Below are 53,486 nucleotides of genomic sequence, written 5' to 3' on the forward strand. Positions count from 1 at the left end.
CCTGTGAAGGTGAACAAAGCAGCCAAGATTTCAATGGCTCTATTTAGCATGACTAAGGGAACAATCCTATGCACAGGAAGCTTGTGTAAAGAAAGCCCAGTGTAAACTGAACTGGCAAAAAGTACATCAGATCCAAACTCTGTTCAGGGGCAGGGCTACTTATGGCCGAGCCAGTCTAAATATGACAGGAGGGAAAGACGCCTTTAAAATGTGTATTGAGTTATACCCCCCATCTTGCTGGCTTAATGTACACCAGGTCTCCAGGACACATGACTGAGCTGAAAGAGTTTAAAATCCAGCCTAAGTCTTCCTTCCTTCTAGTCCTCCCCCCATCTGTTTCAGAGCTTATGCCAATTTAAGATTCCCCAGGCTCAGCTCAGATGACTGGATCCCAGCTTAGATGAGATAAGGATGGGGAGATAAGGTGGTGTAGCCTGGCTGTTCTGGGAACCTCCCAGCTCAACCAGAGATCTGCTGGATCCTATCTCCACTCATGCTGGTGGATCTTGCTGTAGAATTGAGTCTGGATCCAACTCAAAGTTTGTCTTTTTAAAATATTTAAAGGAAAGTCAACTAAATAAATGAATTTTGTTTTACCTTTCAACACATTGTCTTCTAAATGCATCTTGCAGGTCTTGGTTATGTATCTACCACAGGGTATTTCAGATTCTCATATATATCTATATATATATATCTATATATATATATATATCCGTTGGGGAAAACTAGTTCTCGTGGTGATTTATTCTGAGAGACTAGCTAAAATGATCCGCTCTTGGCAAACCAATAAATAAGCAAATTGTTGAACTAATTAGTAGCAAAATATTTATATTTAGCAGTGCCATAATAATTTGATTGCATGAACAATAGGGATTAATTTGTATCACTAGCCTATTTTCAATTGGGAATACTTGTTTATGAGTCAGGTCAAAGTTCTGGTAGCTAAAAAATAAGGGAGAACAAAATGGACCCCCCCCCCTTTTTTTTGAAATGGCACAGTCAACATTGTGATAATCAGAGAGCATAGTAAAGGTAAAGGGACCCCTGATCATTAGGTCCAGTCGTGACTGACTCTGGGGTTGCGGTGCTCATCTCGCTTTATTGGCCGAGGGAGACGGTGTACAGCTTCCAGGTCATGTGACCAGCATGACTAAGCCGCTTCTGGTGAACCAGAGCAGCTCATGGAAACACCGTTTACCTTCCCACTGGAGCGGTACTTATTTATCTACTTGCACTTTGACATGCTTTCGAACTGCTAGGTGGGCAGGAGCTGGGCCCGAGCAACAGGAGCTCACCCCGTCGCGGGGATTTGAACCACCGACCTTCTGATCGGCAAGTCCTAGGCTCTGTGGTTTAACCCATAGGGCCACCTGCGTCCCTATCAGAAAGCATAATTGTCTTTAAATCTGCAGCTATGCATTTTTAACGAATGGTATTTGTATATAAGCATGAAGAAGACATATTGGAATGTTGTTATTCCTATATCTGCATTTGATAAAAGCAGACACAAACACCAACAACCTAGAATTCACTAAAAGATTGTACATTTTGAAGCAATGAGCAGACACACTGAGTGAGCTTTGACACCTAAGAAGTTGGTGGGTCATCTCAGATATGAACGGAACAGAGAGTAAGAGAACAATCGTTACCACCTTTTGAATGGTTTGGATAGATCTTATTTATTATAGTAACAGGGCACAGCTGTTGCACTACTTCACAACTGCCTTGGCAGACATATAAAATATGTGAGAATGGTATGATTGTTGTAGTGTTATATTAATATTTTAAATGCATCCTCCTTTTAGCTTCTTTTCAGCTTATATCCTATGTTTGTAGTTCTTCTGTGAAGTATAAGATACAGTAGTCACTTAGATTATTTACGTCTACTATCCATCAACGTATGAGCCATACAACATGTATTTTTAATCTTTTGTTGGAAGCTGCCCAGAGTGGCTGGGGAAACCCAGCCAGATGGGTGGGTTAGAAATAATAAATAATTATTTAATAATTTAGTCGGCCCCGAACACACTGACCAGATGCTTGGAAGCTGTGGCTGGATGGTTTCGTGAGAGCCGATTGAAACTAAATCCTTTGAAGACAGAGGTCCTATGGCTGGGTTGGGATGGCATGGGGATGAGGGACCAACTCCCTTCTCTTGCGGGGGCCCAATTAGTGCTATTGCCTTCCCTTAAGAGTTTGGGTGTAATCCTTGACGCCTCCCTTTCCATGGAGGCGCAAGTTACAGCAACAGCCAAGGCGACATTTTTCCACCTTTGCCGCATCAAGCAGTTGGTCCCTTACCTTTCCTGCCCCAACCTGGCCACAGTGATCCATGCGACGGTCATCTCCAGGCTTGATTACTGTAATTCGCTCTATGCGGGGCTGCCCTTGAAGCTGTCCCAGAAACTCCAGCGGTTGCAGAATGCTGCAGCGAGGCTCCTCACGGGGTCTCTGCCATGGGAGCATATTCACCCAGTGCTTTTCAAGCTGCACTGGCTCCCGGTGGAGTACAGGGTCAGATTTAAGGTGCTGCTTTTGACCTTTAAAGCCCTTCACGGCCTAGGACCCTCGTACCTACGGGACCGCCTCTCTCGATATGCCCCACGGAGAGCCTCAAGGTCCATAAATAGCAACACCCTATTGGTCCCGGGCCCTAAGGAAGTTAGATTAGCTTCAACCAGAGCCAGGGCCTTTTCAACTCTGGCTCCAGCCTGGTGGAACGTTCTGCCTCATGAGACCAGGGCCCTGCAGGATCTGATTTCTTTCTGCAGGGCCTGTAAGACAGAGGTGTTCCGCCTGGCCTTTGGCTTGGAGCCAATTTGATTCCCTCTCTTTCATTTTTCTTTTCCTTCTCCTCCTGCGAGGAGGCTACATTTTAATATTTTAATGTTTCAATATTTTAATGTTGTATTTTAATTTTGTTTTTAAGTTGTAATCTTTCAACTTGTTTTTATTATTGCTTGTAAGCTGCTCTGGCCCTTCTTGGCTGGGGAGGGCGGGGTATAAATAAAAATTATTATTATTATTATTATTATTATTATTATTATTATTATTATTGCCAACTCCTAGAGGCCATGGGGGTTTCAGCCCCCACAATAAAATATTTAAGGGGCCGGGGCCCCACAAAGTTTATGGGCATTCCCATTCAAATGGTGTGTCTGTACTGTGTCATGTGAACAATTTTGCAGGGCAGGGCTTACCTGGGACCCCACAATATTTTATTCAAGTTGCCACACCTGATGTGATCTGCTATTTCTACACTGTTGTGTTTGCTTTATTGATTTATAAACTAAGTGCAAAATTACTAAAGCACATTTTAAAGGAAACAAGATTGAATTTTTGGGCTCCTTTAGGAGGAAGGGTAGTATATACATTTAATACACAAATAAATAAATTCCTCTGTTTCCAGACTGAGGCATAGCTGTCAACCTTCCCTTTTTTTGTGGGAAATTCCCTTATTCCAGCGCCGTTTCCCGCTGCTTCCCGCTGCTATCCCAGATTGTTAGCTATCCCATAGATTGTCCCCAGGACAGGTGAGGCTGCTGATCCCTTATTTTCAAATCTGAAAGTTGACAGCTATGGACGGAGGCCTTGTATTTCTGGTGTCTGATCCTTCCTGTAAGTCCCCAGAAACATTTACATTCTATAATTTCCTATCAAACTAGGTGCATGACGAAACACCCTTTTCAGATGTGGCAAACATGTTTTCTTGTGCAATTTCTCAGGGAATTTCCAATTTTGAATTCTTGATGCCATTCATTATCATGAGCTGTGCAATTAGTTGCTGCATGTCAAAAATAAAAAGCAACGAACAAGCCAAAATGTCATCTATGTAGTTGTAGTTACATTTATTATCATGATGAGTATTATAATTAACTGCTGCTTGCCAAAACAAAAACAAAAAAAGGAACTTAGTTGTGGTTTCTGTTAATTAAATTAACAATATATACCGTGAAGGATGCCATAAGTATATCCTCTAGCACTTAGAGGGAGGGCTAGCAACTAAAATGAGGCATTTATTCATCAGAATGATCCTCAGGTCTTTCTATTTGCAATTGCAGACTTAAGGACTGTTTGAACATTCAGATTAGGCCATTGTAATCTTGCAGGCTGTTGGGACTGTTTTATAGACTTCAACAGGAGAATATGCATGTAGATGGAAAAACTGAACTTCTGCTGGGGATAATGGTTCTCTTGGTGTTATGGATGCTCATTCTGCTCCCTCACATAGCATGCAAGGCTCATACTGTTAAATGCAGGGTCTGGTATCCACACCCTCCATTCCACAAGTATCATCAGTCAGGAGACCTCCTCATTGGTGCTGTTGTTTCCCATGGTGGCTTCATCTCCTTCTCACCAGATTTCACGATAGAACCGCCACAGCCACTGATGGAAGATCTTTTGTAAGGGTTTATTTTTTTTACTTAATATTGGCTTCATTTATCTTAGAAGTAGAATGATTTGTGGTAAGCAAGCCTTGGGCTGATTGTCATCTGATGCCCTTTTAAAATGTCTTGTGGGAGGGAGGATTATTAGGTTGTCTTTGGTTTTGGTTTTATTATGTATTCTGTTTTGTTTTTTTAATATTGTGATTATATGTGCATATTGATGATGATAAATTGTAGAATATACTTCTGATACAAAATGTAACTCTCGTTCTAGAGTATTGCCTAAGAATTACCAGCATATTGTGGCCTTGGTCTTCGCAGTGAAGGAGATTAATGAAAACTCTCAGATCTTACCCAATGTTACCTTGGGCTTCCACATCTATGACAACTATTACAATACTATGTGGACCTACCATTCTACAATGCTGCTCATGTACAGTTTGGAGAGATTTTCCCCAAACTACAACTGTGATCTACGTAATAAGCTAACTGCAGTAATTGGTGGTCTGGATTCCCAAATTTCTTCTAATATGGCCATTTTCTTGGATATGCACAAGATTCCACAGGTAAGATATGCAAATAAGAGTATGACAAGTTTACAATTCCTTCACAACTCCTTAGTCATAGTCGGGTGCAATGGATGCTTTTGAAGGAAACAAATGAATCTTATCTTACTTGTTAGTGTCATCTGTGGGAGAGGGGTGTTATTGTTTTATTTTGTTTTTCGTTTCATTTTTATTGTGCATTTTGTGTTTTGTAGATTTTTATGCAGTGAACCACCCTGAGAGCTTCAGATGAAGGGTGGTATACAAATTTAAATCAACATCATCCTCATCATTTCTAGGTGCTAGCCCTATCCTTTGGAGGAGAGCAAGTTTGCTACTCTCTTTCTTTTTTACTAAGGAAATCATGGGAGTCTTCCTTCTGGAAGAAGTGACTAAGCAGGATTTCACATGGTACAAGGGGTCAATCAGATTGGGAAGTGCATCCTCATTTTAATGGCAGTGCCACCTGCAACCTCTTATTTTTTAAATCTTCATGCCATCTACCTTCCCACTGTTTGGCAATATGGGACTAGGCATTTGACTATACAGGGTGTAAACTGGAATTTTTGGGGTATTTTTAAATCGATGCTAGGTTTTTGTTTGCTTCTTTTTGCCTACTCCACGTTACCCTCTACTGATACACATTAGCTTTATGAATTTCTCTGTTTCATTTCCTAAACTGGTAAGTGGATTTGATCATCATTAAGCATCCAATGTTTCTATGCTTAGGTATGAGCACTCCTTTCACTGCCAACCAGCTTAGAAGGCTGTTTGGTATAGTGCCCTTTCTGGCCTTCTGGATGCTCCCTGTGTAACATGTACCAACAACGGTGGGGTATACCAGTCAAGTCACAAACTCCCAGGGATCCCATTTAATGAGAGATGGGAAACTGCTTCATCCCATGCGATTAAACTGATGGAGTTCAGTTGGGGTAGTTTTGCAGAGTTTGGTGTTTTCATCAGTCTGCATAGATTCAACCTGACTGCACTTAATTATGTTTGGTTATATTTAATAAATATAACCCAAACTGGCCTCTTGATTCTCCCTTCTGGTGTGCAGGAAAACACAGTCTGTATGGCCTGTTCATAACTTATAAATGCCACATTCTCATTGACTTTTAGTTCAGTATTTTAAAAGTTCAAAGTACTTAATTACTTTGTTTTCCCCTCAGAATGTTTACTGTGAATTGATTCATGAATCTCAAGGAGATTCTTCAGGACTACATACTATCATAATGCTCCCCACTCTGTAAATAGCCCTAGGAAAAAGGTAATTTAGGAAGCTTCCAAACCAGCTGTTTATTGAGCAGTGATTACTGTATATTTGCAGAAAACCTGCATGGAGCTTATACAGCATTGCCTCTTTATTAAAAATATTTATATCTCATCCTTCTCAATTTCACTGAATAAAACTCTGATAATGATTCTAAAAATGCATCACTTGCAGACAGATCATAAAACAACTTTAAATTTGAGAAACCTTCATACACTTCACTAATTTTGCAAGTAAAATGGCTGTCAGAGTAGAAATGACATGTGCCAATAGTGCCAATTTCTCTAGCACTAATGGGTAATGAATGGGAGTTTAAATCACCAAAAGTGATTTTTTTTTTATCTTCAACCTCATCTTTACATGTATCCTTAGCTAACATACAGCCCTGCTCTGGAGACGAACTATAAAACCCCAGGACTTTTCTTCTACCAGATGGTCCCTAAGGAAGACCTTCAGTATGATGGGATTCTCCATCTGCTTCTGCACTTCAGGTGGACGTGGATTGGGACCGTTGTTATGGATACTGACAATGGAGAAAGATTTGTGCAAACTGTGCTTCCAACGTTTCCCCAGAAAGGTGTCTGTCTTGCCTTCATAGAAAGAATCCCCATTCCAACTTTTATCCCAGAGGTTAACAGCATGGTGGATCGTGGGAAAGAAATAAATGATAAAATAAGAAACAGCAAAGCCAATGTAATTGTGGCTTGTGGGGAATCTTATTCCTTGCCATTTTTTAGATGGTTGTCATTTCTGTCAGGTGTAGACCACATGGCAAAGAAACCCAAAGGAAAAGTGTGGATAACAACAGCCCAGATAGAGCTCAATTCATTCTCCTATCAAAGGAATTGGGATATAGAAACTTTCAATGGTGCAATAGCCTTCTCATATCAGTACAATGATGTGCCAGGATTTCACCAGTTCGCTGAGGGCAGAAACCCTTTCAGCACTTCTAGAGATGGTTTCATCAGGGACTTCTGGCAACATGCTTTTGATTGTGCATTTCCAAATACAACAGTGGGTGAGGTGCCTGAGAATATTTGCACAGGAGAGGAGAAGCTGGCGGACCTTCCGTCCATCTATTTTGAAATGAGCATGACTGGCCATAGCTACAGTGTCTACAATGCTGTTTATGCTGTAGCTCATGCATTGCATGCCATGTCTTCTTCAAGACTGAAAAACATAGCAATGCTGGATGAAGGGGATCTGAAGCTTCAGAATCAACCATATTGGAAGGTAGTTAGCTAAACATCCTCATGGGGTGTAGTTAAACTAATTTGAGAAGTAAGCTGTCTCCCTATACTCTTTCAGTACTTATGGTTATATATTCCTTAGTCTTTCTGAAAGCTAGAACCATCATATTTAATACAACCATCCAGCTATCTCTACTTTCTTATTCGTTGTGTATGTGCTGAACCCTAAAAGCTTTGTAACCAGTACAGATATCTGAAGAAGATTTATTGCTCAGATAAGTCCTGGCGTCCAGCCCGCTTCGGCTGCGCAGCTACCAGCCAGGCCTCCACACTTCAAAAGGCCACATTCCAATGCTCTGAGCAAACGCAGAGTTAAGCAGAGGTAAGAGAAAGCTGCAAACTTCAGTGCTTTCTTCAGTGTGCTTAAATAAAGTCCAGACAGGATCTTAGCAGCTAAAAGCAGTTTTATTTAAGCAGAAACTATCCATTATCTATCACAGTGAACAGCATCGTGAAAACACATCCTCTCTCCTCAAAAGCGAAAGTAGAAAGAACAAAGGGTTTAGACTCTCGGATATGACGCAGAATCTCCCCCCTCCCAATAGTAGGCAGGGTGTACACTCTGAGCTGTTTAACCCTGTAAGCTCAGGTTCTCTTCACAATATCCACATTTTGAAGCTACTTCTTTTATAATCTTAGGAAAGTTTGCTCCTGCATCTGGCTGCAAAAGTGGTCCAGGCAGGATTGCTTTTTTGCGGGGACAGAAAGACTGGCATGCAGCCACTCCAGTTTCTGATACTAGGAAATTTCAGCAAGAGGAGGGGGGGGGCAGAGGTATTTCAGGTGATGCTTTCTGTCTCTTTGTCCTCTTTCTTTCTGAGCACAGGAGCCAACCTGCCCTCCCAGTGTGAGTTTAACTGGTTGCCTTATTTGGGGGCAAGAAGGATTTTTTGTCCTTTTCTGTGATTGGCTTACAGAGGCATTCCCCACTCCTATACCATACTGTCATGCCAAGCTGCCACAGTTAGTAGTGCATATAAGGCTCCAAGGAGGCCTCGGGACATTGCTGCTGCCGCTTTGCCGGTGAGTCTTGGGGAGGACCGCTCCCCCTGCAAGCCATTCTCCACCTTGGGCCTGGGGGCGGGCCCCATACTCCACCTCAGCATACAAGGCTCCAAGGAGGCCTTGGGACATTGCTGCTGCCGCTTCGCCGTGAGTTTGTGGGGAGGACCGCTCCCCCTGCAAGCCCATTCTCCACCTTGGGCCTGGGGGCGAGCCCCATACTCCACCTCAGCATATAAGGCTCCAAGGAGGCCTCAGGACATTGCTGCTGCCGCTTCACCATGAGTTTGTGGGGAGGGCTCTTCCCCCTGCAAGCCCATTCTCCACTAGGCCCGGGGGGCGGGGCCCACACTCACCACCGCCACAACTTTAAGGACACTGGTGCTGCTGCAGCAGCAAATGTTTAAAATGTTTTTTGTATATTTTAAAGTGTTTTAAAAGTGTTTTTACTTTTTACTTTGTTGTACCACCATAAACGGTGGTTTTCATCCATGTATTTTTATTTTGTTTTGTTTTATTTTGAGTTGGGGTGGGGTGGTTGTTGAGTGGGGTGGGGATTGGTTTTGTTTTGGTGTAATTGTTTTTTGTTTGTTTGCTTTTATATTTTGTAAACGGAGGCGAGCATGAGGCCTGGGATTCCTACTGTGGAGGGGCGAGGGAGGTATGGCGGTGGGGGCAGATGTCATAGGCGAAGGGGATCGAGATACGGATATGCTTGTACCCCTTCCAATCTGCGCCCCATCCCGAGAGACGAGGGTAGGGTGAGCAAGGATTACTCACCTCCGTCACTAGTGTTGTGCAATGTCAGGTCTATAGGCAACAAAACCGCCACCCTCCGAGATTTCTTCATCTCGCAGGGGGTCGACCTGGCTTGTGTGACGGAGACCTGGGTGCGCGAAGGGGATACTGTTACCTTACGAGAGATGGCGCCCCGGGTTTCTCCATCCTCCACCAGTCGCAGACTGTGGGCCGGGGGGGAGGGGTGGCATTATTAATCTGGGAAGATTGTTCTTTCAGGGCTCCACCATCGCCATCGATCCCCGGCATTGAATGTGTTGGCCTAGTGTGGGGCTCTGAGGTGATCTTGGCTGTCTGGCTGGTGTACCGGCCACCTAGCGCACCAGCAGCCACCCTGTCAGGCCTTTTGGAGGCGGTGGCCGGCTGGGCCTTGGAGTTCCCTAACCTATTGGTATTGGGGGACTTCAACATCCATGCTGATGCCACTCCTTCCTCACAGGCTCTGGACCTGGTGTCTTCCATGGCGACACTAGGGCTCTCCCAATTTGTTTCGGGCCCCACACATCAAGCAGGCCACACGCTGGATTTGATCTTTGGCGTCGGTATAGATGTGATCATGTTTCCTTCAATGAAGGTGCCATGATCTGATCACTATGCTCTGAAAGCCAGGATTGACGTTCCACCCCCACCCTGCTTAGGTGGCGAGCCAATTTGGGCTCACCCGCAGAGGCTGATGGACCCTGATAGATTCCATCAAGCCTTGCGGGACCTTTCTCCCCCTGGCGACTCATTGACTGAGCTTGTTGAGGGCTGGAATACCCAGCTCCTGGCAGCTATCAATGAGATCGCACCTAAGCGCCCTCTGCGACCCCGCAGAAACCGGGCTCCCTGGTTTACCGAGGAGCTCCAGAAAATGAAGCGGGACCTCAGACGGCTAGAGTGAGTATGGCGGGGTGCCCATGATGGAGCTTCAAGAACATCCTATAGGGTTTTTATGAAAACCTACAAGATGGCAGTGAAGGCTGCTAAGAAGTCCTACTTCTCGGCCTCCATTGCATCCGCTAGCTCTCGCCCGGCGCAATTATTTAGTATAATTCGGTCTTTAACGTCCCTCGGACAGCCCAATTTAAATAACAATTTGACACACAGCTGTGAGGCATTTGCAAGCTTTTTTGCGGAGAAGGTCCTGTTGCTCTGCCATGACCTCCCTGCCAATTTGGATACAATGAAGGAACTGGAGGCCCCTCGACTGTCCTTGGGTCCAGTATTGGACCACTTTGACCGGATATCCCCAGCCGATGTGGACAGACTCCTCCGAGCTGGAAATCCCACCACTTGTCCTCTCGACCCGTGCCCGTCATGGCTGATTAAAGCGTGTCCAGACGAGGTGCGGGCCCCCCTGGGGGATATCATCAATTTGTCCCTTGGCACCGGGACATTCCCAGGGGAACTGAAGGAGGCAGTGGTGCGCCCGCTTTTAAAGAAAACATCATTAGATCCCTAAGATCTAGTCAATTACCGCCCGGTTTCGAATCTTCCATTCCTGGGTAAGGTCATTGAGAGAGCGGTTGCTAAACAGCTTGGTAGGTTTCTGGATGAAACATCAGCTCTGGATCCATTCTAGTCCGGCTTCCGCGCTGGTCATGGGACCGAGACGGCTCTGGTCGCCCTAACAGATGATCTCCGCAGGCAGCTGGATCGAGGCAGGTCGGGGCTGCTGATTCTTCTAGACCTGTCAGCAGCCTTCGACATGGTCGATCACGAACTCCTGGACCACCGCCTTGCCGACATGGAGATCCAGGGCACAGTCCTTCAATGGCTGCGCTCGTTTCTCTCTGGTCAGGGACAGAGGGTGGCGCTTGGGGGGAATTGTCATCCCGTCACTCCTTGGTGTGTGGAGTGCCTCAGGGTGCGATACTCTCCCCGATGCTTTTTAACATCTTTATGTGCCCCCTCACCCAGCTTGTCCGAAGTTTTGGGCTGGGCTGCCATCAGTATGCTCATGACACCCAACTCTATCTGTTGATGGATGGCCATCCTGACTCGGCCCCAGACGCACTGATCAGATGCTTGGAAGCTGTGGCTGTATGGTTACGTGGGAGCCGGTTGAAGTTAAATCCTTCGAAGACAGAGGTCCTCTGGCTGGGACGGGACGATATGGGATTGAGGGGGCAACTCCCATCTCTTGCGGGGGTGCAATTAGTGCCAGCACCATCCGTTAAGAGTTTGGGTGTAATCTTCGATACCTCCCTCTCCATGGAGGCACAGATTGCAGCTATAACAAAGGCGGCATTTTTTCATCTCCGCCAAGCTAAGCAGTTGGCTCCTTACCTCTCTCGCCCTGACCTATCCACTGTGATCCACGCGACGGTCACCTCCAGACTGGATTATTGTAACTCGCTCCACGTGGGGCTGCCCTTGAGACTGACCCAGAAACTCCAGCGGGTGCAGAATGCTGCAGTGAGACTCCTTATGGGGTCTTCGCTGCGAGATCACATTCATCTGGAGCTATACCAACTGCACTGGCTCCCGGTAGAGTACAGGATCAGGTTTAAGGTGCTGGTTTTAACCTTCAAAGCCCTATACGGCCTAGGACCCTCGTACCTATGGGACCGTCTCTCCTGGTATGCCCCACAGAGGAACTTACGGTCTTCAAATAAAAACATCTTGAAGGTCCCAGGCCACAGAGAGTTTAGGCTGGCCTCAACCAGAGTCAGGGCTTTTTCGGCTGCGGCTCCAACCTGGTGGAACGCTCTGTCACAAGAGACAAGGGCCCTGCAGGACTTGACATCTTTCCGCAGGGCCTGCAAGACAGAGCTGTTCCACCAGGCCTTTGGTCAGGGAGCAGCCTGACTCCCTACTTTTGAAATCTTTACAAAACTTTAGTTTATGGTTGCCATCAATTTTGATTTTAATTAATTTTATAATGTTTTTATAATGTTGCACTGTTTTAGTGTTGTTAGCCGCCCTGAGCCCGGCTTTGGCTGGGGAGGGTGGGATATAAATAAAAATTATTATTATTATTATTATTATTATTATTATTATTATTATTATGTTGATGATGGGTGGGAAAGGTAGAGACTTAAACATGTGGTGAGTAGGGTCTGGAACCTGTGTCACTCACTCTTCAGGGGGCATGAATGGGTTTCTAAAAAAGCTCAATAGCTTTGCAAAACAAATTAACAAATGCCAGAATTATGAGACAAATGCAATTTCATGACCCACCTACATCATTTTCTAAACCTTTATATTTTCAATCTAGCTCCATCACTTCCTGAGACATATCTCATTTAACAACTGTGCTGGACAGAAGATTTCCTTTGACCAAGATGGGAAGTTAGTAGCTGGATTTGATATCATCAACTATTTATGTGGTTCAAATATATCTAAAGTAAAGATTGGAAAGGTTGATCCTAGGGCCCCTTCAGAACAAGTTTTAACCATCAATGAGAATGCCATCACATGGGACAACTGGTTTAACCAGGTAGGATCCAGTTAATAGCAGTTACCAGCTACTACTTATTCCTTGAAGTACTGGATGTCAGTAATGATACACAAAATTAATTTCCTGAGGTATTGCTCAAATGAAGATGCTTTATATAAATTTGTAAAAGTTTATATACTTCATAACATTATGCTTGGCATGGAGAAAATGGATAGAGATTAAAAGTTACATCATGAGTAAAAAATGGTAAACAAATATGCTAGAATTAAACCGATTTCAACTCATATTTTCATTATTTATCTTAACAATTCTATCAGGTAATATTCAACAATCCAAACATGAAGCAAAACTCATTTAACTCTGAACTGATACATTAAGCACTAGATGGCATTATAACCAATATATATATATTTTCCTCTGATATACATGAAATCTCCTGTACACCCACATTCCTAGTACCTTTTACAACTTTTTACTACTTTCCAGCATATTTCCAGCATATTCCAGTCCATTGGTGTAGAAGAAGGACACCACTAGTGGTAATGGTTGAAAGACTGGACAGAGATGGGTAGAACAAGATGAATTCCAAATGCTAATCCTAATTTTCCAGTTTGATAGTGATAATTGGGCATGCATTTGTGGGACTGGAGTCACATAACATGGTCCCAAGACTTCAAGAGCATGTTAGCATATGATGGAACCATGCATTACTAGCAGCCATTCTGCTGCTTAAAGATAAATCTGAAAATGAAAAGCCCACCTCGAAGCTTTAAAGGTCATCAAAGGAAAGATTATTTGTCTTTGTCCTGTTTGCTTTATAAATTAGACACAACCTATTTCTGAATGTGTGGAAAGATGCCGTCCAGGTTCTAGCAAGAAAGTGAAGGAAGGGAAGCCATTTTGCTGCTACGATTGCATCTCATGTCCAGAAGGAAAGATTTCACTTGAGGAGGGTAAGGCTTATATTGTATAGGTTTATTAATAAAATGAATGCAGTCTAGAGGGATAGGTTTGTAAAGACCACTTTATGTAGAGATAGATTTTCTATGTTGCACTTCACCATATGGCTACAGGGCCATGTAGAATATAATGAAATATGTCAATACACACTTCTAGAAATCAGTTAAAATATTAATGAAAAATAAACTCACCATAAACTAAAATTACAGTGGATAACCTAAGATAATTAAAGGTATAACAAATTGAACTAAATCTCCTCCACCCCCACCTCCCCCAAAAAACACCTAGAAGAATAGTCATAAACTCATTCTACTTTTTTAAAAAAATGTTGGCTTATTTTGGTAGGGGTGGGTGCTGCACAGGACAGCACTGAAAATGTATGAATCAATATATGTTATTTAAATATATGTCCAATAATTCGACCTTGTGTCTGGCAAGGCCCACCACCATGAGGTCTGGTGGGACCTGCTGCCACCACAAGATTCTGTTAGGGTTGGTGCTGCCGCGAGGCCCGGCAAAACCACTGGCATACTTTGGAAGCCTGTGCCACACTGGAAGTGCACTGGAAGTGTGGCCTGGTTCCTGAAGCATATCAGTGGCCACAGGATGCTTCTAGACCTTGGCAGAGGCCCTGTAGATGTGGTGGTGAAGCAGGAAATCACAGATTGACATAAGAAGCCAGGGCAGCTTCTGTCAATCAGTGTCATCCCATACAAATTGGGACTGTTGGTGGATGTGTCATGTTGGTCTCCTACTAAAAGTGAACCAGAAGATATCACCCTTGGGTCTGGAAAAAAACATACTTTCTTTTGCTGTTTTTCTTGAACATGATCTAGTTTGTTTGTTTACACAAAGTAACTTGAAACAACTTACAACAGAATGCCACTTCTATACTTGAGTGGGGGCAAATTTACCACACTCCATTTCCCCCAGGAAAGGAGATTTAAGTGGTCTCTTCCTGGAGAGGAATTGTGGGTGGCCCACCTTAATGTGTGGAGCAATCATAGAGGGGGGAGCAGGCTTTTAAGCTTTGATCCTTCCTGAATGCTGCAGACTTCTCTTTGGAGAGCCCCACCTCCTGCTCCTTCCCAATGCAATGTAGGCTTGGGTTAGGTGGTCATTTCAGAGCTGAATAGGAATTTGGGAGTGAGCCCATAATTCACCTTGATATTTCCCTATTTTGCCTACTTCATACTGTTTAGTTTAATTGTCTGTTAGTCCAGACAGAAAATACAAGGCAAGAAAGGTGGGATAAATAACTGAGGAAGTATTGGGTTAAGAACACTCTTTTTTTAAAAAAATGATATTTATTGAAGTTTCCATTGAAACACAAAAATACACAAACACAAACAGACAAAATACAAGTATAATTTCAATCGTTTTTTTCTCTTAAACCTTATTTCCTCGACCTCCTCACACCTCCCCCTTCTGTATTATAATTTCATTACTATCCACTCAACAAGTTCTTATCTTATTTCTCAACCTAAACTTAACAATTTGTTATGTCATGCTATTATTTTCCTTTTCTTCTTTCTTTCATTCCTCAATTTATTTTTAAAACCTTATATCTATTTAAATTTTAAAAAAACCCAATTTTAACTTAATCTTAAACCTTTTTCCTAAAGTCGGCCCAAATTTCCCTTCCACGATTTTTCCACATTCCCTAAAAGTTTTAAATAAAAAAAATAAACATATAAACAAGATCTAAGCAGATTATATCACCCTTCGGATTTTCAATTCCCACCCTCCTTTTCCCGATTTTGATCCCCAAACCAGTGTCCATAAATGCGTCCATTTCTCAGCCTGGATCCCAAACACCTGAGGCTTTTAAACCTCTCTCAGTTTCTCTCTGCCGGTCTTTTTGATAGTCCTTTGTTTCCAACACCAACTCTCGAAGAAGCCCTGTCCCAATAATGTCCATTTTTCTTCCCAGCAGGCCTCTATATTCAAAAATGGAGCTCAAATTTTGTTTCTTAAGTCTTTTAAATCTATATGTCCCAAAAGCTCCAATTTCCATCTCAATCAAATTTATGCTACCAGGCCTCTGGTCCAGCTTTGTCTTCTGCAACATTGTGGCTTCGTCTTTAATTTCCAGCAAGTCCTCATATGTCTCTTGGGATTTTTCTAACTTCGTTTCCCCAGCTGCAGCAGTTTCTGTTTCAACTTCAAGGGCTATTGGTTCAGAGACGAAAACTTGTGTCAAGTCTCTTCCTGTTCCCACAAGATTGTTTACTGTATCATTCAGTGCTGTTGCCCTTGTTGTTAAGATGTTGCTCTGCTCCTGGAACTTTCCCAGGAGATAAAAAGTCCTGTTCAGCTCAGCGAGTATTTTTCCACTTACAGCTATTTCTTGCAGTATTCCAAAACTCCCCTCTAGGGGGATTCTGTTTACTTAGTGTCTTTAAAATTCCAATCCAATAGACCAAAATGTAACTTATTTTCCTTTGCTTCCGACAATTAAATCCAAATCTGAGAAAATCTAGCCAGCAGAATCACCAAAAGCAACGTTTCCTTTTATTTCCCAACTTTGACAGCTAGTTTGACAGCTGTCAAAGTCCGTATCTTTCCAACAGGCTCTTTCACAGATCGCACCCGGGTCCCGGGGGGTTGCACTTTAATTTAAACCAATTCTTATCCTCCAGCAAAATCAAATATACTGTCCAATCGCGAAGATAGTAATTTTTCTTCCAAAAAGGCAATTTTTTCTCTCAACTTTAGTTGGCTGGTCCTTGCTTTAGATTATCTACAAGGTGGGGGGGCGGACTTCCTTTTTACACTTCCCCCGATCGTGCCGAATTTTAAGAAAGAATTTCCCTTTTAAGTCCAATTTCCATATTACTCACGGGTTGTTGCTTTTAGTCCGAATATTGAAGGAAAAAGTCAGCGCTCTCCATCCATGGCATGCGGCTTCGCTCAGCAGGGGAAGCAGAGGACTCTCAGCACCGCGCCACTCCCCGCCTCCGTTCCGCAGCCTTTAAAAAGGCTACTTTGCGGGTCGGGGGGGCGCTAATGGTGCCCGCCGAGTCACCACGTCCACAGGCATCCGCACCTGTGGTTTTTTAGGGTCCCCACGTCGCCGTCGCGGCAGAACCCGATCCCTGAGCCGATTCCCTCCGGAGATCGGAGGGAATCTGCCATTAGATGTTGGCGCTAACCCGGAAGTCGGGTTAAGAACACTCTTGAGTCACTTTATGCTGCCTTGATTGGGGTCATTGGATGTGCCCTTTAGGCTGGCATGCACACTGGGGTGAATGCTAACCTGATGGGAACAGTGTGTGCTTCTCGGGTCACCTACCAAAGGTTATTAGAGTTTTCTTTCCAATCTTTTGCTCCAAGGTGACAGGTGTCTCCTGTAAACATACCCAGGAGTAGGAAGTGACATGTTTCCTTCTGTCTTAGGAAACTTTTCCTTTCAAACTATATTTTGGTTTTACTAGCTTTAATTTGGTTTTTAGATATATAATCTCAGATAATTCTTTGTCCCGAGTCTTCCTTTGGGTATATAGACAAATATATAACACCCCCTTAATATCAGCATTAAACTATGAGTAAAATCTAAAATGTAGGCACCATGACTATGGAGCTGGCTAAGTGGATCACTGTCCTTAGTCATGAACAATATTTGGTGCTTTGTTCCAGATGTGTGCAACTATCACAGACAAATCATTACTTGAAGAGTGATGTACACTTAATACCTCTGAGAGGAACAGATATAGATATGTTTATGGGATGAATATAAGATTGACAGAGACTCATTTCTTTTTCAGACACGGGTGACTGCTTTAAATGCCCAGGTGAACATTATCCAAACAAAAACCAGGATGCATGTATCCCCAAGGAAATAAATTTCTTGTCTTATGAAGAACTATTGGGGGTCACTTTAGCCTCTTTTTCTCTCTTCTCTTCAATTATCACAGCTCTGGTACTAGGAATCTTTATAAAGCACCATGACACTCCCATTGTCAAAGCCAACAACCGGGACTTGACCTACACTCTCCTCCTCTCCCTCCTGCTCTGCTTTCTTTCTGCCTTGCTATTCATTGGTGAACCTCAGAAGGTGACATGTCTCCTTCGGCAAACTGCTTTTGGCATCATCTTCTCAGTGGCTGTTTCTTCAGTGTTGGCAAAGACTATCACTGTGGTTCTGGCTTTTATGGCCACCAGACCAGGATCAATAATGAGAAAATGGGTGGGGAAAGGACTGGCCTACTCTGTTGTCTTTTTCTGCTCCTTTATTCAAGCAGACATCTGTACTGTGTGGCTGGCAACTTATCCTCCATTCCCAGATGTTGACATGCACTCAATGACAGAAGAAATCATACTAGAATGCAATGAGGGGTCTGTGGCAATGTTCTACTCAGTCATTGGCTACATGGGCTTCCTGGCCATGGTCAGTTTCACAGTAGCTTTCTTTGCCAGGAAGTTACCTAACAGTTTCAATGAAGCCAAGTTCATCACTTTTAGCATGTTGGTCTTCTGCAGTGTTTGGTTATCCTTCATTCCTTCTTATATGAGCACCAAAGGAAAATACATGGTGGCTGTGGAGGTTTTCTGTATCTTAGCATCCAGTGCTGGGTTGCTGGGCTGTATCTTTTCCCCAAAATGTTATCTAATTTTGTTGAGGCCAGAGCTGAACAACAGGGAACAGCTAATAAGACAAAATATTTGTTGAATGTGTCCATGAATTCTTCTGTAATCTGCAGTGCCCAGCATAATATGTGTATGTTCTAGAATAGCTCTAGATTTTTTCCTTGCAGCATTTGTTGTATGTAAATTTTCTTTGCAGCTCTCCAAACACACTCTAGTAGTTTGTTACTAGATCTTGTCATATGTACATCCATGCCCATGAACCCATATCTGATATGCATAAGACCATTATTCTTTTTAGTGTGTGTTGTTGTTGTTTCCTTTATTGTGGGTTATGGCTTGTTCCAGTAGTTATATAGAAGGCACGAGTGATGAACCTCTTTCCTCCTGAGAGTCATATTTCATTCTGGATAACCTTCTGAGAGGCATGTATCAGTCCCTCTCTGTCCATCCAAAGGAATGAAGAAGCACTGTCAAACTTCAAGGAAACATTTCAGACAGGTAAAACCACCCAAGGAATGTGTAAAGCAACACTGGTATATGATGCGGCCAAGGGAAAGCCTTAATAGAGAGATGTGAAGGGATCACCCTTAGCCCTCAGGTCTGAGGTGCACAACCCCTGTTCCAAGCAGTCATTCATAATTTGTAACAGCCAGGTGAACTTTGCTTGCCTTTTGTGCTCATTGTCACAACTACAAAGATGAATAATACAATTCATAGGATCCCCAAATCTTCACTAGCAAGGAAGTTTCTTGGACAACCCATTTGGCTGTAATTTATATTGTAATAGTTGCTTATTGAGCCAATAAACTAAATTCCAATATCTGACAGAGCTGGCATGCTTTTTGGTAACCTCTTCTTAATCTGAAACCAAGGTAGCAAGATGTAGCCATCAGTCAATAGTGATGTATTTCCCCTTCCTATTCCCTGGCTAAATTTCACCACCAGATATAGCCAAAGCATCTACAGTTCTAAAACTGAATTATAGGCAGTTTGAAATAAATATAAATATTTTCATCCAGGAATGCCTGTGCCTGTATGTGCATGGTTACACTGCTGGTATACTGTAATTGGGAGAATGAGTATGTGTACCCTCTAATTCTGCAGCTACCTTTTTGCCTGTCTATAAAACAATAGACAGGGTGATGATACAATGACTACTGCAACTGAAACAAGAGAATAGCACCAACAATAGTGCAGTAAATAAAGAGTTCACTTGTAATTGTTCAAGATAAAATCTATTTTGGAAAGAGAAGAAATGAACTCTGAACCACTGATATATTACGAGTACAAGTGAACTCTTTATTTACTGTGTTTGTTCCCAGGTAAGATCCTCCCTCTATTGTGTGGGCAGGTAATCCCTCCCCTACCTGGCCTGGTCTCCTTGGCAACGCTTCCCCCAGGTGGGATTGGACAACTGACTGAGGTAGGCGGAGACCTCCAGGTATCCCACCTGAGGGAAGGCAAAGCCAAGCCTATGCTGTTGGAGCCGCTCCAGATCTAGGGGCTGCACGCGTCCACACAAAGGGCGCCCCCCGTTTTAGGCGGGGAGCAGTCATTGTTTAAGATAAAACCGATTTGGGAAAGAAACTACTTTTGTCATTTTTATGGACGTTTATGGTTTGTTTACAGATTATTGCCTAACTAGCATGTTTTATTTATGTATGGAAGTGATTTTACCTTATGCTGGTCTAGGATGGTAATAAAGATTTGGAATTTGCAATATACAGTTTGTATATGTTACTTTAAGTAATGTATGCATTTATATGAACACTTATTTGTACACATTGCTTAGCTGGAGAGCTTAGCTGGAGAGCTTGTATATGTGTGTGTGTATACACACACACACACACACACATATATACAAATATATATATCTGGAGAAATGTGAATTTAAAATGGTGGCTATGTTTTAATTTGTGCATTGTTTTGGAAAGTGCAAATTTTGCAAATTTGCCTTAAAATGTGATGTAAAGATCTTCTCCAGTCAGGCATTTAAAAGCTCAAATGCATATGCCTAGTCCGATAAGTGGAAAATAGAACTTCTATTCAGATGTGATAAACATGTTTTCTTTTGCAATTCCACAAGGAATTCCCACATTTGAGTTCATATCACACTCCCCTTTATGTATAAAAGCTACAATTAATTTCTAAAATCTACTGCATAATTACAGTTTCCCCTTAGAGAGCTAATAACACAAACTGTGGATGGCACAAAAATGCCCTCTAGCAATCACAAGTATGATGAGGGACTAGGAACAAGCATGCATACACTACTCTTATCACTTTACTTATACTTTATATCTTGGACTAATTCAAGCATATCATAAGCCTGATTGAGCATCCAAGTCAAGTCACCGTAACCACAGAGAATATCATGATAATGATGCAGGTGGAAATATAGGAGAATCTGGACGCAGAGTGAAAGGTGGTGATCAATATGATAATATTAGTTGTCTTTCTGCTAATACTGCTTTCTCATATTGCATCTGAGGATCACTATGTTAAATGCCGGATCCATACTCCACACCCTCCACTTCAAAAATATCATCAGTCAGGCAACATCAAAATTGGTGGGATTGTTTCTCATAGTTTCATCATTGTTAATTCAGTAGCCTTCACAACAGAACCCCCAGCACCTTCATTTGAAGATCTTTTGTAAGGAGCTAATTCTTTCTCACTTGTTTTGTTTTGTTACTTGGTCTTAGTCTTAGAAGCTGCAGTCACATAAAAAATGTTTTCTTGGACTGTAGAAAAAGCTAATACATTTAAGGGAAAGCTGCAGAAAGAAGCAAATTCCACAGGGCAAAGCAAAAATTGGTTACACCCAAGAGAGTTCAGGGCTTCCACATTGAAGGAAGGGAGTTAGCTTTTTCCTAGATTGAATCAACTGTATTCATTTTGTCCACCTGGAAGAAGATGCACTGGTAAAATAGTTCTCCCACCATTGCAACAGTATTGGTTTAAATATGCCTCTTCAAATATGACTACTACTGTTACTACTACTGTTAAAATTTGATGATGGGAGATTCTATCATTTGTTACATTTCTTTTGGAGTTAACGTAAAAGAAAAAAGAGCAGGAAGAATTGTACAAACTCCTGCATCTCACCTTCTCTACTCCATGGTTCCTTTCTTTCATATTTCTGTTATTTGGCTTCAAACACAGCAGGGTTTTTTGTTTCATTTTACAGTGGTACCTCGGGTTAAGTACTTAAGTCGTTCCGGAGGTCCATTCTTAACCTGAAACTGTTCTTAACCTGAAGCACCACTTTAGCTTATGGGGCCTCCCGCTGCCGCCGCGCCGCCAGAGCACGATTTCTGTTCTCATCCTGAAGCAAAGTTCTTAACCCGAGGTACTATTTCTGTGTTAGCAGAGTCTGTAACCTGAAGCATATGTAATCTGAAGCGTATGTAACCCGAGGTACCACTGTATTTACATTTCACGAATCTTTCCAATGATGAGAGTTACAGCTATCTCAATGTATACTATATACATATTAAAATAGACTGATTTCTTCTTTCTTTCTTTTTTCCCTTGAAAGAATGTGTTTCCTTGAAAGAATATTCATATGACATTGAGGTGGCTTTTATGGTGAATTGAAATGCTGTTATTATGAATGTCTATAGGGTTACAATATCAATAGAAAGAGTAAATATAAATGTGAGTGTGCTTTGAATCATAGTAATATACCTTATCAATAACAATATTTTGAAGATAAATATCCACATTGTTGATTGTTTAATTTTCTCCCACCTGAAAAAGCATATAAATAATAGTGATGAACCTGAGGCAGAACAAAATGGCAATAATTTATTAAGGGAAGAATCTATGACTCATTGTAGTTTTTAATCTTGTCCTAGTATGGTGCCTAAAAATTACCAGCACATCCTGGCCTTGGCATTTGCCATACTGGAGATAAATGAAAACCCTCACCTATTACCAAATGTCACCTTGGGTGTCTGCATCTATGACAGCTATTTCAGTGCGCAGAGGACTTATCATGCTACTATGCTTCTTACATCCACCTTGGAGATATTTGTCCCTAACTATTTATGTGACACCCAGAATCATTTGGTAGCAGTCATTGGAGGACTGGATTCGGATATTTCTCTCTATGTAGCCACTGTATTGGATATCTACAAAATTCCACAGGTAACGTATATGTGCATGTGAGTATTATAAATAATTGTGGTAAAATGAACAGTTTGTGAGGACAAATGCTTTTCTCACATTCAATGAGAATGTGCACATAATATTTCCAAGAAGAAGAAATTAAGCCTATTTGATGGCAAGCATTTATCTATCTATCTATCTATCTATCATCTATCTATCTATCATCTATCCATTTTATTAGATTTTTATCTCAACCTTTCTCCCATGGGAAACCAACAAACATCAAACATTAGATGCCATACAAGTTCAAATAAAATAGAAACATAGTCAAAACATTTTTAAAACTTCTAAAAACTTGCTCCCCTACCCACCTTGAGGAACATTTGTATCTGAATATCATTTTGTACATTTTCCATACAATATATGTGATCTCTAAAAGGCCTTGGAGAATCTGTATATCTTGAAAGAGCATTGTACTTGGCTAATGTCCAAGATACACTAATAATTCACATCTTCATCTTCCTCTGAAGTTTGAGCCCCATGTTATCTGTCCTTGAACTCAAATATTACTAAGATCTTGCTTGATGGAAGGTGTGCTGAAAGACAATGCATTCAATGGCTCTCCAACAGGTACATGGTGTTAGGCTTTTTGTTGGTCATTTGAGGCTGTCTACATGCAGGGTCATATCCGCCCCAATCAGCTATAATCCCTGTCATGAATGTTTTTGAGAAATGCTTCCTTTTCCCCACTGACACACAAGGTCTCAGGGACAGTGGACCAGCTCCCTGCTGAAAAAGTTTGCTGACCCCTGTGCTAGATGCATCTATGTGGGGAGGGAGTTGCAGAATTTAGAAGTTGCCAAAGAAAAATCCCTCTCCAGGTCAAAAGGTCAAAATGTTTATTCGGCTTTATGCCCATCATGAAACACAACACAACAAAACAAATCAAATAAAACAGCGGACTCGTACAAGCCACAAGTAGTATAACACAGTTCACAACTCACAAGGACAAATATCAGCCATTCATAAGAAAAGTTTAAGATTAAGATTAAAATTTTAAAAAAATTGCACTACACTAAAATCAATATCTTATGTCGTTATAGAAAATTCTTATAACTATCAATAATCAGCTAACATTCCATTCCGTCTCTTGTACGAGAGGACGGCTGTTAGGAATTTAGGGTAATATAAGGATCCACATCTTGAAGAACCCAGGCAAGCTGTAGGTCTACTGGTTTATCAGCCATTGGCTGGATTATGGAGTTTAGTATGCTAGCACAGGCTGAACTGTACAAAGGGCAGATAAACATAACATGATATAGAGATTCAGATGTTTTCATTTCACAAGCACACGTTGAAGGGACTTGGCCCTTAGTGAATCTATGTCTCAGGAGATTACCTCTCTAGGGTAATCATTCCTAGCACTCCAGGAACATAAAAATTATTAACATTATTATTATTATTTTCACTCACCTCTTCCCTTTTATCTTCAGCTAACATTCAGTCCTGCACCAGTGATGAATGATAAAACCCCAGGACTTTCCTTCTACCAGATGGTCCCCCAGGAAGCGCTTCAGTATGAGGGCATTCTCTCTCTGCTTCTGCATTTTGGGTGGACGTGGATTGGGGTCATTGTTATGGATAATGATAATGGAGAAAGATTTGTGCAAACTGTGCTTCCAGTTTTTCCCCAGAAGGGTGTTTGTTTTGCCTTCATAGAGAGAATCCCCACCCTTTCTTTTGTCACTGAATTTATGGACATCATAGAAGAAGGGGTCAAAATAAATGATAGTATGATGGGCAGCAAAGCAAATGCAGTAGTGATCTATGGAGAATCTTATTCCATGTCATTTTTTAGATGGCTTCCGGTTTTATCTGTTGAAAATAAATTAGGGGGGAAAGTTTGGATAGCTACAGCCCAGCTGGAGCTCAGTGCATTTCACTATCAAAGGCATTGGGATGTAGAACTATTCCATGGTGCTATAGGCTTCAGATATCAGTTCAGTTGTTTACAGAGATTTCACAAGTTTCTTGAGAAGAGAAATCCTTTAAATACAAGAGAAGATGGTTTTATAAAGAAATTCTGGGAGACCGTATTCAGCTGTATATTCTTAAATGTCACTGGCAACTATGTGGATGGAGATATTTGCACAGGAGAAGAGAAGTTGGAGAGCCTCCCTCTCCCTTTTTTTGAAATGAGTATGACTGGGCACAGCTACAGCATCTATAATGCAGTCTATGTAGTGGCCTATGCTTTACAAGCCATGTTCTCATCCAGAAGGACATATGACACGGTGTTAGTCAGAGGAAAACCTGAACTTCAGAATCAGCCATTTTGGCAGGTAATGGGCATTCTCATGCGGTAGCATACTGTATTTTGAAGGTAACAAAAAATACTAATTTGTCCATAAACCTTTACCTATGCTGATATTTTCAGTTTTCTTTCTCTGCCCACTGCATAGAAATGAAAGAATAGGCAATGCTTCAGTCAGCCTCCCTCCCCCACCCTCTTTTTGGTATTATGGATACTCATTTTCTGATTTGTGTAGTATGGTGGGTGGCCATTTTTTTCTGCCAATTTTTGTTCATCCCCAATAGAGTAACATTTTTATTATGCTATTTCCTTTAGAATGAAGTTGGGAAAATGCAGGTCAGGAGTTTTATAAGTTCATCTAAAGTGTCCATTTTAAGTTCAGCATTTTACACATTACTATAGAAATGCTGTTATTTATTTATCTTCTTTACATCTAGCTCCATCACTTTCTCAGAAGTGTTTCATTTAATAACAGTGCTGGGGACCATATTTCTTTCGATCAAAGTGGGAAAATAATAGCTGGATTTGATGTTGTAAACCTAATTGTTTCCTCCAACCAATCCTTTCATAAAGTGAAAGTTGGTAGGCTTGATCCTCAGGCTCCTCCAGACAGAGTGTTAACCATCAATGAGAAGGTCATAAGATGGCACAGTTTGTTTAACCAGGTAAGAACCGACTGTCAGCACCTTGCAAACTGTTTAATAGTTCAGTGAGTTTTAAGTCACTATTCTGACATGTCTAAATGGAATAAAATAAAATTTTAGCTGTAAGCTACCTTAAATCCCTTTTGGATTCTTTTGTGAGCTCTAGGTCACTATTCTGACATGCAATATGTTTAAAAGAAATACATGGTTTAATTAAGTAGAAATAAAAAACTAGTATATGCAATTATAAATAAAACATTAAGTATATGCAAACAAGCATAAACACATTTATGTTTAAAGTTTTTGAAGGTAGCACCAAATCAAATCCAGCTTATCCATATCACAGGTCAGCCTTATAAATGTCTAATCACAGATTTCAGGAGCAGTTCTATAGCATGATGCACCACAATCAGCAGAGTTAGGATCCAGTGGATCCCCACCTGAATTGGAAGGTTCCTGGCGTGGTAATTTATCCCAGTTGTTCCCTTCCTTTCAAAATAACAATCATGTTGTACCCACATGTGCAATAACTTTTTGTAAACAGCTTTGAGGTATTTTACAATTAAGCAGTGAATATATTTTATGAAATAGATAAATATGCTCCAGCTTTTTACGATTTCTTAGAACATAATGGCTTAATGATTCTCTAAGAAACAACTAAAAGTCCCCAAAATCTTAAGGATTTTTTCTTGACCTTTTTCATTTCTGGATTAGGCACAACCTTTATCCATATGCACTGAGAGTTGTTATCCTGGCTATAGCAAGAAAGTGAAGGAGGGGAAGCCATTTTGCTGCTATGATTGCATTCCATGTCCTGAAATGAAGATTTCAGCTCAAAAGGGTAATATATCACAAAGGTTTCAAATATCAGTTTCAAAAAGTATTGTTCTGAGTGACAGACCTCTAAAATCAGTCTGGTATGTTTTTCTTCAGTGTTTGAAATGTAATTTTAAAAAATTGAGAGAAGTTATTTCAGATTACTCTGATCTCTATGGTTATCATTTTTATTTGACCAGCATTCTGAATGTTTCATTGGTGGTTTTTAACTCCCTTAATCTCTAATATCATTTTCTTCAGTCCATAGTCCAAATTAACCAAAGGAGACAGAGCTTTAACTTGATACAATTTCTTACTTTTATTTAATACAATTTCTTAAAATCAGGCTTCCATCTCCTGTTCTAAACATATATCAATCATTTCATATTTAGTTTCCAGTTGTCATCCTTCACTTGCTGTTAAACCATTCTTCCAGCTGACTGACATTTCCTCCTTACGAACAGCGCCCTGTTACATCATATAAATATAAAAGCAGTCCTTTATATACATTTTAGTTCAAGACCTGGTGTACTGGGAGAGTTCATTACTATCTTCCATTGTTCAATTCTCTGCACTGTTTATATGGATGGTACAAGGTCACATTCCATTCCTTCAGTGTTTTCAGACTAGCAGATGAGCCGCAGCCATAAATAACTCACAGGGTGCACTTCCAGTTTCCACCGTTAAAATTTCCCTGTAGAGTTCTTTCTTGGCACACGGTTAAAAGCTAAATCGTTTCTCAAATCCAGTCTATTTTCCACATCTGTTTGGCTGCAGCTCATTCTCCTCCGTCCACTGCATTCCTCCAACAACCCACCAGCCCAGATAGTCATAAATAAAACACATTCAGCCTTAATCAAGGGGCGGGAGCATAGCAAAACCATTTTAAATTTATTATTGAGCATAAATCAAAAGCCTCCCCCCTCTTTTTCGATGTTCCAGACAGAGTAACAAAAGCAACAGCTACACACATCTCTTTCATTGTGCAGGGGAGGACAAGAAAAGAAAAGACCATTTGAAAACCATATGAAAACACGGAGCACCTTGTCCTTACTCTTCCTTTGCTGGCTGTTGTGATAATTTTCAAGCTTCAGAAAAACATTCAAATGCCTTCAGAAAGCCAAGCCCAGTCCTTTCGGCAGTTGATTGATTGCAGCCTATTAGCATATGTCAGCCCAGGAGCGCCTCTTGATTAAAACCAATTATCCAGACTAAGGAGGAACCCTCCACAAATCATGCCAGTAATGGAGGCTCATCCATGTCAGGGACACACTCCCAGTTTGCCCCCACTCTACCTTTCAAGTTGGCAGAAACAGGGTTATGTCACACTGTGAGATAAAGTGAACCACCACCCCCAGACCCCACTGGTGGGGCATTGAAAGGATTTATACCTCATGAATCCTCTCTTTCCCCTTCCTAAACTTCCTCACAGCCCCCAGAAGGCTATGAAGAATAACCACCATTGATCATGGGTGTGGCCGAAAACTTTAAAATATGCCCTTTTAAGTGAATTCCAGAATTAGCCTCTTCCCCTAACATTATAAAAAGATTGAAGCCTTCATACGTTGTTTTTTATGCTTCCATACAAACTCTCCAAAGGTCAGATTCATATGCTTCAGAAAAGTTACATAGGCAGTAAAACATAGCTTAGTTACAAAATGGTGAAAGTTCCTCAATTATTGGTATATTAATGCAAGAGTGTCTGATGACAGCAAGCAGTTAAGCAGCAACAACCAACTTAAACATCTTCACACATTGAGCTTCTTGGTTAGACTTGGTGGGGAGGGGGAAAGACTTGGTTATCATTTTTCCCCAAGGTAAGAGGAAATGACCTAGCAAAGCCTGGTAGGACAGCTTAATCTATGATATTAACCCCTCCATGTGTTACTTAGACTTAAGCATATTGGTTACAGGAGGCTGATTATCTCATAGTGCCTTCATAACATATCTTTAGGTGCCAGGTGAAAATATTCCTCTTCAATTAGGCTTTTCTCTGATTAAGCAATCTGAGGCTGGCATTTCTGTTGTTATTATGTTGTGTATTATGTGTTTTTATGTTGTACCACAGCGTATAATCTTTAGATGAAGGGCAGTATATAAATTAAATAAATAATAACAATAAATTACCTTTGCTTTTCAGATATGCATGACTGTTTTGACTGCATGGACACAACCTATCCAAACATCAAGCATGATTTTTGCATACCCAAAGCTAGAACATTCTTATCTTATAAAGAACCTCTGGGGATCAGCTTAAGCCTTGTCGCACTTTCCTTAGCGTTAATAACAGCTCTGGTGCTGGGAATAATTCTGAAACACCACAACACTCCCATCGTCAAAGCCAACAACCGGAACCTCACATACATTCTCCTGATTTCCCTTCTGCTTTGTTTCATTTCTGCCTTGCTTTTCATTGGCCATCCTGAACCGGCGACATGTCTTCTCCGACAAACTGCATTCAGCATCATCTTCTCAGTGGCTGTTTCTTCTGTGCTGGCAAAAACTATCATGGTGGTTCTGGCATTTATGGCCACAAATCCAGGAAGCAGGATGAGGAAATGGGTGGGGAAAAGCCTGGCCAACTCCATTGTTGCATCCTGTTCCCTCATGCAAGCAGGCATTTGCAGTGTGTGGCTGGCAACCTCTGCCCCATTCCCAGATGTGGACATGCACTCAGTGACTACAGAAATTATATTAGAATGTAATGAGGGATCTGTCATTTTGTTTTCTTGTGTCTTGGGCTATCTTGGCTTCTTGGCTATTGTCAGTTTCATTGTGGCTTTCTTTGCTAGGAGGTTACCAGACAGTTTCAATGAAGCCAAGTTCATCACTTTCAGCATGTTGGTCTTCTGCAGTGTGTGGCTATCCTTTATTCCAGCTTATCTGAGCTCCAAGGGCAAATACATGGTGGCTGTGGAGGTCTTTTCTATTTTAGCTTCCAGTGCTGGGCTGCTTGTGTGCATCTTTGCACCCAAATGTTATATCATTTTGTTGAGGCCTGAGCTGAACAACAGGGGACAGCTAGTAAGAAGATAAGACTGAGTAGCATACTTTTTTTACAGTCTGTGGTCTGGATGCATTTATGATTTGGTTCCCTTTCTGGAGCTGGTCAATATACATTTTGCTCAAAATTCTCCAAGCACTTACTAGTTTGAAATACATGTGAAACTCAGAATCAACTTTTTAAAAAATGTATGTACAGAAAGTATTTTTAAGTCAGACACATTCCAGTACTATCCAACAACACAGAAATGAGGATCAGTGTATATTTAAATGGAGGTATGATGAATGCTTTTAAAACATTGTGAGGATTAAAGTTTGCATTCTGGCTCCCACTCTTTTTAATTTTATAGTAATAGGGGTTTTTTTTAGCCAATGCAAACTCCTCATCTTCAGTAAATAGGAACAAAAAGATTTCAATTTGGATGTATGTAGATGATTTAATGTTCCTCTCTATTTCTCAATTGCACCTCAAAAATCTCTTGGATGTGTTCACTGCATACTGTAAAGAATAAAGCCTATTTATTAAATACAGAGAGAACAAATTTCTAGGGTGACTGTTTCTAATGAATTCTGAATTCGAAACAAAATAAGTTTTGCTTTCCCAATGCAAGTCAATGTGAGGGCCAAATGTTATGATTTCTGAATTTTAATTCTGAGTCCTTGTGTCTGCTCTGTCCTGTTTCTGCATTTTTAAAAATATGCACAAAAGTAGCATTTCTTTTTATGTGCATGTGAGAAAGTCCAGCGATGTCCTCTCTCCAGAAGCTGTGGAGCCGACTGAGGACTCCCACGTAGGTTACACCCTCTATTGTGCCAAGAGGGAGGTCCTGACCCTTACCTGGTCTACTCCTCTGGCTACGCCTCCCCAGTAGTGATTGGTTCACTGAGGTGAGTTAGGTGGGAACCTCAGGTTTGCAACTTGGGGATGCAGTCCAGGACTGCTTACCAGGGAATCGCTTATGATCGGGGGTGCTGCAAATAGTGCCCTCCGTCTGATGTGGAGAACAGTCATTGGGTTTATGTGCGTGTGTGTAATATTTCCCCAAAATATTTTTAAAAATATTTTGATACCCCCTTTTTAACAAAAAACAAAAAAACCTTAACAACTCCATTAGACCATTCATGAACGGGGGGGGGGGGGGGGGGGGAGAGAGAGACCACTAATGGAAAACTAAGCAGTGAGCTGCACATCAGATCAGAGTTGTTAGGCAAAAAAAAGGAGGAAAATAAAACAAGTGGCAAACACGATTTTCTGAAATTAACTACAATTACACAACCTTGATTTTGTAATTATTATCCTTTGTAATTTTATTGAAAAATAAAAAGTGCAAAATTACTAATGCACAGAGTGAGACATAAACAAAAGAAATAAGAAATAGTACCCATGTAGAAAATAAATCAGAAAAAAGATATTGTGTATATTACAAAAGGAGGGGACTTGTTATGGTAGTTAGCCAGATGTTAATCTAAAATGGCATTTATGGGGGGAAAATTAATCAGCATATCAGATGCTAGGCGGAAAAGGGGAAAAAGTAAAACCTCTGTCCAGGTGTGACAAACAAGATTTTCTGAAATCTTCTACAGTTCCACAGAGGAAACCCCCACTTTGAATTTGTAATTATTTTCCTTTGTTATTGTAAAGTAGACTGTAATTAACTCTGACACATGTAAACCTACCTGCAATTATTAGTGCTGGAGACTGCAAAGGATACTATATATGTGTCATGTTAAAAAAATATGGCTCAGGACTAACAATATTTATTCTTCTTGTTTAACATCTATTGCAGACTGAAAAGTATTCAAATCAGCCTTTGAAACTTGCAGGCAATATATAGAGAAGTCAGTGGGAACACAATAAAGTAAGTCTAGTGAAGGTTTGTCCTTACACTCAGGATGGTGATATTTGTGATGTTGCTGCTGGCATTGCTTCCTCACATCTCATGCAAGACTCACATTGTGAAGTGTCATGTCCATGATCCACACCCTCCACTTCACAAGTATCACCAGTCAGGGGACCTCATCCTTGGTTGCATAGCTTCTCACAGCTTCATTGTCTCCAAACAATTAACCTTCACTGAAGAACCCCCACCAGCATTGTTTGAAGAACTTCTGTAAGGGGTTCTCCCGTCTTTTTTTTATCTTAGCCTTAGATTTTCATCTTCATAGCCCAAATTTAGACTTGGTATGCTGCTCACCAAGCTATTTTAAAATCTCTTTAAAAGTACCTCTCTGGTCATAATTCAGAAAACATTCTGAATTGTAAGTAGTTTGGAAACACCAGTACTCGAAATACGAATCTTACTAAGATGTAGTTGTTATCAGCAACTGTCTGTCTTGAGGGACAATGATGTGTGCCTCAGAGAGTGAAGTCAAACTGCTGGAGAATCAAAGCATTTGCTGGTGCTGCAGAGACTGGTAACTTGTAACTGCTGCCTGTATTGTTGCTGTTTTCTTTGCTAGCAGGACCAAAGTGACCTGTCTGGGGTGCAATCCTCTCTCATGCTTGCTGATTTGGTCCAAAGGAAAGCACAGCAATGCATTTGTCATCAACTTGGCTGCAGGAATTGCCAGAAGGAGGCATGCAAGAAGTCTTGCATCCATCTTAGGGACTCCTCTCCAAATTCATCTAGAGTGCAGATTTTTCCTTGCTGTTTACTCCCAATGCCTTTCCCATGAATTTGTGTAGCCAAAAGGCAGCAGATGTTTAGGATCACTTTTCCTTCTCCTAGATGGGCTGCCTTCCAAGATTTACAACATACACCTGCCCCTCATTTCCCTCTACAGTATGTGCAATAAGCACCTTCTTAAATTTTGGACCCACTCTTTGTCTTCTCTGCTCAATCCACCAGAGACTGTCTTCACATGAAGAATTCCCTAACTTACTGAGGGTTTGAGACCCATTGACTACCATCACCTAGTTTAGCTGGCCAGTGAAGCTGTTCCCTGGGGTGGCATGGTAACAGCTCCTAGGAACCACAGATGAGAACTTGATGTGTCCCCTACCAGAGGTCCTACCCCTGCCCTAATCCTCCATATACCCCACCTTACTGAGAAGGACCTATTATTATGTATAAAGATGATTATTGATATTTGCTTAGGACAATTTAGGCTTAGAACTATTTAGGGTTACCTAAAAATGTGGCAAAAATGATGGAGTAGTGATCATTTTACAAAGCATGAGTATGTTTCTGATGTTTAATGTCACATTTGTTCTAGTGTAGTAACTAAGAATTACCAGCAAATCCTGACCTTGGCATCTGCAGTAAAAGAGATCAATGAAAACAGTCAGATTACCAGGTTTAAATTATGGTTATGGTTATGATATAGATTCTTTTCTTTTCTCTTCTCTTCTCTTCTCTTCTCTTCTCTTCTCTTCTCTTCTCTTCTCTTCCCTTTTCTTTTCTTTTCTTTTCTTTTCTGGGCCAAGCCTTTTTGTTGAATTTCCTTTGGCCAAAAATGAATATCAGAGCTAAATGCATTCTTCCCTCTGGAAAACATATCAAACATCTATGCTGAATTTTCTTTTGGCCAATGCGGGGATGGTGATTTAAACTTAATATGCACAATTTCAGATTTTCACCAATAAAATGAGCAAGGATGGTGGTTTCAACCTGTTGGTAGTGGTTGTTAATAATTTTATTTATCACCCATCCTTCGGTGTAAGATCCCAGGGTTTGTAACAACATTAAAACAACATTGAAAACAATTTGAAACAACCCACCACACAATTTTAGAAAATCAATATGCAAAATTTGGGCTCGGATGTTCTAATGCTACCTACTTCTGTTACATGTCACATTTCAAATATTTATCCAATTACTTGCAGCAAAATCTGGATGCCACTCCAGCTGAGTGAATATGGGATTGCAACTTTTTTGAAGGCAAGAGCTGGACTTTGTATAATATTGAGGAAAACTATGTTGAAATACATTAACAGGATGCATTTGATTATAACCTGATGAAAGTTCCAGGTCATGACTAATTTGAAATTGCTTTATGCATTGCATTGGTTAATTGTAATGTTATGTATTACATTGGTTAATCATTTCATTTTAAGTAGGCCACCCTAGACTACTACCATAAATGTGGTATAAAATAATGGAAAAGATTTTAGACAATGTAGGATATGATGTCGATTGCAATTCTCATTCTAGCGTGGTGACTAAGAATTACCAGCACGTCCTGGCCTTGGCATTTGCAGTAAAGGAGATCAATGGAAATTCTCAAATCTTACCCAATACCACTTTGGGCTTCCACATCTTTGACAGCTATTTCGTTGCAAAGGGAACATATCATGCCACACTGCTCCTTATGTCCACCGCAGAGAGATTTGTCCCCAACTATAAATGTGACACTCAGAATAATTTGATAGCTGTCATTGGGGGTCTTGACCCCCTAACTTCTCTTCATGCAGCAACAGTCTTGGATATCTACAAAATTCCACAGGTATATCAGTCATTGTGCTGTGCATGATAGATTTAAAGGTGTTTGCTCCTCATGATTGTACTGCCTGAAATATTTCACTGTTTAGTTCAGAGGCTACAATATGTGAACTGGTATTGTGTAGGCTTTCATAACTTAACAAGACTCTTATTCAGAAAATACAAAAGAACATCCTCTCTCACACACATGTGGTTCTTTTTCTTTTTCTTGCCACTAGTTGTTTCATCATCTGAGCTTGTAAAGAATTCAGGATCTGTTTCAAGGAAACCTGTCAGTCTCCAAAAGGAAGTTAGATGCATTATCTCAGAGCAGAGATGAAGACTATTTCAAAAAGTTCCAATTTGTATTAATCTGCAGAGGAGTTAATAATTGACTATGTTTCTCAATCAGCCACCAGTTTTTTTGTTGTTGTTGGTTTTTTTTTTTTTTTTTTTTGGGGGGGGGGGAATGTTCCAAAGACATCAGGGAAGCAAAAGTTCTCTAATTGCCACAGAAAAAATATAATATGGTGGTTGATTTTCTCATACTGGTAGGGTGAGAGTTGAAAATGGCATAGGAGGCAGATCAAAAGGGGAGTGGAAGGTTATGGTGTATTGACCCCATCAAAGGAACATTTTGTTAAGAATTAATGAGGCTACGCTAATATTGAAACATGCCTACTAGACTGCACCACTTAAATTTGATGTTATCTCCACTATAATCACAAGGAGACAGGCAGGAGTGTGCCTTTATCACATTATGAAAGGCATGCACATTTTTTAAGGATTGGAGGTGACATACTGTAGTAAAGGTCAATATAGATCCTTCACCAATCCTATAATCAATCTTGCGGGGAGGGCGCGAATAAGCAGGTCCTGCAAAATGATTTGATACTATCCCTGGTTGTCACTGCCCAAATGGCATTAACACAATCTTGAAAATATTAGCTAGTCTTATAACAAAATCTGTGAAATGAAAATTGGATGCAGTGAAATAGAATTTCCAGGGTTGAAAGACAGTGAGACAGCTTATTTGAAACATGGGTGAAATCTTAAAAATGCTGTGAAAATGCTTAATTTTTTATTTTATTTTTTGAAAAATACATTGAATTTTGCATGGCTCACTGTCACTATCTAGTGCACTTTAAAACACAATTAAAATGTTTTATTTGCAGCTGTATAGCTGAGTCCATGGTTTCCTCTTTCCTCACCTTTATCAGCACTCATAGTGGGAGTCCTCCACCTACAGATCTCAGAGCTTCATGCGGGGGGGTTGGCTTTCATAACTACACTAGAAGTCTCAATAAATGTTCAGTAATTTTTGTATGATAAATATATTGTAGTGATTTATTGAACAATATGGACCTAAATGCATAAACCTTCCTTCCTTCCATATTTATTCATTTTTTGTATTTATTTATTACTTAAAACCACTTGTTAAAACAGTAAAAAAAAACAGTAAAACAGTAAAAACAAGAATATTTCATAACCATACTTTTAAACATACAAAAGTTAAAATACTACAACAAATCCAAAGTGTATCAACTTAAAAATCATCTGGGTAGGCATACCTAAACAATGATGCTTTTAGGAGGCACAAAAAAGAGTCCAATGAAGACATCTGCTTGATTTCAATGTGCAGGAATTCCAAAGTGAAGGCCCAGCCAAACTAAACAAACAAGTTATTAAAAATGTGGAACAGGTATTACAAGGCACCTGTAAAGGTAAAGGGACCCCTGACCATTAGGTCCAGTCGTGGATGACTCTGGGGTTGCGGCACTCTTCTCGCTTTACTGGCTGAGGGAGCCAGCGTACAGCTTCCGGGTCATGTGGCCAGCATGACTAAGTCACTTCTGGTGAACAAGAGCAGCGCACGGAAACGCCGTTTACCTTCCTGCTGGAGCGGTACCTACTTATCCACTTGCACTTTTATGTGCTTTCGAATGGCGAGGTTGGCAGGAGCTGGGACCGAACAACAGGAGCTCGCCCCGTCGCAGGGATTCGAACTGCTGACCTTCTGATCCACAAGCCCTAGGCTCTGTGGTGTAGACCACAGTGCTACCCTGTGATTTCAATGCACAGGAATAACAAAGTGAAGGCCCTGCCAAACTAAACAATCAATTTCTTAAATATGTGGAACAGATATTATGAGGCACCTGTAAGAGTGCCATTTCCACTATCATAGCTGTAAGGTAGGCACATGCAGGGTAAGGTAGTTCTCGTAGTTATGCAGTTTCGTTTATTGTGCTGCTATACATTTAAAAATGTTGCAGAAAAACTCGCTGGATATCTCCATTAAAGCATAGGAATCTGTTTGTTTTCTTTTCTGTCCCTCCTCCCTTTAGCTCACATATGGTCCTGCTCCCATCATGCATGATAAAACTCCAGGCCTCTCCTTCTACCAAATGGTCCCCCAGGAAGCCCTTCAGTATGAGGGGATTCTCTCCTTACTTCTGCATTTTGGGTGGACATGGATTGGGCTCCTTATGATGGATCTCGAGAATGGAGAACAATTTGTACAAAAGGTGGTCCCAATGTTTTCCTCTAGTGGTATCTGTTTTGCGATCATAGAGAGAGTCCCCAAATTAACTTTCATCACCGAAGCTAAAGACTTGTTACAAGAGTGTGCAAAAATACATGATAAAGTAATGAGGAGCAAAGCCAATGTGATTATCCTCTATGGAGAATCTTATGCAATGCTATTTTTTAGATGGTTTCCATATTTGTCAGAAGAAGAAGAGATGGGAGAGGAAGCAAGAGGTAAAGTGTGGATAATGACAGCCCAGATGGAGCTGACGTCTGTGGTCTATCAAAGGACTTGGGATACACAAATAATTCATGGGGCTCTGTCTTTCGCAATTCACTCAAATAGTCTACCAGAATTTCACAAATTTCTTGAACACATAAGTCCCTCCACCACAAATGGAGATTATTTCATCAAAGACTTCTGGCAACAGGCCTTTGCTTGTGTCCTCCCTAGTACAGTCACAAATGGTGTGGATCAGGAGATTTGCACTGGAGAGGAGAACCTGGAAATGCTTCCTACACCTTTTTTTGAAATGAGCATGACGGGCCATAGTTACTGTATATACAATGCTGTTTATGCCATGGCCCATGCTGTCCATGCCATGTTCTCATCCAGACTCAATTCTAGATTTATGGTAGACAACAGGAAGCTGCCATTTCAGAATCCGCAGCTGTGGCAGGTAATGAGGCTGGCTTCCACTTGTAACAGTGTACCAAAATGACTTGTACAATAAATTAACTCCATGAACACTTCTATTCCACTTCTATTGACTTCATTTGTTAGCTTGACGTACACCCTCATTCTCTCTTTTTAAATGTAGGTTCATCATTTCCTCAGAAGTCTGTCATTTAATAATAGTGCGGGAGACAAAGTTTCCTTCAACCAGAAAGGGGAGTTGGAAGCTGGGCTAGATATTATTAATTGGGTTGTTTCACCAAACCAATCCTTTCATAAAGTTAAAGTTGGCAGGATGGATCCCCAGACTTCTTCAAATCAATTATTCACCTTCCATGAGGATGCTATAACTTGGCACAAGTGGTTTAACCAGGTACAATTCAGCTGTGGTTATTTTGAGTCCTCAGTGTAAACATAGTTTCACCTGACAATGATGAGCTTGTAATGTATGAAGATTTGATGATCTGTTTGTGCTATAGATGCATCTTTTGCATTGAATATATGTAGAATGATGATAATTGATTAATGTTCAAAGTCAGTTTCCAGTTAGCCGAGAACCCTGGGAAGCAGCATTTGCTTTCCAGCATGACAGCGGTGTCTTCCAGGAGCCATGCTCCCCCTTCTTGCACAGCTGGGAATGGAATGCTCCACCCCCTTGGTTGTGCAGGCATTGGTCTGGAAACACCAATCAGGTGTCAGGAGACGGGTGGTCTTTTGGCTCTGCAAATGAGAACTGCACCCAGAATCCCCCTTCTTGGATTGCCACTGGATTCACCACCCAATCTTCCAGGAAGGCCAAGGGGCTATAGTATCCTTCCCAATGGCGCCCCTTGTGGGATCATGACACCTGGTGCATGTCAGCGGGTGGATCCCAGTCAGGGTTGACACCCCCCTCCATTTACCTAGGAGGCAGGCTTCTTGATACCAAGTACATGCTCAATGCCTTGGCCGAAACCCACTTACACCTGTAAACAATAAAATTGTGGCCTATTTCATCTTATTTCTGGTTGGCACCTCACGCACCATGTGACTGGGAACGCAATCACACACACTATTTCAATTAGTCTGTTCAGAGTAGTACATCAATGAAAATCACCTAAAATATCAAATTCCATCCATAGGATCAATCTATGTCCTCTTTAAGCATTGTATTTATGCAATAATTCCTGACACCTGCTTGAAGTCTGTGCAGTGAGCAAACCAGCTAGCATCACCTCATAGTAGTTCTCTGCAGTCTCAATATGTAGAAAATTTTATTTCATGCTTTCCTCTATCAAAACAGCACTTAATACTCTGTAGCACACTGATTCAGCCACCTCACTATACTGGGTAGTTTGCATGTTTCTTTTCAAAACTGTTCTTCCTAAATTGATTGAAAATTTGGGTTGAAACTATTAATAGTCGTTAAATCATTCAGATGAAAAATGACCACTCTCTTTGGTTGGCACAAACATAAGGCAGCATTAGATAATTGTTTCAGGCACTGAATGCAGAGGAGTCATGAACTGGAATCTCCTGGAGTGAAGAATGACCACCCTTCTGTTCCTGATAGCAGCCTTCTGCATTCAACACCCACCCACTCTTCCTAATCTTCCACACTTTGAGAAAGGGCAAGCAGCATACCCTCCAACATGTTGACGGCAGAAACCAAGAAATACATCTTCCCAACCACACTCCCGTGCGAGTCACGTGACCTGCACGAGATCAGGGAGCCAAAAGCACACATTTTGGGGCTCCACAATCTTGTGCATTTTTCAGCTGAGAGCATGGCACCCAAAAGTGGGATGTCCTGATTTTATCATGGCAGTTGAGGGGTATGCAACAGGTCATTACTTCCTTACAATTATAGATTACAAGCTCAATATCCTCCTTTTTCATTCATGGATTAGGCAAGGCCTATTTCTCTATGCAGTGAGAAATGCAATCCTGGTTCAAGCAAGAAAGTAAAGGAAGGGGAGCCATTTTGTTGCTATGATTGCATCCCCTGTCCAGAAGGGAAGATTTCAGACAAGACGGGTAAGCAATAATGTATATAGAAATAGGAAGCAGTTTGCATGATTTTCAGAGGAATAGCGTTATAAAAAAATAAGGATGTGCATACACCAGGCCTGCATTCAGATACCACTTTATATTCATTTTCCTAACATTTTTTAGCTAATTATTTCCAGGTTTTATGTGACCTTTCAGGTGACGTGAAAGAATTATGTGAAAACAGGCAGAATCTAGGAGAGGTTTAGTGATCATTTCAATGTGATTAGATTCCAGTACTAAATACATTTGCAACCCTGTTAACCTGGGAAATTGTGGGCATTTTGTGTTGTAGTTTCACATGATCAAATTTGGGGCAGTATTCCAGCATATCACTCCTTCCAGAAGTTGTATCTCAATTGTTTTAGTATATTATATGTGCACAACAACTTTGGTAGAAAAAATGAAATGCAGACTACAAATGTTATATGTTAATATGCATAGGAGGGCTTTATGGTATCATTTCAGTTTGTGTGGTGTTCCAGGGAAAAAGCAAATAGCTGTTTAAGGGCCTAAAGGTGGAAATACATTCAAAACTTTCCACATCATGGAAGTTCAATATTAATTACTAAAATCCCTAAAATTATCTTTCTTTTTTTTTTTAAAAAAAAAAGATATTTATTAAGATTTTGTATAATAAAACAAGCATCACAATCAAACGAAAAAAAGAAAGACAATAAAAAACATCACAATCAAACAAAACAGAAGAATACAATAAAAAACATAGGAAAAGTAAGGAAAAAACAAAAAAAGAAAATCTAGTTTTTTACTTATTATCTTCATGACCCTCTTTCCTGACTTCCTCACATCTCCCTTTTCTGTGTTCCCCTTTACACAATCAAATTCAGCAATTCCTTACCCTCTTTCAAATCTTATTCAATATTGTACATTTCAACCTATTATGTCTCCGGTTTTTCCTTTCTTTTTAAATCCATTTTTACATGTTCTTTATAACTTAATCCCTTGTATCATTTTGTTTAAATTTGACATAATATTACTCTGGTCTTTCACCCTTTCCATATTAAAACATTTTTGCATATTCCTTTTAACTATGTCACTGATGCCATATTATCTTTATATCCGACATCATTTTAGCATTCAAACATTTTACAATGTTTTTGGAGATAGTCTTTGAACTTCTTCCAGTCCTCTTCCACCGATTCTTCTCCCAGGTCTCGGATTCTGCCGGTCATTAAAATCCCTAAAATTATCTCCATACCACATCCCACAGATTCAATGTTTAATTCTTCCCCAATTTGAATTGTCAAATTGGCTGCTCTTGAGATAAATGGCATGTTTATGAGATTAAGCTATGTATTTTCCTTTGCAGATATGAGCGACTGTTCTACATGTTCAGACCAAACATATCCAAATAAAAACCATGATTTATGTATTCCCAAGGAAATAAGCTTCTTGTCTTTTGAAGAACCTGTGGGAATCAGTTTAGCCCTTTCTGCTCTTTCCTGTTCTTCGGTCACCGTTCTAGTCCTCTTAACATTTGTGAAGAACCACAACACTCCCATTGTCAAAGCCAACAACCGGCAGCTCTCCTACACGCTCCTCCTCTCCCTCCTGCTCTGCTTCCTTTCTGCACTGCTATTCATTGGACAGCCTCAGAAGGTGACCTGTATCCTCCGACAAACTGCTTTTGGCATTGTCTTCTCAGTGGCTGTTTCTTGTGTGCTGGCAAAAACCCTCACTGTGGTTCTGGCTTTCATGGCCACCAAGCCAGGATCCAGAATGAGGAAATGGGTGGGAAAGAGGCTGGCCAATTCCATTGTACTTTCTTGTTCCCTTATACAAGGAGGCATTTGCATTGTGTGGCTGGCAATCTCTCCCCCATTGCCAGAGGCTGATATACACTCAATGGCTGAACAAATTATACTTGGATGTAATGAAGGGTCTGTGACTATGTTTTATTGTGTCCTTGGCTTTATTGGCTTCCTGGCCATTGCCAGCTTCACTCTGGCCTTCCTTGCTAGGAAGTTGCCCGACACGTTCAATGAAGCCAAGTTTATCACTTTTAGCATGTTAGTGTTTTGCAGTGTGTGGTTATCCTTTGTTCCAACCTACTTGAGCACCAAGGGGAAATACATGGTAGCTGTGGAGATCTTTTCTATCTTAGCCTCCAGTGCTGGATTATTGGCCTGCATCTTTTCTCCCAAATGTTACATTATTTTGTTGAAACCTGAGTTGAACAAAAGGGAACAACTAATACGAAGAACTGACTGAAGAATTATGTCTCCCTATCTAGTTAGTAAAGTACAATTATGCTAATTATAAACTGACTCTTCATTTCATTAAAGTTTAGGGTGGGTTTTCATTCTACAGTACACACTTCTAAGATTTTAGCTCTCAGGTGGTTAAGAGCAGAATGGTGCCATAACATTATTATTTTCAAAAATAAGACACCACCCCCAAACTCTGAAGTCATGGCTGCAATGTGAACATGTCACCTGGGAGTAAGCCTCATTCCATTCATTGGGATACTTAAATGAGAAGACATGGTTAGAAGTGCTCTGCCAACAAGTCCATTCTGAGCATGAACCTGGCCTATCAGATTTTAATATGCCTATATTTCTTAGTTTCTTTGTTTTGCTCATAAAAAGGTACAGCCTTTAGTCATGATAGGTCAGGGCTGTTAGGGATGTGGAAATTTCTTGTCAGGCAAAGAGACCATTGACATCATATATGGAGTGAATTTCATAATAGGACCAAGTCTAGGTCTTTCTTAGGTTGATGGCCTTTTTCTACTGTTCTTGGATGCCTATACATTTGTGAAGCTTTATCCATAGCTTTAGTATTCCTGGAAGTATCTAATCATTAGTCCAAAAATGTAACTTTCTGAAATTCACTTTTGCAAGGAACTCTACTCAAGTAGATAACAACTAGTTCAACAAGACTGACTTTATTAATCTTTTTTACAAACCTGTGTTGGTTGCGTAATTGTAGCCTTCTGTTTTCCTATCATTTCCATCATGTTTTCTTAATAAAAGATGCCAAGTTTTACCTGTCAATTTGTATAGTCCAGTCTTCTCTGTGTGCCAATGAAGGTTGATTGTTTGATTGAACAAAAGTCTTTATACATTGATGTTTGGTTTCCTTAGTTTTGAAAGGCAATTCAGCTGAATTTCTCACTACTACCCTTCTGGTTCTATGATCATATAGCAAAGTGACAGAGTTCTATAAGATAAGAGTTTTGGGTTTGTGGATAGTATATTCAGAACTTCTCTCATGGTTTATATTACCTGTCTCAACTATATTAGGCTTGGAGTGGGAAGTCCAGAAAATGGGGTTTAAGTATCATTAATACACCTGGACAGATTTATGTGAGGTAAAGCATCATCCTAATTGATAGCAACCTATCAATACCCTTGGGGTGTGAATACATATACTAATAAATATTAAATAACATCTCAGGCATTTAAAAGCATAAGTGTGCATTCCTAGTCAGAAAAGTGGAAAAGAAAACTTCTATTCAGATGTGATAAACATGTTTTTGTTTGCAATTCCACAGGGAATTCCGACATTTGAGTTCATATCATACTCCCATTCATTTATATAGTCTATAATTAAATTCTAAAATATACTGTACAATTACCATTTCCCCTTAGAGAACTAATTTGAGGATGGCACAAAGATGCCCTCTAGCAATCACAGGTATGATGAGGGACTAGGAACAAGCATGCACACCCCACTCTTATCACTTTACTTATATTTCATAACTTGGACTCAGATTCAGTCTATCATCAGAGTGGCTGAGCATTCAATCAGGTCACGATAATGACAGAGTACATCCTGATAATGATGCAGGTGGAATCATGAGTTAGAGTGAAGCATGGCAATGAATATGATGGTATTAGTTGTCTTCCTGCTAATACTGTATTCTCATATTGCATGTGAAGACCACCTTATTAAAAGCAGGATCCATGCTCCACACCCTCCATTTCAAAAATACTGTCAGGCAGGCAGAATCATAATTGGTGGGATTGTTTCCCACAGTTTCATTGTTGCTAATTCAATAGCCTTCACAACCAAACCTCCAGCAACTTCATATGAAGATCTTACGTAAGGAACTAATCTTTTCTAACTTTGCATACTGTCTCCTCTTACACTTCTGTTGTTCTTTCCTTTCTTTCTGAATTTTTTGTTACTTGGCTTGAAACAGAGCAGTGATTTTGTGTTGTTGTTTTCATTTTATTTACTTTCATGAATCTTTCCATTTTGAGAGTTACCATAACTATCTCAGTCCATGCCTTTTGCACTGTATTAAAATGGACTGAATTTTCCCTCTTTTTTTCCTTGCAAGAGTGTGTTTCTTTGAAAGAAAATTCATATCACGTTCAGTGGCTATTATTATGAATGTGCATAGAATAGGGTTAGAATATGTGTCTGATTGTAGTTGTAACTCTTGTTCTAGTGTGGTGCCCAAAAATTACCAGCACATCCTGGCCTTGGTATTTGCAGTACTGGAGATAAATGAAAACCCTCAGCTATTACCAAATGTCACCATGGGCATCTGCATCTATGACAGCTATTTCAATGCTCAGAGGACTTATCATGCTACTATACTACTTACCTCCACATTAGAGGTATTTGTCCCTAACTACTTATGTGACACCCAAAAACATTTGATAGCAGTCATTGGAGGACTGGATTCGGATATCTCTCTTCATGTGGCCACTGTATTGGATATCTACAAAATTCCACAGGTAAGGGATATGTGTATATGAGTAGTATAAATGATAGTGGTAAGATGAACTAAGCAGCTAGAGACCACAGCAGCTATTTTTCAAATTCATTGAGAATATTTCCAAGAAGACAGAATCAGGCCAATTTGACAGTCAATATGTATTTATTTATTGATTTGATTTGATTTGATTTCTATCCCAACACTACTCCAAAAGGAGCCCGAAGTGGCAAATGTAAAAATGTAAAAATATGTTAAAATAAAATAGAAACATAGTTAAAATATTTTTAAACCATCTTGGGGAACATGTATATTTGAATATCATGTTGTATCTTAAAAGAGTTTTGTCATAACTGCTCCAACTTCCTATAATACCTGTGATTATTACATTTCGGGAATGCTTCATCTTTCCCACTGATACTTAAAGGTAGATGCTGGCCAGGGAGACAAAGAGCTGGGGCGCAAAAATTCTTGACTTGTCAGGTCAGACGTGGTAATTGTAAACAGGGGCCAGGGAACTGGCTCTTAAAAGAACAGTAGTGGTATGAAAGACCCACTTGAGAATTGGTGAACATTATTGGTATTTCAGTTATAGAAAGGCAAGGGAAATAGGAGGACAGCCCACAAAAAAGGGGGAAGTTGATACTGAGTAAATTCCTAGAATTGTCATGAAGAAATGAGGGAATGATGTAACATTATAATTTCAAATAAGTAAAGCATTTACTAAAAACCAAGTAAGAGAATTCCTCTAAAAAACCGCCTCTGTGCAATACCTTTGAAACAAAACAGAAGGTGTGCATCCCATTAAATTTCCAAATTTATTTTCAGAAAGGCTGTGTGTCCTTAGAACATGGCAGAAGCTAAGCAACAAAGATGCTAAATGCATCTTTGTGGGGAGGGTGTTGCATAATTTAGGCACTGCAAAGAGAAATCCCTCTCTCAGGTCATCACTCTCAGCACTCCGGAGTTGGGAGGAACTATGAAAACATAAAAGTGATATGTAATTATAATAATAATTTTCATTCACACCTCCCCTTTCATCTTCAGCTAACATTCAGTCCTGCACCTGTGATGAATGATAAAACCCCAGGACTTTCCTTCTACCAGATGGTCCCCCAGGAAACCCTTCAGTATCAGGGCATTCTCTCTCTGCTTCTGCATTTTGGGTGGACGTGGATTGGGGTCATTGTTATGGATAATGATAATGGAGAAAGATTTGTGCAAACTGTGCTTCCAGTCTTTTCCCAGAAGGGTGTTTGTTTTGCCTTCATAGAGAGAATCCCCACACTTTCTTTTGTCACTCAATTTATGGACATCATAGAAGATGGGGTCAAAATAAATGATAGTATGCTGGGCAGTAAAGCAAATGTAATAGTGATCTATGGGGAATCTTATTCCATGTCATTTTTTAGATGGCTTCCGGTTTTATCTGTTGAAAATAAATTAGAGTTGAAATAAATCTGTTGAAAATAAATTCTGAAGGCAGAAGCTTTTATTCATCCAGTCAAAGGTAACTATTTTTGTTAAACAAGACCCTTGAAAGTGTTCTTTTCACTAGCATAATGAAACCATTTCATTCTAAGAATCCTTACTTTACATTGGGGACCATAAATGTCAGGAGTCCAGGCTCCCAGCTTGATAACATAGTAAAAGGTAAAGGTAAAGGTACCCCTGCCCATACGGGCCAGTCGTGTCCGACTCTAGGGTTGTGAGCCCATCTCACTTAAGAGGCCGGGGGCCAACGCTGTCCGAAGACACTTCCGGGTCACATGGCCAGCGTGACGAAGCTGCATTTGGCGAGCCAGCGCAGCACACGGAAACGCCGTTTACCTTCCCGCCGAAGTGGTACCTATTTATCTACTTGCACCCGGGGGTGCTTTCGAACTGCTAGGTTGGCAGGCGCTGGGACCGAACGACGGGAGTGCACCCCACCGCGGGGATTCCTATCTAGCAACCCTCCCATTCACTGACACTTCAGACGTTTTGGATTAGCTCCAGCCTCTTCCTGTTCTGACAGGCTGTCTATGTGTCTGTTCACTCCTGTTTGAACTTCCTGAGAGCTTTGGCTGTGTTCTAGCCCGCTACTCAGTTGTTCCCTCGGCAACCGGCATTCCAATGTCCAGAGAACTTACCACTGACTGCTGTGTTCTTTGCTCAGCCTGCATCAAATCTACGCCTCTCTGTTCTGCAGCAGGCTGTAAAGTTCCACTAGGAACCGACTCATTCCTAACAGTAAACCTCTGCTTTGCCTTGTTTGCTATTGAATTTTGATAAATTGCAAGATGTAGGTAATTTCTCCAATTGGTAGTCTTCATTTAAGAGTCAAGTAACAATTATTTTGTATCCCCACATGCAATACCTTTTGGAAAACTGCTTTGAGGTATTTTACAATCCAGTAGTGTATAAATTTTAGGAAATAAATATATATACTCCAGCTATTTATAATTTCTCATAACATAGTGGCTTTCTTATTCTGTAAGAAACAAGTCCCCAAATCTTAAAGATCCAAAGCTCAATATTCTTGTCCTTTTTCATTTCTGGATTAGGCACAACCTTTATCCGTATGCACTGAAAGTTGTTATCCTGGTCATAGCAAGAAAGTGAAGGAGGGGGAGCCATTTTGCTGCTATGATTGCATTCCATGTCCAGAAAGGAAGATTTCAACTCAGAAGGGTAAGACATATACTTATGCCCTTTCCTTCATACACCTTCAAGAATCTTCTCCCAATTTCAAACCTCAGTTCCATGCAGCTGATTGCTCACAGTTATGATGTCCACATCCTCTGGTTTGCACTTATTCTTAATCCAAATTAAAACCCAATTATTAGAAGAACCTCCACATCCAAAGGCAATTTTGGGGGTTTCGCATCATGTGAAGTGCGTAGCACCCAGTGCCCTCTGCCCATCCCCCGTGGTGAGCAATTGAGGCGCTGGCAGATTGCCAGTACCTCTCATACCCTGAGAGTTATATAGGGGATGGTTTAACTCCTTCCATCTCATTTTTTCACCCTGTTCTTCTCTCCAATGTTGAGAGAGCCATTGCCATGGCATGCTATAGAAACCAGAAGCCTGAAACAAAAAGGTTTTAAAGGTAATGGCCACACACCAGAATTCTGGATGGGCAGGGTTTGTGGCCCAGCAAATTCCCTCCACAGCCGGCCATCATACCTTGCAGGATTGCCCAACAAAATTGAATCTGAATAGGGCAAAAATGCTTTTTCACGGTCAGGGGTGGAGCAGCAGACTGTAGTGAAGACTGTAGTCCACCTCCAGAGTATTTAAGCTGATGGTATTCAGCAGTTTGGTCTGCAGAGCAGCAACCTTCCCTCCCACAACATATATATGGTATCTTAGTTCTTTGGTTCTTGCAGTGGTGCAACATGATTGTCATATTCTTGGCTGGGAGGGAATTTGCCCTCAAACAAATTAGGCGTGTTGTGGCATTTTTTGCCTTTCTCATAGCAATTGTCTCAACTAACTAAGCCTAGCAGCACCTGGATAAGGCTAGCAGGACAGCTTACTCTATAGTATTAACCTCATTCATGTGTCAATTCGACTTAAGTAAGTTGGTTACAGAAGACTAGTTATCCCACAGTCCCGTCATTACATTTCTTTAGGTACCAGGTGAAAACATTCCTCTTCAATCAGGCTTTTCTCTGATTAAACAATCTATGGCCCTTTGAATGAATTATGTTATATATTTTGTGTTTTAATGTACTCTACCCTGTGATATTTGGGAGAAAGGCGGTATGTAAATTTAATAACAATAAATTACCTTTGCTTTTCAGATATGCATGACTGTTATGACTGCATGGACACAACCTATCCAAACATCAAGCATGATTTTTGCATACACAAAGCTAGAATATTCTTATCTTATAAAGAACGCCTAGGGATCATCTTAAGCCTCTTTGCACTTTCCTTTGCATTGATAACAGCTCTGGTGCTGGGAATAATTCTGAAGCACCACAACACTCCCATCGTCAAAGCCAACAACCGGAACCTCACATACATTCTCCTGATTTCCCTTCTGCTTTGTTTCATTTCTGCCTTGCTTTTCATTGGCCATCCTGAACCGGTGACATGTCTTCTCCGACAAACTGCATTCAGCATCATCTTCTCAGTGGCTGTTTCTTCTGTGCTGGCAAAAACTATCATGGTGGTTCTGGCATTTATGGCCACAAATCCAGGAAGCAGGATGAGGAAATGGGTGGGGAAAAGCCTGGCCAACTCCATTGTTGCATCCTGTTCCCTCATGCAAGCAGGCATTTGCAGTGTGTGGCTGGCAACCTCTGCCCCATTCCCAGATGTGGACATGCACTCAGTCACTACAGAAATTATATTAGAATGTAATGAGGGATCTGTCATTTTGTTTTCTTGTGTCTTGGGCTATCTTGGCTTCTTGGCTATTGTTAGTTTCGTTGTGGCTTTCTTTGCTAGGAGGTTACCAGACAGTTTCAATGAAGCCAAGTTCATCACTTTCAGCATGTTGGTCTTCTGCAGTGTGTGGTTATCCTTTATTCCAGCTTATCTGAGCTCGAAGGGCAAATACATGGTAGCTGTGGAGGTTTTTTCTATTTTAGCTTCCAGTTCTGGGTTGCTGGGTTGCATCTTTGCACCCAAATGTTATATCATTTTGTTGAGGCCTGAGCTAAACAACAGGGGACAGCTAGTAAGAAGATAAGACTGAGTAGCATGCTTTTTGTTACAGTCTGTGGTCTGGATGCATTTGTGTAAACATGCACACACCTTTCTGATATGTTTCCTTTTCTGGAACTGTCCAATATACATTTTGCTCAAAATTCTCCAAGCACTTATTAGTTTGAAATACATGTGAAACTCAGAATCAACTTTTTTTCCCCAAACAGAAATGTTGCGTATTTACAGAAGGCATTTTTAAGTTAGAAACATTCAATAAAAATACAAAATGTTGTCTATACAGATGCTAAATTTCTGAAATCCAATATGTTACGAAAGATTTGGGCACTGAATTCTTACCAAAATGGCACTAAATGTAATTACTGTTACACAAATCTGGTAATATGTCAGATTATACAGAGAATCATTACATATTACAGAAGAACATAGTAGGATTTCAAGAAGAGGCCATCAAGCCTTCTAGTTTATTTTTTGTTGTGATATCTCTCCATATGGCATGCATGTGATTGCCCAAGGTCGGATATCTAAAAGGCTTATAGAAGCCTTTTGGAATTGGCAGTTATACCTATTCAGGCTGGCAATTTGAAGGATCATCACTGTGACAACAGGTGACTGATTGGTGGATAACCCCACCTGCCCACCAAAATGACATTTTCAGGAATCTAAAGGTGGTGTTCAACTAATTCCTAACGCACATGACTAACTTAGGTTCATTAATTTCAGGATCCAGGCTACTATTGGAAAGGGTTTCTCACCCCTGCCTAGGGGTCTTAGTAGACCACAAACATGACATTATTCAACAGTGTGAATCAGCAGCAAAAAAGCTAATGCTATTCTAGGTTTTGTGAATGGAATTGTGGTGTCCTGATCAAGGGTAGTAACAGTACCACTCTATTCTGCCTTGGCCAGTCTGCACCCTGTGTACTGTGTTCAGTTCAAGGCACCACAATTTAAGAAGAATATTGACCAGCTGGAAAGAGTGCAGAAGACGGTGACCAAGGAATGCTTCACATGTACTGAAACTGAAATCTACTCAAGTAGATAACAACTACTTCAGTAATATTGACTTTATTGATCTTTTTTACAAGCCTGTATTGGTTGTGTAATTGTAGCCTTCTGTTTCACTCCCATTTCTGTAATGTTTTCTTAATAAAAGATGCCAAGTTTTACCGGTCAACTTGTATAGTTCTGACTTCTCTGTGTGCCACTAAAGGTTGATTGGTTGATTGAACAAAAGTCTTTATACATTGATGTTTGGTTTCCTTAGTTTTGAAAGGCAATTCAACTGAATTTCTCACTACTATCCTTCCGGTTCTATCATCATGTAGCAAAGTGATAGAGTTCTATAAGAAAAGGGTTTTGGGTTTGAGGATAGTATATTCAGAACTTCTCTCATGGTTTATATTACCTGTCTCAACTATATTAGGCTATGGGTGAGGAGTCCTGAAAATGGGGTTTAAATATAATTCATACAGCTGGACAGATTTCTGTGAGTTCAAGGATCATCTTGATTGATAGCAACCTATCAATACTCTTGGGAGTGTGAATCCTTATACTAATAAATATTAAAGAACATCTCAGGCATTTAAAACCTTAAGTGTACACTCCTAGTCAGTAAAGTGGAAAAGAAAACTTCTATTCGAATGTAATAAACATGTTTTTGTTTGCAATTCCACAAGGAACTCCCACATTTGAATTCATACTCCCATTCATTTATATAGTCTATAATTAAATTCTAAAATCTACTGCACAATTACCATTTCCCTTTAGAGAACTAATCTGAGGATGGCACAAAGATGCCCTCTAGCAATCACAGGTATGATGAGGGACTAGGAACAGGCATGGACACACCAGTCTTATCACTTTACTTATACTTCATATCTTGGGTGTAATGATTTACGCATATCATCAGATTGAGAGCATTCAATCTGGTCACAATAATGACAGAGTACATCCTGATAATGATGCAGGTGGAATCATGAGTTAGAGTGAAGCATGGCAATTAATATGATGGTATTAGTTGTCTTCCTGCTAATACTGTATTCTCATATTGCATGTGAAGACCACCTTGTTAAAAGCAGGATCCATGCTCCACACCCTCCACTTCAAAAATACTGTCAGACAGGCAGCATCATAATTGGTGGGATTGTTTCTCACAGTTTCATTGTTGCTAATTCAATAGCCTTCACAACCAAACCTCCAGCAGCATCATTTGAAGATCTTTGGTAAGTAACTAACCCTTTCTAACTTTGCATTTGTTAATTCGTCTCAGTCTTAGGAGCTTATCAAAAATATTTTCTTGTTGAACTGTAGAAAATGTAATACATTTAAGGGAATGCTGAAGAGAGAAAGAAATCCCACATGACAAAGCAAAATTTGTTGTCATCCCTGAGAGTGTTCAGAGCTTCCACCAGGAAGAAATTGAGCTTTTTCCAGATCCAGTTAGCTGTATTCATATTGCCCCCCTGTAGGCTCAATAACACATTCCCCAACCATTGTACCAACACTGGTCCAAATACACCTCCTCAACTATGACTACTATTGTTACTACTACTGTTAAAAATTGATAATATGAGATTCTGTCATGTATTTCCTTTGTCACATTTTTTTGAATGTAAGGGAAAATTCAGAGCAGAAAGAATTTTAGCTCTTTTCTTTACAAACTCCTGCATCTCACCCATCTCCACCTCCTGTTTCCTTTCTTTCATCGTATGCATACTGTCTCCTCTTAAACTTCTGTTGTGCTTTCCCTTCCTTCTGATTTTTTTGTTACTTGGCTTCAAAAAGAGAAGTGTTTTAGTGTTGTTGTTGTTTTCATTTTATTTACTTTCATGAATCTTTCCATTTTTGAGAGTTACCATAACTATCTTAATAAACGCCTTCTGCACTGTATTAAAATGGACTGAAATTTTCTTTCTTTTTTCCTTGCAGGAGTGTGTTTCCTTGAAAGAAAATTCATATCACATTCAGTGGCTATCATTATGAATGTGCATAGTATAGGGTTAGAACATCAATAGATGTATCAATGTGAGTGTATTTTCCATTGTGTCAGTCATAGTAATATGCCTATCAATACAAATTTTGTGATTGTTTACCTTATCCCACTACAAAAGGCATATGAATAAAGACTGATGAAGCTGATGTAGAACAAAATTGCAACAATTTATTATGGGGAAAATATTGTCTGACTGTAGTTGCAACTCTTGTTCTAGTGTGGTGCCCAAAAATTACCAGCACATCCTGGCCTTGGCATTTGCAGTACAGGAGATAAATGAAAACCTTCAGCTATTACCAAATGTCACCTTGGGCGTCTGCATCTATGACAGCTATTTCAATGCTCAGAGGACTTATCATGCTACTATGCTACTTACCTCCACATTGGAGATATTTGTCCCTAACTATTTGTGCGACACCCAAAATCAATTGATAGCAGTCATTGGGGGGCTAGATTTAGATATCTCTCATCATATGGCGACTGTACTGGATATCTACAAAATTCCACAGGTAAGGGATATGATTTCATTTGATTTGTATCCCAACACTCCTCCAAACGGAGCCGAAGGTGGCAAACATCAAAATTTAAAAACAATACATTAAAACAAAATAGAAACATAGTTAAAACATTTATAAACATTCTAGATGTTAAAACATCTAGAAACATGCTCCCAGTGAGCACTCAGGGCTGATTTCCTTAAGAATGGATAATTCACCATAATTCAAAAGCATCAATTCTTCGGCGATCAGCCTTTTTTGTGGTCCAGCTCTTACTTCCATACCTCACTGGGAAAACCATAAAACTATACAGACCTTTGTCGGCATAGTGCCAAAGAGAAATCCCAAAGAAAAATTTAATTTGGGTAAGGCTGTGTGTCCTTAGAACATGGCAGAAGCTAAGCAACAAAAATGCTAAACGCGTCTGTGGGGGGGGTTGCATAATTTAGGAGCTACCAGAGAGAAATCCCTCCCCCAGGTCATCATTCTCAGCACTCTGGAGTTGGGAGGAACCATGAAAACATAATTATAATTATAATAATAATTTTCACTCACATCTCCCTTTCCATCTTCAGCTAACATTCAGTCCTGCACCAGTGATGAATGACAAAACCCCAGGACTTTCCTTCTACCAGATGGTCCCCCAGGAAGCCCTTCAGTATGAGGGCATTCTCTCTCTGCTTCTGCATTTCGGGTGGACGTGGATTGGGGTCGTTGTTATGGATAATGATAATGGAGAAAGATTTGTGCAAACTGTGCTTCCAGTCTTTTCCCAGAAGGGTGTTTGTTTTGCCTTCATAGAGAGAATCCCCACCCTTTCTTTTGTCACTGAATTTATGGACATCATAGAAGATGGGGTCAAAATAAATGATAATATGATGGGCAGCAACGCAAATGTAGTAGTGATCTATGGAGAATCTTATTCCATGTCATTTTTTAGATGGCTTCCGGTTTTATCTGTTGAAAATAAATTAGAGGGGAAAGTTTGGATAGCAACAGCCCAGGTGGAGATCAGTGCATTTCCCTATCAAAGGCACTGGGATGTAGAACTATTCCATGGTGCTATAGCCTTCAGATATCAGTTTAGTTATTTACAGAGATTTCACAAATTTCTTGAGGAGAGAAATCCTTTAAATACAATAAAAGATGATTTCATAAAGAAATTCTGGGAGACCGTATTCAGCTGTATATTCTTAAATGTCACTGGCAACTATGTGGATGGAGATATTTGCACAGGAGAAGAGAAGTTGGAGAGCCTCCCTCTCCCTTTTTTTGAAATGAGTATGACTGGGCACAGCTACAGCATCTATAATGCAGTCTATGTAGTGGCCCATGCTTTACAAGCCATGTTCTCATCCAGACGGACATATGGCACAGTATTAGTCAGAGGAAGACCTGAACTTCAGAATCAACCATTTTGGCAGGTAATTTTCCACACATTCACATGTGGTAGCACACCATATTTTGAGGGTAACCAGTGAAACTAATGTGTCCATAAACTCTACCTATGCTCACATTTTCAACTTCCTTTCTCTGCCCACTGCGTAGAAATGAAAGAATAGTCTATGCTTTAGTCAGCCTTCCTTATTTGTGTCTATTTGGTATGTGAACCAACTGAAACTACAGTGTATAATGGGTGCTAATGATGTTTTTAGTGGTGACCAATTCCTCAGCCAAATTTCATTTCTTGCAAAAAGAGTACCATTGTTATTATGTCGCTATCTTCAGAATATATACATCTTTCTCAGTGGGTAGGGTATGAGACTCTTAATCTCAAGTTGTGCGTTGCAGGAAACTTGATTATACGACATTTGTGTTCCCTTCAAACTCTACAATTCTATGAAGTCAAGAACGGCATGGTGCATCTGCAGCAGGATGTCTCCATCTGCCCCAGCTGCAAAAAACATGACTCT

At 40.5% G+C, this 53,486-nt stretch overlaps 2 protein-coding genes across 2 annotated transcripts; both read left to right on the plus strand.

Moving 5' to 3' along the window:
• Positions 1 to 3,578: 3,578 nt before the first annotated feature.
• Positions 3,579 to 13,614, plus strand: LOC307200423 (vomeronasal type-2 receptor 26-like; the record flags this gene model as incomplete). The annotated part of the gene is made up of 6 exons (XM_079948964.1): positions 3,579 to 3,618; positions 4,232 to 4,403; positions 4,663 to 4,954; positions 6,579 to 7,439; positions 12,459 to 12,680; positions 13,468 to 13,614. The coding sequence occupies 6 exons, from the start codon at positions 3,579 to 3,581 to the stop codon at positions 13,612 to 13,614; spliced, it is 1,734 nt and encodes a 577-aa protein (XP_079805090.1).
• A 19,565-nt stretch (positions 13,615 to 33,179) lies between these two features.
• On the plus strand, positions 33,180 to 40,964 carry LOC307201526 (vomeronasal type-2 receptor 26-like; the record flags this gene model as incomplete). The annotated part of the gene is made up of 5 exons (XM_079950799.1): positions 33,180 to 33,527; positions 35,848 to 36,708; positions 36,850 to 37,077; positions 38,594 to 38,720; positions 40,063 to 40,964. 5 exons carry the CDS (start codon positions 33,180 to 33,182, stop codon positions 40,962 to 40,964), a joined length of 2,466 nt encoding a protein of 821 aa, XP_079806925.1.
• Positions 40,965 to 53,486: the final 12,522 nt, after the last annotated feature.

Source organism: Podarcis cretensis (genome assembly GCF_951804945.1).
Source record: "Podarcis cretensis genome assembly, chromosome: 13".
NCBI classification, from domain to species: domain Eukaryota; kingdom Metazoa; phylum Chordata; class Lepidosauria; order Squamata; family Lacertidae; genus Podarcis; species Podarcis cretensis.